This window comes from Paroedura picta, chromosome 8, assembly GCF_049243985.1.
Source record: "Paroedura picta isolate Pp20150507F chromosome 8, Ppicta_v3.0, whole genome shotgun sequence".
In the NCBI taxonomy this organism is placed as follows: Eukaryota; Metazoa; Chordata; class Lepidosauria; order Squamata; family Gekkonidae; genus Paroedura; species Paroedura picta.
The window spans coordinates 70,626,024-70,698,112 of record NC_135376.1 but is presented as its reverse complement, the minus strand read 5'-3'; the positions used below and the strand labels follow the sequence as shown (position 1 = coordinate 70,698,112).

Sequence of the window (72,089 nt, the reverse complement as noted above, 5' to 3'; positions counted from 1 at the left end):
TGAGTCCAGGGAGAGGCCTGGGTACAAGGCATATGCCATTGTCAGGGGAGCGGGCCAGCCCCCTCAAATTTCACGCTAAATGGAATGTTTATTCATTTGATTGGTTGGGGGCGGGCTTTATTGTTTATTTGTCCATTTCCTTGATGCAGAGGAAGCAGGCATGTCAGAGAAACAGGACTCCACAGAGTGTTCCCAGATGGAAATCTCTGCCAGCGGAAGCTGTGACAAATCAGTGCGGCTGGCACCCACAAGACACCCGGGTATGTGCCAGTACTCATGCTAATTGCTGCCAGTCCCTCTGGAATTCCTGGATCAGCATGAGAGGTACCATCTTGATCCTTCCTGAAGGAAATTAAAAGTTCTGTTTTAATAAGCTTTTTAATGTGTTGATGTACGCGCTCCTGCCTAAAGCTCCACCACTGTTTACTTAATGAACATACTGTTACAGGGCTGCTTAGCTGGCTGTGTGCTAACAGTTAGGAATGAGCAATTGATGTTTCAGTGGGAGCTAAAGATTGCAGATGTTTTCCTGGATGGACAATTTTGCCTGCAGGGGAGGGAGGGTGACCAAAATTTGCAATCTGGATTTGGATTCAGAAAGGTTGCTCAAAGGAATGGGCTCATTTTGAAGTATTGCTGAGATGTAGGGACTTTCTTTGGAAACCAGATGCATTTTTTAAAAAATCCTTTCATTTAATATCCTTTCTACCTTCCCGTTCCATATGTTCAGTCCCTGAAGGCATGGCTGCAGCCAAACTGCAGACGAAATTAACCAGCACTAGGGTCAGCCACAGAAATTCACAAAGATTCGAGACCAATACTCTCTGTTCGCTCTTCGTTCATATATCAGTAAATAAACCAATATTACTACTTCAGTCTCCAGTTCATTCCCTCATCCAACAGAAACTAAACCCTGCAGCATTGCTTCTGGACTTCTCGCTCCTTGGGAAAGTAAGGAGCAATTTATCAGTATTTTTCTTACAGACTGAAGCTCTTTATGTTATAAATAGCCTATTGGTTAAAGGGAAATTTGCTTCCTAAGCCCTGCTGATGAAGAAAATAAATGATCCTTTCATTTGCTAACATGTTATAGGTGCATTTTTGCTGATACACCAGAGTCCCTGGATTCTTTGTCTGTTCACAGGCTTGGCCCAAAGCCAAGTTTATGCAGCGGTCGTAGCAGTGGCTTTAATCTGCAGCTGAACAGCTGAGCGGGGCCGTCTTATTTTTGTCTCTTCCAACCAATCTCTCTTCCGATGAGCTCATTGCTGGGGCTCCTGACAGATCTGGAAGCACAACTTCGCTCGATGCGTCTCTTTGACGCCGCTTCCCGGACTGACCGAATGATGTTTGGCCAGCTGGAAAGCAAAGCAAAGTTAATAATATCTTTTAAAGCCAGTAAGTTGCAAAAGACAAGCAATTGCAATGGCTCAGGCAGCTGCCGAAAAGTGGAATCAACAAAGAGCACGGCCCGGTACGAAGTTACAAAACAGAATGTCCATTTCCTCTCTTCATTTCGGCATCAGGAAAACTTTTAACCTGAGCCATGATGGACTTCTTCTACACCAGTGGTTCTCAACCTGGGGGTCAGGACTGCTTTGGGGGTCGAACGACCCTTTCACAGGGGTCACGGCAGGGCAAGCAGCTTGGCTGGGGGGGGCACCATCTACACGGTATTAAATGGTATTAAAGGGTCGTGGCAGTAGGAAGGTCGTCGTCGTCGCCCTGCCACTGCCCTTCTAAGGGTCGGGGGAAAGGGGGGACGGGGGAGGGAGGGCCCGCCTGCCACCGCTGCCCTGCAGGGCCAGATATCTGGTCACCTTACAATAAAGGTCTCCTTAATTTCCCACCTCAGTTTATGTTTTCTCTATAGCCTGCACTATATTCTTGTCTCATCAGCAGCCATCTTAGATTTGAGTATTAGGGCTAGTGTTCCAAGTGTTGCACTAGCTGGATCGACAGCTCTGAGTTGGGAAATTCCTGGTAATTTGGGGAGCAATGCCTGAGGATGGCGAGGTTTGGGTAAGGGAGAGCCCTAAATGGGGATTATGTCATAGAGTCTTCCTACCAGAGTGGCCCTCTTCTCCATGTGAACTGACCTCTGTCACCTGGAGATCAGTTGTAATCCCAGGAGATCTCCAATCACCACCTGGAGGTTGGCAGACCTATTCACTAGGCCTGGGAAGATCAGACCCCTGCTTAGTCTCCAACTGACCTGCCACACAAGACGGTTCAGAGGATGACACAGTAGAGAGAAGAACCATAGAAGGTAATATTTGTAAAAATGAACTTAATTCCAATTATTACAACAGAAAGAATGGCCAGTTCATGCAACCAAACATCTTCTCACATGACCATTTCAGCCTCCATTTCAGCTACACAATGGATGCATCTTCCTTCTCAACTCCATGTACTGAAGAGAAGGGGGGTAGTGACAAACACTATGCTCATAGTATTATTGTTTGTGTTTGCTCATGCTCTGTGAGAAATGGCTGAGCTACAGACTTTGGCATCCCTCTCCTTTCTTTTAATTTGCAGTGCCTTTAGAAACTTGGGAGTTCGATCCCAGCAGCCGGCTCAAGGTTGACTCAGCCTTCCATCCTTCCGAGGTCGGTAAAATGAGTACCCAGCTTGCTGCTGGGGGGTAAACGGTCATGACTGGGGAAGGCACTGGCAAACCACCCCGTATTGAGTCTGCCATGAAAACGCTGGAGGGCGTCACCCCAAGGGTCAGACATGACTCGGTGCTTGCACAGGGGATACCTTTACCTTTACCTTTACCTTAGAAACTATAGATAAGGTTGTTATGTTGATAAAGATGGCAGTTTTGCTGGCCACAGCATGCAGGGGCTAGACTGACTTGCTTTTCTTTTAGCAACTGCAAGACAGCCAAACCAGTTGCTAGGGGGAAAGTCTTTCTCTCCATCTTTGGAAATTTTTAAACAGAGGCTGGATGGCCATCTGATGGAGAGGCTGATTCTGTGAAGGCTCAAGGGGGTGGCAGGTTACAGTGGATGAGCGATAGGGTTGTGAGTGTCTTGCATGGTGCAGGGGGATGACCCATGAGGTACCTTCCAACTCTATGATTCTATCATTCTGTGTTTCTGCCTGAGGCCCTGTCAGGCTGCTGCCCTTCAGAGCAGATCACAGTCCAGAGCTAGGCAGCCCATTGCTATAAGGCAGTATCACACATTCTGTTTACTCAGGGGAAGTACGGTGCTGCTTGTACGTACAGCACCATCCATCCCATTAATTCAAGTTACAGAGAGATGATGCTGAAGTCTCCTGAATTCATATGCTCAGCACAGTAGATGTAGTAGGTCTTCCCTGCTTGAGACTCCATCTAGTGGTACAGCTAATAAATTCACATTAAAAATGAAGGGGAGAGAAGAAGCCTTGTGCCTACAGTCTAGTTTTCTATTGAGGCATGATTGCACTTTGTACCCACTGGCTCATGTTTCTTTATGATACGAAAGAGGAATTTCCCGCCCATCGTTTTCACATTGTTGCTAAATGTCTACTTGCATTGTAATAATAATAATAACAGAATTTTATTTGTAAGCCGCCCTTTCCCTGAGGGCCCAGGGCGATAGCAACAAGCATAACAAACAATAAAATAACACAATATATTCCTTTGGTAACCATAGCATTAAAAAGAAGAATTAATTTACATTACATTTTAAAACAAATCCATTCCAAACACCGCCTGCTTTCCTCTGACGACAGGGTGCTATACATTTAAATTTAAAAATTTGGTAATACTCTGGCTGATGTTTTGAGCAGGAAGACCAGCATTTCAGTATTATTTCCGGCCTCAACCATAGGCCTGGAGGAACAGTTCCATTTTGCTGGCCCTGTGGAACTGTCCTAGGTCCTGCAGCCTCTGAGCTCGCACAGGGGTATTCAAACTGCGGCCCTCCAGATGTCCATGGACTACAATTCCCATGGGCCCCTGCCAGCAAATGCTGGCAGGTTGGAACTTGAACAGTAGCTCAAATTAAAATGGAAATAGCTCATAATAAATCAAGGAGTCGCCAAAAGAGGAGGTCTATTTCGAAGGAAGCAGCACATCACCAGGCCAAGTTTAAGGATTTGTGGGGCTCATAGGACCAGAGCCAGAGTGGGGGCCCTGGTTATTTATTGGTGTTAGATCAGTGGTTCTCAACTTTCCAAATGCCACGACCCTTTATGTTGTGGTGACCCCCAACCATAAAATTATGCAAGTGTTCTTTCACAGTAATTTAACTGTGGTGTGAAGATCCATGGTTCATGATTGTATATGAATTGGGTTTTTTTCTGCCTCTTGTCCTACCATGCTGATCTTGCACCTTTCCACTGCTCTAGACAGATGAGCGCTCTATCTCGATCTACTCCGCAAGGCTGTTGTGTGGATGAAATGGAAGAGGAGTGATGTCATCCACTTTGGGACCTCCTTGGAGAGAAGGCTGCTCACCCTGCCATGACCCCTGTGAAAGGGTCGTTCGACCCCCAAAGGGATCCTGACCCCCCAGGTGGAGAACCACTGTGTTAGTCATGTCATTTCTGACTCATGGTGACTTTATGAACAAAGGTCCACCATCCAGCTTTGTCTGCAGTCATTTCTTTAGGTTTTTGTAAGGTCAATCCATGTATATCTTTAAGACCAGTAACCCAGCCCATGCTAACTTGGCAGTAGGCACCACTGAATATACAGGCAAACATGCTGAGGATCACATTGCATCCTTCAGCTCAGAGCCATGTGGCAGAACAAGGTAGGTCAAAGAAACACTGAGTCCACTAGTGCCTTTAAGACAAACACAGTTTCATTCAAGGTAGAAGCTTCTGTGTGCCTGCATGCTTTGTCAGATACAGGAGGAAAAGTTTCACTCTGAAATGTGTTGTTCCATTTGCCATGAATGAAGCTAAACCCTTCCATTCTTCTGCAGCTTTAGATAGAAGCAGTAGACACAAACTCCCTTTAAGGAAATCTTTAGTCACAAACAGTGATCCTATAAACAAATTTCTTTGTCCTGCCCCCCTCCTCAACCCTTGAACACTTTTGTTCAAGCCCTCCTCCCTAGATGCAACGCAGCTATTACTTACCCCTGGAATAGGGAGCAGAGCACTGAGGGGAACAAGAAACTTGCTCATGAGGAGACCTCAAGACTGCCTGCTTCCAAGCCAGAACAGAGGCTTCTAGTGGCAAGGAAGGCATCTGGCATGCAGGTAGCCATCTCAGGGCTCTTGTTATTGCTCCCCAGGACAGCACAAAGCATAAATGTGTGTGTGTGTGTGTGTGTGTGCGTGCGTGCGTGCGTGCATGCCAGTTTAGTGTAGTGGTTAGGAGTGCGGACTTCTAATCTGGCATGCCAGGTTTGATTCTGCGCTCCCCCACATGCAACCAGCTGGGTGACCTTGGGCTCACCACGGCACTGATAAAACTGTTCTGACCGGGCAGTGATATCAGGGCTCTCTCAGCCTCACCCACCCCACAGGGTGTCTGTTGTGGGGAGAGGAATGGGAAGGCGACTGTAAGCCGCTTTGAGCGTCCTTCGGGTAGGGGAAAGCGGCATATAAGAACCAACTCTTCTTCTTCTTCTTCTTCTACTCTGTCCCCAAGCAGGCAGAAGATGGGGAGGCAAAGGGTACATGTCAGAGGAACTGAAATCTCCTGCACACAGCAACAAGGAGGCTGAGAATCCCTGCCCCTCCCAGCTACCACATCCAAGCAGAACCTGAAAGCAGTAAGACCGGGCAGGCTCTCTTTTTGCATTGTCTTCTTTCGGACACCATAGAAATTACTTTGGAGAGGGCTGCAGTCCCACAGGCTTCTTTTATCTTCCTCCTTTTGGCACTGAGGAGTAAATGGCCCCAGATGGGAGGCACTGCATGGGGCCCCTGAAAGCACGGGGCCTGAAACACGTGATACATGTGCTACATGGTTAAACCAGCTATATTTGTCACGTTTAATGGATTTCATACTGTGTGGATTTCAAACTCTCCTGACCTTTAGAAACTATTGGCCTCCTCCTGCGCTTACCAAGTCATATCACCCAGGATGCCACAAGCAAAAAAGAGGCAGAGAATGAGTAAGGTACTTACAGAATGTATTGCTTTCGATGAGTCAGTTGAATGAGCTTAGCTAAAATATATGCTCCATGCCCCCCTAGTACAGTGCTCTATCAGATGCTGAACATGAAGCCTGAAACTCATCCAAAGAAATTTTGCTGGAGGACAGGCTAACTTCATAAAGAGTTACAAAAGGCTCAGATGCCTTGCAATAAAGGGGGGAGGGAAATGGGGAGGGAAATTCAACATTTTTGTTATAGAATATGAGTTCGGGAATCTTTACAGGAACCACTGAGACTCCACAATCATAAGGAGTGGATCTTTGTAGCCTCAGCAGTATTCCTTTGTTTTTTGTTCCAATCACAAAATTGCATTTCAGAGTCAATTATAAGAGGTAATTTACTGCAGTTATTTGAGATACCGAAGTTAATTTCCCCCCCTGTACTTTGCATCACCTGGTGTATATTTGCAGCAAAGTGGTGCCAAAGGTATTGATTTAATCAAAGTTAATTTTGTGCTGCTCAGAAAAGTTGGGACGGATCTCTCCCGGATGTGTCTTTTACAGAGATAACGTCAACTCGCAAAAGTATTGGCTAAAGCATGTCTCTGATCCTTCTTTGGTGTCAGAGTAACCTTGCACAGCTGTAATTATGGTTAAACAAATAGTCATGCAAATGTTAGCTTAACCTGAATTTTCAGCCATAAAGCATAGAACACAGACTCAAATTGTTGTCCCATTTTGTCATATTGTCTCCTAATGAGTGATAACTTATGCTATTCTCTGTATAATGTCCCATTTTCCATGGCCTTTCACAATTTAGACGTTACCATTGTAGGCGACTGTGCAATCCACCTCGAGTCCAGGTGTTAGTAGTCAGACCCCTCCTCACTTTGAGCAGTAGCCTCTGGTCAGTAACCCATATGCCCTCTTCAATTATATTGCATGAATATTGCAATTGCACTGACTGGCAGATATGGACTCAGGAATATAATATCAGTGACCTCTGAAACAGACCCAAATTGCAAAGGTCACTCCAAACCAGAATTAGCAGCACATGCAACAGACATATCTCATGCTCCTGGGAGCTTCCTAGACTTGTTAGATTAGATCATCATGGGACCATAGGGGCTGATTAACTTCTAGTTTCACTCCCCGTCTAAAAATAGGTATGCACATCTTTGGGGCAGCAGGCTGTTCAAGAGAAGTAATACTAATTTTGTCAACTCCTAAGCCCCCTTTTTTCCTTCCACGCCCAAAGAGATCTCTGTTAAAATTCCCATCAATAAAACAACTCACCAGTATTTCTAACTAAATCCTTAGAGTTTCTAAGGTATACCCTGGAGGAAATACTGTAGTTACCCCTATTGCTAGCTAAATTCCCCATTCCAATTGCTAATTTGGATAACAAGTAAGAAAGGTGAACAATGAATGAATGAATGAATGAATGAATGAATGAATGAATGAATGAATGAATGAATGAATGAATGAATGAATGAATGAATGAATGAATGAATGAATGAATGAATGAGCAAGCAGTGAGTATGATCCAGTCAGTATGGTGTAGATGCTGATAGTATCACACTAGAACCGGGGAGACATTGGTTCAAAATCATGAGTGATTTTGGGCCAATCACTCCTGTAGTTTACTTCACAGAGCTGTTGTGAGGATGAAAAGTAAGGAGGAGGGGAGATTTAGGCCTTTCCAACTGAAATACGGAAAAGTGTCTAGCTTTGGAGGGATCTTAGCTGCATCACACAATTGATAAACTAATGCTGAACAGTTTTCCTAATCCTTCTTTTGCCACTGCAAAAGTTTTGTTTTTGGGATCTGGAGATCACATGACGGCATCACAACATCATGTAGTCAGTCTGGTTTGGCTATATGGCAACCCCACTAAGGGCAAAGAGTGCTTGCCCATGACCTTAATTCTGAAGGGGAAGCAGAAACACATTCCAGATATCTAAGCAACCAGACCCATGTTCCCTTTCTGTACTACTGGCTTCATTATCTGCTGCTGAAAAATGGCTAAAATCCTTTATGACTGTTTATGCACTGGAGGTTTCATGCCAGGCTGCAGGCTGGAGTTTTCATTATGGCCAGTTACCCCACCTCTTCCTGCACCCACACGGGGGAGTATTTGGCCTGGTGTACCTCATCCACCCCCGATTTATCCTCCTGCACAGGAGCTGGGGCAGTGAAGTTCCCAGTGCATAAATGATCTATGAGAAGTTGTAAAAAATACATAATGAACTTGTAATAGGTCCACATATAAAAGGTGATGTTTAACATTTTTAAAATGTAGTTATGAGGTGAAATTATTTTAACTTTGTTAGGGAAATGTGGCCACTAACTAGGCAAGCCTATGAGCATCCTACCAACTTTGGAGATGATACCTAGAAATTATTACCAAGGGAGTCACTTTCACTCTGAGGTTTTCTGTGAATATTCTCATAATTAGATGGGATAGAAGAGTTTTTCAGACAGCCGTTCTCATTGGTCAGATTTATAATTGATAAGTTAGTGCAGAAGAAGGAGAAGGAGAAGGAGTTCATTTCTATAGTCGGGAGAACAATGTCAGGTCAGGGAGAACTCCAACTTCACCTGCGTTCGTGACCCTATTTCAAATGGGATTCTCACAGTGAAAGAAGAAGCTCTGCATTGATGGAATGAAAGCCAGCCAAGTGGTGATTGCTAGTAGGTCTTGCAGCACTTGTTATGGAACAAAAGTATTTGACATTCTTATCTTCTGTGCATGTGAAGTTGCCTTACGCTGAGATTGGTCTTGCCAAATTAGATCTTTTAAACTGGAGATGACTTCTGTTTGCAAAATATGCACTCTAGATTTATCTTAACAAAACTAGATTCATCAGAACCCTGGTTTCCATCATAGAACAGATGGGTTACTCACATGTTGGGTGAACCTGCTTTAAAGGTAAAGGTATCCCCTGTGCAAGCACCGGGTCATGTCTGACCCTTGGGGTGACGACCTCTAGCGTTTTCATGGCAGACTCAATACAGGGTGGTTTGCCAGTGCCTTCCCCAGTCATTACCGTTTACCCCCCAGCAAGCTCATTTTACCAACCTCGGAAGGATGGAAGGCTGAGTCAACCTTGAGCCGGCTGCTGGGATCGAACTCCCAACCTCATTGGCAGACAGCTTCAAACAGCATTTTGCTGCCTTACCACTCTGCGCCTCAAGAGAACCATGCTAATAATCATGAAGTTGCTGCCGTGTTGATTACGAAGAAGAAAATACACAAAATAGACATGGAATCAGCTTTTATAGGACCACCATCTGATGTTAGAAGAACAGATAACTTTTTATAGATAACTAATTCCCAGTTGATGCAGCAACAAAGTTGGCAATTCATGCTAATAGTCAATCATTGTAAATGTGCTTAAAACGTAGCAGTAAACAAGAGTTATAACATCAAAAATTCATAATACATGAACTACATGAAGGAATAACTCATAAAATAGTTGAAATATACATTGTGTTTCAATAACATCAGAACTTTCAATTATAATGTAACATAGCACCTGTGAATCATTTCTAACTATGGAGAGGTGTTTCATTGCAGGAAGGAAAGCAGATAATTTGAACAAAGTACTGGCATTTTTTGCTAGCTTAAAATTTTTTTAATCTAAACGTTCAGTACTCCCGCCTCTTCTGTGGCAATGGACAGAATGGACAATCTCTCCATACTGCATGCTGCTCAATTCTCTGCACCCAACATGGGATATTTTTAGTTAAAGCTCCTTCAACAGGAATCAAAACCAGATATCTTACTCTCAGGTATCATTCCTACTACTGCTATTCTGATGGCACTGAAGACATGTACCCTTCATTTTATTTGTCAAAATAGTTGACTAGGAGACTTTGCCCTTGAAGGGTAGCATAATATGTCATGTGTCAATTCCAAAGTTACAAGTTCAAAATGTCTTGCTTTCTTTAGCTCGGTCTCTTATTGGTTCCAGTAGGTAGATAAAATGAAACCATTTGTTGGACTGAGGGGGTCAGCAAAATTGAAAATTTTGAGTTATTATGCTAATTTGAGTTGGTCTTACACCAGATGACACCCTTCTTTTCTTTGTAAATGTCTTGCTGTGAGTAATAATGAAACAATCATTTTTATTTAATCACCCAATCTTCTTTTCCAAGACCTGCTTTTCAAAGTGATCATGTAGCAATGATCTTCATGGGCTCTGGATCATTCATTATCTCAAGGATTCAGGTGTTCTGAAAATCTCAGGTCCCCTCAGACTACATTCCAAAACACATTTTCTAAGCAAGTAAGCCCCAATGAATTCACTAAGACTTGTTTCAGAGTAACATAATCAGGACTGTTCTACACGTGGGTTACTCGTTTTGAAGGCATCTGAGCTATCTCATTTCCTTCAGAGCATCTAATTATAAACATCACATGTCAGGGTCATATCCTTGTGCCACAAACACACAAGAACTGATGGGCAAAAAAGGGGGGGGTCAAGAATGCCTGAGAGAGTGCACCCTATAACATCTGAGAAAACGACTAGGCAGGAAAGAGGCCCTAAGCTAGACCCCCACATACTTCCCCACTCTGAGCTAAATTTTTCCCTCCAAAATGTTGTTCCCTCACAGACTGAGCTGTCCTTGTAGCATGCTTTCTTTGTTATAAAGTGAAACTGACAGATCTTTTGGCTTTACTCAGCCCAGGAACTTTTTGGGAAGATGCAAGAGCCCTTTTCCTAAACCTTTGTCAAATAGGCACTTAGACATTGTTAAAAGCAAATAAATAGAAGATTTTATTTTACAAAGAGAAATAGGGTAGTTGGAATGAGAAAATTAAGCTTTTTCTTACAGATCAGATCTTTGTCTGGCTAGGCGAGTCTCTCTCCTACCTCCCTTCCCGTCCTGTGTGCATCCCTTCCGAAGCTGTGTGCTCGGTGGAAGAGAATGGCCATCTCAGATAGAAGGAGTGAATCATTTTTTGGTCCTGTTCTCTTTCAAGCACACATGAAAAAAGTAGATCCAAACAATGTCTCTTTTGCTTCTTTTGTCTACCATCCACTCTGCAATTTTTATAGATCCCTACTTAGACACTAAGTATAATTATATTCTGATGAAGTGTTATCTGGAATAGAGACATGGTCCTATACTTTTCACCACTATGATATCACTGTTGTTTTTTGCCATTATTCTTGATTGATTGATTGATTGATTGATTGAGGACAATACCTGCTAGGAAATGAAATAAGGTATTTTGATCTTAATTGGCAGTGCCTTTAGAAAACTGTGCACAGAAAAGACCTGCATAAACAAATCAGTGATACTGGAGAAAAAGACTATAACTTGCTCTATTTTTAGAACAAACCCAGTGTGACAGTTTAAACTGAACACTATGGCATTTGATGTATGCATTTTGCACTACTAGAAAACCATCCACCTTAGAGCAATGCGATAGTAAATTGCATACAAGATACACTCTGGCATTTTAGCTACACTATTTATGCAACACTCAAACCAATGTAAGAGAAAGAATAAAGCTCCATAACAAGTATAAAAATTCATCCTTCTGAAAGGTTTTTAAAAAACAAATATATCTTTTTTTCACTTTTTTGAATAGCAACAACATAATCTCTTGGCAGACTTGATGTCTGTGAAAGGAACTGAAAGAACTCTAATTGCCTAACTCTCACAGATGGAGTTCATATTAGAATTTAAAAATAAAACTTACTATCCAGTCCTATGTGTGTTTACTCAGAAGTAAACGCCATTGTGGTCCATGGGGCTTACTTAGTATTGCAGCCTTCTTGGAGCGCAAGATTATGTGTTTTCTGTCACCAAGTAGACGAACAATAGAACCTCAGCTTGTCTGTGACTGTCCCCTGATGGTAAGAGAAGGGAGAGGCACAGCATCAAACAACTTGAAGAGCTTTCTAACACACTTCATCTAGTTAACATCACTTTTGACAAAACACACACACTTATACACACGATTCTTGAAGGCTTTGGGGAAGTTCATTGGCTCATTGGATTCCCCTATTTTGTAGATAAGGAACATGTAGAGGATCCTCTCTCTGTGTTATAGGAACAACAACAACAACAACAACAAAATCCCAAACCATAATTCTTACTATGCGCATGATAAACATTCATTGATTTCAGTTACTGAATCCTAAATAGCAATTTTGATGAGGTACAGGGTTTCCCCCCCCCCCTGGATAGGCATTTACATTTTGCATTTGTCATGGAGTGGATGCATGTTTATTGCTGCTGTTACACTAGGCATGTTGCTCCTTTTATCTTGTCTGGGTTAGTCAAATGGTGAACCTAACCAGCCAGGGATCACATTGTGAATGTGATCATGCCCCAGTGCTACATAACCCATCAGATTTGCTTATGGGATCGCTTCACTGAGGACAACCATGAAGTATATACTTCCTGGAGTACTGCTGTACATCATATTCGAATAAAATGCCCCTTCTAGCATCATCACATGTCTAACAACCTCTCCCTTAATTAAAAGACTGTGAATGCAAGTCAAAAGGAACACACATTCAAATGGCATACTTTCTTACTTTTTCTTACTTACCCACCTCAAAGATCTTCTCCTAAGGACAGAGTGGCAACCTCTAATCTGGATTCCCCACTCCTCCTTCATATGCAGCCAGCTGGGAGACTTTGGGCCCGTCACAGTTCTCACAGAGCTCTCTCAGCCCCACCTACCTCATAGGGTACCTATTGTAAGGAGAGGAAAGATAGGTGATTGATTGTAAGCCTCTTTGATACTCCTATGGGTAGTAAAAGCCAAGGGGGGGGGGAGCTGTTCTTCCTATTCACTGTTAACATCTTGTCCCTAAAGGGCCAGACTGAAGTTGCACGGCCTGAAATCTCCTGAGAAACATGTAGTTGAAATAAGACATGTAGTTGAAACAATATGAATTTGTTAACATTACTACATGCCTTGCGCCGATTCATTGGTTGGAAAACTGTAATGCCACAATGTCATGTCACATCTTTTCTTCAGCTTTCATTCAGCTTTGAAAAAGAAACACCAAAGGGAAAATATTAGCTATTGAACTTCCCCCCCCCCCTCCCCAGCCCCTATTCTCCTATAGGCCTTGAGCTGGATAGGCCAGGCTAGTTTCATCTCATCAGAGCTCAGAAGCTAAACAGAGTCAAACCTAGCTAGTATCTGGATGGGAGACCTCCAAGGAATACTGGGGTCACGATGAAGAGGCAGGCAATGATAAACAACCTCTGAATGCCTTGAAAACACAATGGGATGTCAGCTTTGACTTGATAATAATAATGTTATGGAAGCTAACTTGAAGACCCTGAACCAGCCATTCTTATTCAAGATAACCCACCTCATAGGGTTGTTGTGGAGATAAAATAGAGAAGACAACACTGCAAGCCAGTTTGGATCCCTACTTGCTGTATTTCTATCCTAAGGTAACTTAGTTTTAATTATTTTTACAGGATTGCCTTTAACCTCTTCCGTGTATTTTAATATGCAGGAGGGGATAGCTGGAAAACAATTGCAGTCTTACATTGCCCTCTAATCACTCATGGTAACAGAGGCAAAACTATTGAAAACTTTGGCCGATTCCGCACCAGGATCAATGTGGCAAAATGGTTTCGGAAAGAGAAAGCGGAATTTTAAATAGTGGAATTCGGCGTAACGCATACCTGCATTTGTAGTGGAATCCAGTTGCGTTTCAATCGTTTCCCACAGGTTTCCGGTCTCAGCAAAAATCGCTAGAAAGGAAGTAATATTTGCCGTGCTTTGTCCCGTCCCTGGCCATCAATCAAACGAGCAGCCAATGGGTGGTTGTTACCATGCTCTGGAAAAGCCCCTTTCCCTTTAAGAACATGTTTTAAAAAAAAAAAAGAAAGAAAAACCCACATTGCAACGAATATGCCTTGATTCCTTGCTTCCTCCTAACATAGAGACCCATCTAGCTGGCAGCTGGCATGTGAGCTGCCGTTTCATCGTTGCTACACTCCCCCGAGTGAAACCCCCCCCCCCCCCCGGTGCACTGGCGCGATTTTTGGCCGAAAATAAAGGAAACTTGCAAACGGGGCTGTGTTGTGCTTGGTGACTTAAAGCAGCTCTGTGGAGGGACTGCAGCCGGAGAAGCCTCACTGGGTGAATGAAGGCTCGCTGGTTCGTTGCTCTCCGCTCGCTCCGAGAAAGAAAAATGTGATTGCTTTGCCGGAAGATCAGAGGAGAGAGCCAGGGGGAGGGACTTTGCTGAAACCGCAACAATGGTAACACAGAGAACTTTTTCGCTAGTGTTGCAGATCGGTTGCAAGAGTGTAGTGCTTTCCAGAGGGTGAATCCATTTTGGGGATTTCCCTGGAAGTGCTTCAACGAAGCGCTTCTAGCGGGACTGTTTCAGGAGTGCGGCAGATTGTGTGCGACGTCTTGCGGAACTGCAAATTAGTAGCATTTATAATTTGCCACACTCCTGCTACATTAAACCTGTGCGGAATGGGCCTTTCTATTGACAGACACACCTTTACAGAAAGGAGCTGAGAAGACTAATTAGAGTCTAGAGGAAAGGTAGCTTAAAGCTGAACAGCTGGGGGAGGGGGGAGGTTAGTAATAGAACATCTTTGGCTCTTATAAACTCATCAAGTTCTGAATGGGGGGACTCTCCTTATTTTATTTATTTATTGATTGTGGGATTTATATTCCACCCTGTCTTTGGAAATCCAGAATGGATTCGGAAATGCAAGGCAGAATAGTTTTAAATGCCACATTGCACTTGCATGACATCAAGGTACCGCCAAAGTACCACCTTGGTCATTAATCCATTCTCAAACTCAGTGTGTTCCTATGGCCATGTGGAAAGAATTAGCAGATTCTGACTGCCATTTGTTGTAATTCTTTCCCTCTATGCTCATGCACTGAGTCATGTGACTCAGTGGCAGAGGACGTCCTTTGGATTCATATGGTCCCAGGGTCAATCCTCAGCACCTCCAGTTAAAAGGCCTAGTAAGCCCAAAGTCCTGGAAATAATGGGTTTCTGTAGCTCTAATGTTCCTGATGCAAAATATTACTCATGGGCCAACTTTATGTCATGCATTCAATGAGCCATGATACCGGTTAGTTTTGATCAGGGGTAGTCAAACTGTGGCCGTCCAGATGTCCATGGACTACAATTCCCATGGGAATTGTAGTCCATGGACATCTGGAGGGCCGCAGTTTGACTACCCCTGGTTTAGCTTTTAGAAAGCAGAAAGCGGCAATGGAATTTGTGTGGAAAAACAGTGAAGTTCTTAACCCTTTCCTTGCCCTCAAATAGCTTTCAGCCTCTCCAGTATCCAAAACAGAGATGAACTTATAGGCAGCTTCTCACAGCAAGCTTTTTTTTTACTTCAAAAAGGGATGTCTTCATTTTCATTTGACAACTTTAATTTCTGCTCTCAAGGATGCTGTAACCCGCCACGAGCCATAAGGGAGTGGCGGGAAATAAATCTAATAATAATAATAGTCGTAGTAGTACTACTACTACTACTAGTAGTAGTAGTAGGTAAGATCAGAGGCAATTTTTCATCCAGCACAGGCAATAGATGGTTTACTATTACTACTTTAAAGACACTTTATAAAATGATATAATGGTTGCTTTATTGTCATTGCTTTTATTGATAGTTGATTGCTGAGTGGCCTCTGCAATTCTGATGAAGCAGCAGCATGAAGATGTCCTGGGCCTAATTATTTTATTTTTAAAGCCCTGTCCCAGTCCTGAGGAGTTCACAACATAAACTTGCACCAGTGGGGCTGCAATAAAGCAATGAACATTTGCTTTAATATTATTTAATTTATTTATTTAATTTGGATACCGCCCTCGAGGCAAGCAGCTTAGGGCGGTGAATAACAATAATAGTAGAAATTAAACATTCGTAAGATTGTAACATTAATAACCCTATAAAACTATTTAAAAACTAGCAGCAACAGCAACTTGATTATATTTCTTGCATGGTCTGTGTTCAGCGATGTTTCCATGGGGGGGGGGCGTTTCCCAGAGCAACAAGGGGAATTATCCAGCCGCTGCTGCGGACTGAGGCTGTTCCGCCGCGCCGCCGCTCTCCATCCATCCATCCTTTCTCCCTGCGGGGCGGGGGACCAGGCGGCATCTTCAGGATACCCGTTGCGTACATGACGTAGAAGGAGGACGGCTGCGCTGTCCAAACCGCTTTGCAGAGGACCTCTGTGAATGGCGGCGGCGGCGTAAAGACCGCGCGAGGAGGAGCTCTTCTTCCCCGCATCGCGGCTGGGCAAGGAGGCTTTCCGACGCTTTCTTCGCCCTTACGCAGTTTTCGTAGCCGCGTGGCCTCCCCCCCCCCCCCTTTTAAATCATGATCCTCCACTCCGCAACATGGCGGGGCGGCTTTCTAGCCCTGGGCTGTAGGTGGCGTCGTGGTGGCGCGGGGCGCGCAGAAGCCCGGCTCCTCTGAGCCTGCCGGCGGCGGCGGAGGCGGCGGGAGGAGGAGAAAAAGAAGGAGAAGGAGGCGGAGGAGGCGGAGGCGGCGGCGGCGAAGGGGGGACGAGGCTGTCAGCTTGACAGCCCAGCCTGCGCTTCCTTCCTTCCTTCCTTCCTTCCTCGCCAGCCGGTGGGGAACTCAGCGGGGGCGGCTTGAGGCTACCGCCACGACTCAGCGTCTCGTCTCTTCCGAGCGGGGGCGTCTGGGCGAGCGCTGACTGCCGGGCCGCCGCCGCCGCTGCCGCCTGTGCTGCTTGATGCCGGGGGCGGCCTAGAGAGGTTGCGGTGGCTGGCTGGCTGGGTGGGAGGGAGGGAGGCGGAGGGGCTGGGGCTTGGGAGGGGCAGAGGGGGCAGGTGCCGCGTCCTTCCCGCGGGGCTTGAGGGGTGGGCTAGAAGGCGGCTCGCGGGCGCGCGGGGCATGGGTGGCGCGCGCTCCTCGCGGTAGAGGGGTTGCCTGAGGTGACGCGGGGGAAGGGGGATTTGTGCGGCTTGTGGGGGCGCTTCTGGGGCGGAGGGCGGGCAGGGTTCGCCCCCCGATGCCCGGCTGACGAGGAGCAACCCTCCTCCCGGAGCCATGTCGCTGCAAAGCCCGCCGCCTGCCACGGCCGCCGCGGAGCTCCTGCTGCCCGCCGTCGGCGACAAGCGGTTCCTGCTGGCTTGCGGCATGAAGGAGGAGAGCGCGGGCGACCCCCCGTCGGCGGAGGCGCTGGGAGCAGAACACGAGCAGGGGGTGGCCGAGGCGGAAGAAGCGGGGAAGGAGAGCGAGAAATTGCCTCCCCGCCTGAACGACACCAGCACCGCTTCTGGGGTAGGTGGACCGCCGCTGCTGCCTCTTTCGCACAGGGAAATCCAGCTGCCAAAGCACGGCAAGGGTATTAGCCAAGGTGTCTGGAATGGTTTGCTGAGCCCGCAAGGAGATGCATTGGATCCCTGTCTTGCCTCTTTTTTCCCTTTTTCTTAAACCAGCTAAAATGAGACAGTTATCAATGAAAGCAAGTGTGTAAACCGGTATGAATTGGTCTGATGAACTATCTGGTGTTTTTGCACATGAGACATATGCTGGTTGATTTCATTGAAGGGCTTTATAGAAATATAAGTGTGCCAGTAGATTACTGATTTGAGATAATGTATGCATTTGTTGACCTGAGCTCCACAGAGGCACTATTTCAATAGGCTCATGCCATTTGTTCGACATGTTTTGTAAAAAGCTGGTGAATGGGACATATTGAAGGCACACATGGTTTCCAGAGCTGCTGCCTTTTGGAGCACTGAAAAAGAATGAGATCTTGACAAATACACATTTTCTTCCACGGTGCTGAATTACCACGGTGCCGAAGTATTTGCATTTTTGACAAGCACCCTCAGTCTTCTTTCAGTCACTTTATTTATTGACAAAGCAAACAGGTGAAGCGGATTGTGTGTAAGCTAACAGACCATGTGAAGGTATATATCAACTGGTATATATCATACTTATATGTATATATCATACAGATATAAAAATACTTGCTTGTTTTAAAAATGCATTAATGCATACTGGGTGACATACATTTAACATTTTTCAACTCGTGTTTGCTCCATCATTTAATAGCGATGTTTTTAAGTCAACAGGTGAGCTAGGGATGAGTAATAAGAACTATCTGCTTGCAAAGTAATTGATCAGCTGTTGAGTGACCCACAAAATGAAATTTGCTACATGAAATGAGTCTGGAATGACTTTCTAAGTCAGATTCTTCTCTTAATTGCCACATATTAAGACAAATTTTCCTGACTATAAACAGAAAACAGAGATGCCCTATATTTGAAGACTGAAAGGAACAATCTATTGAATCCTTAGTTCACAGCCTTCAAAATAGAATTAAGAAAAAGGCGGTAAACAGCAGGCACATGGTGGTTGTTTTGATGTTATATACCATGTTTTTGTGTTTATATCAGTGGCCATGCTTTGGAATACTATAGTGAAGAAAGGCTCAGTCTCTTCAAAACAATAAAATTAATTTGTTCAAAAGCATAAAATGGTAAGCATGGGTTTGAGGCTACTTTTTGCCGATATTGAGACAACCATATCCCGTTCAACACTTATAGGCATAGTTGATCTACAGGGTAATAGAACAAAACATCATATCAGTGATGATATGATGTACTGGCAGCATCAACATTTCCTACAACAGATGCACTAGAAGGTGAAAAGACATTTGGATCTCTGCAACAAAGTACATTTGCCAGACCTAAAAGAGTACAGTGGGTGGTATTCAAAGGAAAGCATCTATCAAAGGTTTTACTGGGTCACTAAATAATTTTTTAAAGTTGTAATGCACACATGGATGTTTATGTGATGACCCTTATGTTCGATCACTGTAGGTAGTGCTATTATGCTGTCTTTTAGCTTCTCTCCTACCACCAGGAAAATGCCATCTGGAGGAAAAAACAGCAGGAGATTAGCTCCATTAATCAGTCCAACTAATACTGAGTATAGGTTATTTTCCTGGCAAATAATTCTACATCTTTTTAACATTAGCAAACCGACAAGGGTGAGAAATTATAACCACTCATTTTTGTGCTAATGAGTCAGGTTTATACATCATGTTCACATTTTTGTAAACTCGGATGGAAGTTATTAGTATGATACATACACCGTGTCTGCTACTGCATTCAAGGTGGTTTACGATTCAACGTCCCAATACAGTATAACACCTTCAGAAGGGAAGGGGAAAAGGAAAATAAGCAAATTCAGACATCAAATCTTGGATAACTTGCAATGCTGTTTCACGATAATGAGATGGAATAACCACTTCAGGAGACAGTTCAGGGAGGGTGCACAGCTAAATGGCAGCTAAAAGACAGTTAGTTCCAGACAGGTGAATGGACTTAGCGTCAGTGTCTGAACTCTCCTGAACATGTAGACACATGGAATGGCAGCTAATGGAAGCAGTTTGGGGAAGACAATGCAAAGGGCAGGCTGATGGCCTCTTTCCCAGTGCAGTCAAGTGGAATGGCTACTGATAGAGAGGCAAAGTCAAATGGCAGTTAGTCCTGGGAAGGCAGCTGTTGGCTCTTTCACCTCCCCTTCTGATGTAGTCCAGTGCTTGTCTTCTAATTATTAAGCTATGCCATCCCAAAGGGTTAGACTCCTAGATGCATTTGTGGGGTTTCCATGTTTATACAATCATTGTAACATGTTAAAGGGAGAGAGGGAGGTGTAAATATGGTTGCTATAAAGATGAGTTATGTTGTAGTTCTTCAAGGAAGAAGCTAGTCTTATATTATTATTATTATTAGATTTATTTCCTACCACTCTACAGGCTTGTGGCGGGTAACAATAGTCATAAAATTCCCCATTAAAACCCCCGTTAAAAGACTATAAAAATACCCAACACGGTGGGAAATACTACTCTCCCCTACCCGAACAAGGGCATTGGGGGATGGAGGGTGATGATGACTACTTCAAACCCTCAGGGGGGGGGCAATGTTCTTCCTCGCCAATCCCAGCCTCAACCATAGACCTGGCGGAAGAGTTCCGTTTTACAGGCCCTGCGGAATGCTGGCAGCTCCCGCAGGGCCCGCAGCTCACTTGGGAGCTCATTCCACCAGGTGGGGGCCAGGACAGAGAAAGCCCTGGCCCTGGTTGAGGCTATATAAGTGTGTAGGGCAGGGTGGAAGGATTGAAAAGCTACACTGCACATTTAAAACTAAAGTCATTATTGGTTATCTTGTCTAGATGGTCAGAAAATGTCTATGGACTGAAGGAGGCCCCTAAACCTATTTTCGTAGATGCTTAATATATATAATTGGATTGTCTGAATGGCTTCAGTGGAGCTAGCCAAGAGGAAGTCAGGAAAATGTGTTTAAAAATCCCTTAAAATTATCACTATGAATGCTTCAGTATATCAATGGAAGAGGAACAGATGGAAGCCCTGGAACACAGTGATATTTTTGTAACAAAACAAACATCAAGCCCTTTAAAATATTTTAAGGAGGAAAGAGAAAAATCCTTACTGAACTGAATCTCATTTACCTCCACTGTGGCCTGCTTTTCCCCCCACGTGGCTGCTGTGGTGGTTTTACTTGCTTCTCTGTCAGGTTCCTTCCTTCCGGACAGCTGATTGGGTGCTAGAAGGGCAGTGGGGGGGAGGGGAGTGTTGGAGAGGATAGGCCCTTGATTTCCATCCCTAGCACAAGGCTTCTTAATCTGGGGGCGATTAAGTTATGGGGAAGTTAGAATAGTATGAGTCTCATACATTTATTTGTTATGCATTGTTTGTCTACTCCTACCAATAATAATATCAGTGGGATTTTGTTTCCCACTGTGAATATTGGGCAATCATTAAGGTTGGCCAACCTCCAGGTGTTTGCTGGAGATCACCCACTATTACAATCTCTAAATGACAGAGATTAGTTCATGGCGGAAGATGGATTCTATGGAATTATTGGACATTTTCCCACCAGGCCGCTTTGTGGTAATGGTGTTAGGCCTGTGCTGCTCTCTCTTATAGAGCTATTCACAGTTAGAACTCAGTGGGATGCATTTAGCATAGGGCACACTCCTTTAATAGAGGCTCAGCATGTAGAAATGGGCAGCTGAAACTTTCCATGGCATGCAGGTAAATAACATCACCTGATAAATGAAATCCCTTAAGTGTCTATTTAATGAAGGGGACATTTTCTGAGATGAATGTGAGGACTATGAGACATGGATAGAATGAAGTCATCAATGCTGTGAATATCAGAACAAAAGTTGAGGTCATTGATTGTGGGAAGAAACCATTTATTTGTTTGTTTATTATATTTATATACCGCCCTCCCCGGAGGCTCAGGGCAGTTGAAGGCAAGTTCATGAAGGACTCATATTGAAGGCAATTTCAGGACTCCGATCTGATAACCATTTAATTAAAAGCTATGGTGAATACCTAATTCTCTCTCGTAGAACTTTCCTCATATCATTGTGAAGTTGGTGTTTCTACTGCTAGAACCAAGGGAAATAATAGTTTGGATCTTATTCATGACTAGGAGCCAAGCCTGTTGATCTGCAGCCTCTGAGCCTTGGAGGAGGAGGTGGTGGTCAGGGTGGGGGACAGAAGGTGATTGGCTATCTGCTGAACATACTGGCAAGCCAGTTGGAGGATGAGGTACTCAGGTACGGGACAGCTTCCCTGAGTGGGTATTAAGAGCTGAGTGGCACTTAAGCCATGAGACACGCTCCTCCCCCAATCCCTTACCAGAAATATATAGAGGTACAGATGTCCTGCAGTGTGCTCTAGCTGTAGCAAAACCTCATTGGTTCATCAAAATGAAGCTGTTTGAGAAATGATATTAATAATACCTGGGGGGGGTTGGTTGATAATAAGTACATAATTTCATTAAGCAAAATGAATGATGTATTTTACTAGCTTGGGGATTTTCCATTTCAAATTTGTCATCTATTAAAGGAAGGAATTAATTTTGATGACTAGCTCAAAGGGTTAAAGTGCCAACTAATGTTCTAACAGAATAGACGCCCATATTTAGCGTGTATTATTTATACAAGAGGTCTTTTTGTTGCTAGATTATGATCATTCAGCCTAAAATTGCCTAAGAGTCTCCTTTGTGGTAAAATTTAAATAACAGATTTTGTACTTTAATTGAAAGCATATCAGTTTTGTTTCCATTTTTTCTTGGTAAATTACATTTTTTTTGCACTTTGTACCATTTTTTCCCCAAGGGGTAGGTTGTTTTGGGGTTTTTTTTTGCCACCTAGAGTGGAGTTCATCCCAGTTTCATCATATTTGATCACAGTACTAATCATTTGCAGTAATTCTTTTGTGTGGCATGTGTGCATGTGTTGTATTCAGAACCCTGACGTAAGTGGAAAGGAGTTCAAGAGTATTCTTAGAGCACCGTAGGAGAAATTATAGGTTTTAACCTCTTATTTATAAGCTGACTGTTAGCAGTGGGGGGGAATTAGTCATTTAATTGTTTCATTAAACAGTGGCTTAATATTATCATGATAAAGCCCATAAAAATTCTGGTCTTAATGCAAATGGTCCTTGAAAGATATGGCTCTAACACAAGACACAGTGATGGTAGGAGCACATTGTTTCAATGGCAGAAATATGTACATCCTTTCAGAAAATAAAATGGGAAGGGATGGAAAGTTTCTCAGCAAAGTACCTAAGTTTAGAGAACAGTGTCTGTTCCTTATCAGTATCTGGCAAGTAGAATTAGTCAAGGCCAGTGTGATTCTGATGATCTTAGCCTCCAGTCTATGAATCCTTGACACCTTCTTGTTGGGGTTCTTCTGTGGGTGGTCACATTGGCATTCTCTGATGTACGCAGTCTTTGGATAGTCCTCAACAAGTCTGTTTACTCAGCTTTCTCAAGATCTTCCCCCTCTGCCTATCAGTTTCAATGGCCCATTCCACACACATTGGATAATGTGCTTTCAGTGTGCTTTTGCAGCTGGATTTTCCTGTGCAGAGCAGGAAAATCTACTTCAAAAGTGCATTGAAAGCACATTATCTAGCGTGTGAGAATTGGCCAGCATCTACTTGCAAACTACTGTGGCTTCCTAAGTCTTGTACAAGATATGTGTGTATATCAGAGAAAGTCTTATGCCTCCCAGGGCTCTACATATTGCGTAGAGAAATAATGTCTGATAGATCAAACATACTTTGAAAGATAAAGCTATGGTTCGTTGGCCTGGAGAAGTCTTTAAAATGTATTGCTTATCTCCCAGCTAGAAGGTACAAGACAGGCAGCTTTTGTCACCACTGCTCCAAAATGGTGATTCAAGTCTAAGCTTGTCCTACACTACGTGTAAATTATGTTCCTACCAAACAGAAGTGTATGTGTGCTTACGTCTCATGGGACTTGTGGGTGGGTTTGTGGTGACTTTGTATTCATTCTGAGCTGTTTCCAGCTCTTTATAAATCATTGCTCCTGTGTTCCTCTTTAACAAAAGACATGTTCCATGTACTAAAAGCTTTGTAAACCACAATATCTCATTGCTTTTTCTAACCACAGGGGTTGGAAATGGGACCCAAAAGTGATATTTCCCCTTTCAACAGTTTCATTTCCACTATCAGCCAGAAAAAAGAAGATGCTGGAAGTTCACCTACGCAGTTTGTTATTGCAGATTTAAAAAATGGTAAGAGAATAAAAAGCTTCATTATTTAGTCACTGGTGGCTCCAGGAGGTACTCAGTACATTATTGTTAGTAGCTGTCATTGTTTTTATTTGTGTTGTGACAGAGCCTTGGGTGCTTGCTAGCAAAACTGTCTTTGTGCTGAGCATTGTATAGTCATGGTAAATGACGTTCCACAGTGAGAACTTGCATTTTCAAAAATGCAAGACATAACAGATGACTGAGATAAATAAATCAGCAGTGGATTGTAGGGTAAAGCAACTAATGAGCTTTAGTGTGTGCAATTTGTACATGTAGTAGGCTAATCAGTGGCGGTAATCATAGCTTGCCACCTGCTTAGCTATTCTCAAATGTCAGGTTTCTTTCCATAAGTACTATAGAAAAAACAGGATTGCAAAAAAGGCTTTAAATAACATAGTTTGCATGTTTAAGAAAGTGTTTGGGAACAGTTGGGGCTAACATTACAGGCAAGAAAGTTGTTTTAAAGCTCAACAACAGCACATACAGGAATAAGCAGAACTTTGGAACTATCTGGTAAAAATTATGTATACTTTATAGTAGGGATTGTATTGTATATTCAGTGTAAAAGTACATGGCTCATTTATCCTCAAAGGGTATATGAGGTCCATCTCCTGTTTTAAATGACAAGCTGTTCTCAGGGCCACTCAGGTAATTGTCTTCAGTCTACCTTACGTTTGTTTTCTGGGGTATCTGCCCCACCTTCCTCCATGCACATATAAAAGCCTGCCCTTCAGGTAGATCTTTATATTTAGATAACAGAAGAGTCTTTTAAAAGACGGAGATAGACGGAGATAGTTATCTTTTTGGAGATAACTTAGGTAAGCACAACAGAATTATTACTAAAAGCTAGTGTGTACACTAGAATAAGAGCAGGCGGGGGAAAAAGCAAAATTCAGCAATAAAGAAAACAAAATTTATTGTGTTGGTGAAGGAACACCAGCCGGCCAGTCAGCATCCTGATTCTATAAGTAGAGTGCAATCCTAAACAAAATTACTCCAGCCTAAGCGCGTTCATTTCAGTGGGCTTAGACTAGAGTAACTTTGTTTAGGATTGTACAGCTAGTAGATTATACCAATGGTTTGAGGTTTTGTACTGTTTCTGTGCTTCTGGGTTCTTTGTGCTTTTAATTTTATTGGTTATGTTTGTAATGATTATAAATTTTAAATGATTAAATGTATTAGTGATCAACAGGTGAGACCAAGGATGCCAGTAATGGGCTGGTTGAAGATAATCAGTCGATATTGTAGGAATAAAATTCATGGTCTTGTTTTCACAGTGAAACAAATTCCCTTCAAATAGTTTTTTAAAGTATTTTATTTAAGAAAAACAATATGGTTAGCACTACTAGATTGTAACAAGCTGCAAGCTTGTACAGAACAACTTCAACATTGCCTTAACTCTGAGTGGCACAGTGCAAGAGGTGGGTGTAATTCTTATCTATCCCTCCTTGTGTTGTGAACAAAAAAAGGCCACGCTTTGCTTTATTTTCTTTACTTGATAGTCAGCCTACTCAAAAGTAATTATTTACTGTTTTAGTTTAGAAGGATCAGATTAACGTGGGGAGAAAACTGTTTGGACTTGAAATTCATTTTTTTTAATTTACTTTTTATTCAGTGAAAGAGCTTCCTCCCCTTGGCCATGATGTTAGGCAAAAACAACGCAACTGCATTGATACGCTTCCAGTAGAAATGAAAGTTTCTATTCCTCCAGAAGCTCCTCTTCCCATCCAAACCAAAACTGTGAAAGACTTTCAGTAAGTTGTGTTATTGATTTTTTAATGTGTTCTTTTTATTGTAATACCATCATTACTATAAATATGGATTGGCTAGAATGTTGAAATTAGTATCCTGGTTATTTAGTGAAGTTGCCTTAGGATCCTCTTAACTACCAAAGCAAAATAATACCTGAAGCAGGGCAGGGGGATCTGCAAATAAAGAAATTAATAAATCTATGCATGTAAATTTGCATGGACAGAAAGTGTAGGGATAAAATTACATTGACAAAGTAGACTATAGTATCTGGGCCACTTAATTTTGCTTATTTCTCTTGCTCTGTTTATGACACAAACACCAGCAATAATGTTGGGATTTACTATAGGTATAACATCTTGCCCGACTGACTATTAAAATTATGGCTAGTTGTATTACTTAGCACATTACTTGTCTCTAGCTAAGAACTAGTGATTAGACAATAATGGTTCCATTATACCACGCTGAGATCCTCTTTTCCATAGATTTGTGTGTGAAAAAGAAGAGATGGATGATGGAGCTATTTCATATTCTTTAGGGTTACCAACTTTCAGATGTGGCCTAGGGTTCTCCCGGAATTACAACTGATACCCAGCCTACAAAGATCAGTTCCCTGAGAGGAAATGGCAGTTTTGGAGGGTGAAGTCCATAGTCTGCCATAGACTCTCAATGGTCTTAGAGTGACATCACACCCCCACTTAGCTTCCTCCACAAACTCTGCCCTCCCGAGTTACTGTTCTTAAATCTCCAGGAATTTGTCCTGCTGGCTCTGGCAACCTTACCCTTAGCTCACAGATCTGTATAGCTGTCTATTTGGAGAATTCAAGAGCTTAGGCCTGCCAGCACAATGTTTTGGGGTTTTTTAATAGTAGACATCATGCCAAATCACGAATTTAGAAATGTTTCCTCTGCAAAAAGAGTTAATTATGTGGAGTCATGTGGAGCTTCTGATCAAGAAATGCATTGCTTCTTTGAGCACATCGTTTTGCTGTTGTTTGGATCCTGGCATCAGAGTGTTCTCTAACATCGTGCAAAAGGATATAAAGATGTTTAAGTCGGCATAGTTATAAATGCTATTTATAAATGTAAATCTGCATCTTATGCTAAATTTAGAATTTAAAACTGATTGGAAAAATTCATAACCCAATAGAAGTGCATTCAGATTAATATTTACTGTACTTGGCTCTCTAAAATGTATTGAAGGTTGTTTCTATAAAATGTTCTGAAAGCTACATTTAATATGAATTACATTTTTGTGCTTTCTGTTTAGAGAGGACGTAGAGAAAGCCAAGTTATCAGGAGAATGGAAAACAGTGTATGAGTTTTATTCAACAACATTTGATTCTTTTTCAGAAGTCAATACTACATTTAAGGTAAAAAAGCAGCCTAATTTATTTGAATGTTGACTAGCAGTGTACATTATTTGTAAAAACCAAGGGATGAAAACACAGGAGCTAGATGAATAAGAATATTCTGTTTGGTAGGTAAAGAATTAAATCTAACACCTACTTTTATAGTGATCAGTGTTATGAGTAGTTTTAATCAAACAGCAGAGACAATTCACTGATAGCTGTCATCACCTAGGCATTACCACCGGTCTCCCACTTTTATAGGTGTGATACAGCCCTGTCTTGTACCAGATTGAGTTCTTGCTTTATCTGGCTTACTTAGGCAAAACTCTTCCATGAAATATGAGAGTGAGCAAATGTAATTTAGTAAAATGTTTTTAATAATAAGGGACAGAATAAAGATCATACATAAAGAAAAATTACTGGAGGGTAGTTAAATTCCGTAATTAGATTCCCAGCCCTTGTTCAAAAGACATCATGCCAAAAGGGCATTTGCCCTATAGTTGGTAAGTATCTGGCACAACTCCAGGAAGTTGATTTAACTATCAACAGCGATATTTATAGATATAGTAGAATGTTAGATTGTTAGATCTGTGGTATATTGGAATGTAAGAATTAATATAGTTAATGAATAAAACAATTTTGTAATTTACATTTGTAGTACAAGCTTGGAAATCTGTTAAATGAGTAACTAGTTCTGTGTATTATCTCAATTTACAGAAATACAGTGATGCTCCTTGTAACTCCATTGAAGACTGCAGAGTTGATATTAAATTTGTGAATGCTGTTTATGATGCCTTGATAATTACAGTAAGTAAAGACTTGTTTTTCTGTCTAGCATTTTGAATATTGAAATATCATGTTGTATAAGTCACAGTTGTTACATAATTAGGACAGTCTTATGTATTGTCATATTTAATTCAGATATCTCCCACATTGTGAATACCATACATATTGCTATTAAGTGAGCCTTTTAATTTTAAAACATTTGTAAAGCATTGCTACCAGAAACATCTGTATTGATTCACAGTAAATTAACAATAGAGCTAAAATTTGGAATGGAAATTCCAGATGTTGGAGGGAGAGAAGTCCCCCAGTTTGGAAACATCAAGCCCACTTGGTCATAATAGGCCTAGTGTCAGCCCTTGTCACACCCTGTATCCCCAAATGTACTTTTATTGGGTGTAGGTGGCTGTCTAGCAGTAGGAGGGGGCTGGCAATAATGGTACACATGTTATCTTTTAAGGTAGGAAGTGTAGGAAATGTAATTCACAGTGCTCTTCAATGTCAGTGGATACTTCATGTGATTAACGGAGCCTTCAGAATGCTGCTGCAACTTTCTCCCTGTCACTGCTGCTGGCCTTCCTAATTGTCAGTTATCGTAATTCCCACCCCCTTCAAAAAGGATTAGTCTGGTCCGCCATGTATTTTAATGTCTTACTATACTGGGGTCTCTGCCCAGCCATCAGCCTGCTCCTTTCCCTAGGGCCTGCAGCGGGAACTGTTTCTGCCTAAAGTATGTCTTTCTTAGGAACAACCCCAGACCTTTGGAATGGGCTACTAAAAGACATGCAAGCAGCACCATATTTGTTCAAGGCTGAACTCTTTGAGAAGTTTGTTGTTTGTTTGTTAGTCCTGGCCTACTTCCATATCTGAGTCATTTTCTCTTCAATTTTAGTGGTGGTTTCCCTTTTATACCTGATGTGCATTGAAGCCCCTCCCCCCCCCCCCCCCGCTGTAGGATCACATAACTGTCAGAATTATCCCATTTAGTTTTTTTTTTAAATATATTTTGACCAGGCTGGATTCTGGAGATTTTTGGTGGAGGCATCACTTGGGCATTCATTCATTCATTCATTCATTCATTCATTCATTCATTCATTCATTCATTCATTCATTCATTCCCTGAAGGCTCAGGGCAGTTTACATAGAACTGAAAACTATACATAGAATTAGGGTCACCATGGGTGGGCAGGTAGCTATGAATTCCTGCATTGGGGAAAGGGGTTGGACTAGATTGTCCTGGGGATACCTTCCAATTCTATGATCCTATGGTTAGCAGTGCTGCATAGAAACAATACAATACTGTTATTTTTTTGGGACCTTTAAAAAAAAACAGTTGCAGACACCTCAAACAATCCTCTTCCTCCTCTCAAAAGTGTTGTGGGTAATTCTCTTCTGTTCTTTAAAAAAATGAGTGTGTACAATGCTAGATTGGGATAATGTGATGCCATGAACAAACTTTAAAAAGGAAGGGCTCTGCTCTCAGTCCTGCCTTTACTGAAAGAAACCAAGGCTTGAAGGTTTGCAATATGGTTGTGGTTGCCTAGCAAGGCCACTGACAGGGCACTCAGGCAGCTTAATCCTCCAGGGTATTTTTAAAGGTTTGTTTGTTTGTTTTGAACCTGAGGCTTGTTCGTTCATGGCCCCAGTCTCCAGATTTCAGTGTCCACAGATGGAGCCATGTTGAGCATTAGGTATATTGGTATTTAACATCTATATTGATTTAATAAGCCTCATTGTAGAAATCCTTGGGCCCAAATGCAGATTGTGAGCATAATCAGCCCCAACTTTCTGTGCTGCTCTCCACACGGTGTGCATCCTACTACTTTGAATGGCAGGCCAGTTATTTTTTTTAGTAGGCTTGTCAATAAGGTACAGTGGTATATTCATTAGCCCCAAAATATATTTATGCTGAATTAAAACAATTTTTGTTCAGTACAAATTTCAGATAGCATTAAGGCTAGAGAACAATTTTATTTGGTTGCATTTTTACCACCACTTAAAACATCGGGGGGGGGGGGCAGTGGATGGGAATAAATTGTTATTGGCAATTGTTGGTCCCAGGCCAAATTTTATTGGACTGCTAAAAACTATTTTGTTCCCAGCTACCATAACAGATTCAGTAATGTGAGTACAATTACATTTGCTAGATAACTAATTTTGAAGAAATTTGAATCCAGTAATGCCTTAGAAACCAACTAGAATTTCAAGGCTTAAACTTTTGAGAGTGAACGCTCTGACACTTATACCCTGACACTTTTGCTGGTCTCTAAGATGCTACTGGACTCTAATGTAGCTGTTCTGCAGCAGACCAACATAGGTACCCTCTAAAACTAATGTTAAACAGAATGTATAAATATTTATTGGAAGCATCCTTTAGCTAGTTAAAACCTTGAAACACCCTTCAGATCATTATCCATTGTTGAAAACTGCAGTGTTCACACCATATAACGTTTATTATGTTCTTGTCCCATAAAAATCAGACCAGTTTCTATCAAATTGAAGAATAACTTGTTTATGGTCTGTAATGTGTACATGTATAATAGAGAAATGGACAAATGACAAGGACACAAAGGCTACATTTGCCAGTTTCACTCTGTGCAGTGTTAAAGGTAAAGGTATTCCCTGTGCAAGCACCAAGTCATGTCTGACCCTTGGGGTGACGCCCTCCAGCGTTTTCATGGCAGACTCAATACGGGGTGGTTGGCCAGTGCCTTCCCCAGTCATTACCGTTTTACCCCCCAGCAGGAAGCTGGGTACTCATTTTACCAACCTCGGAAGGATGGAAGGCTGAGTCAACCTTGAGCCGGCTGCTAGGATTGAACTCCCAACCTCATGGGTAGAGCTTTCAGACAACATTTCTGCTGCCTTACCACTCTGTGCCACAAGAGGCTCATCCTATGCAGTGTCATATATAGTTTATTTATACATCTATCCTTTCACAAATAACCAACTTAGCTTGGTTGCACAGCTTTTCTCTTTCATCTGCCTTTGGAAAATCTGAAACTGAACTTCAGTCCAGGGTTATTTCCTTGCTAATGCTTCTCTAACGTACATTGACAATAGAGTTTCTCTGTCTAATTTAGCTAACCTCCCTATTATAAAGAACGTCTATTCTGTTTAGCCTTATCCCATCTGGCATCTTTTGGAATGGTTCCTAGCAGCTATCAGTCTTTTCTTGCCAGAGCAATTTGACTCATTTCCCTACAAGCTGTCAAGGTGAAAATAGGATACAGATAACTCTAATAAGAATTTGCAAATATATTCATTTAATATTGAGAAATAGTTCCAAAACATCCAGTTAATAAGTGAATAGCGCTTTCCCCCTAATGTTTAGGACCAAACTATTATTTCAGTAACCTTGTGTTCTACATGAAGAATTGCTTAGGACAGCTGTGGAAGGAGCACAGAAAGCTAAGGAGGTGTGATGCTTTACCCTTTTTCTACTATGGTCTATGTTACAGGGCTGTGAAATATTTTGAACTCTAAAAGCATTGTATAATAATATCTTTATATTATTGTAGCATTATACAGTTTGGATCTTAGCCTGACTGCCACTAATTGTCTTTAACTAGGGTTGCCAGGTCCCCACTGGCCACCAGTAGGGGATTGGGCTTGAGTTCCCTGATCCAGGTTGGGAAAATCTTGGAGATTTGAGGATGGAGCCTAGGGAGTACAGGAACCTCAGTGGGATACATTATTATAGAGTCTACCCTCCAAAATATCAACTTTCTCCTGGGGAATCGGTTTCTGGAAATGAGCTGTAATTCTGGTCTCACTTGGAGGATGGAATCTCTGTATGTAACTGATTGAGACATGTTTGCATGTCAATCAAATGCCATGCCATCTCTTGGTAAACTGCGACAACCATGTGTTTTTCTATTGCAAATATATGAGGGATTAGGAAGTATACAAGATGATGCACTTGCACTCCCTAATAAGGATAAGTCAATTGTTAGCATAGATCTGACATCTCTGTTATCTGGGGAGGGAAGAAGAAGAAGAAGAAGAAGAGTTGGTTTTTATATGCCGCTTTTCCCTACCCAAAGGAGGCTCAAAGCGGCTTACAGTCGCCTTCCCATTCCTCTCCCCGTGAAAGTGAAATGCAGAGCAGAAAAAGACACTTTGATGGCTTTCACATAGGAAAAATTAGGAATATAACATTTAGAATATTTGAATATTATCTTTGTTTTGTTGTTGTTTCCTGTCAGGAGGATAATAGTGTGAGTTATGCATTATTAGTCCTTTTGATAAGAGTATTCTCTGAGTCATGATCCAGCCACATGGTGGTAATGATAAGTGTAGAAATTACTCCTTTGATAAAATGCTAGTTACAGCATTTCTCTCTCTCTCTCTCTCTCTGTCTCTCTCTCTCTCTCTCTCTCTCCTTGTTTGTTTTAGCCTCAAGATATTCAGAAGTGTGTCTTAAAGGGAACAATTAATGGTTTACTACAGGAATGGAAAGGGTAAGTATAACATACCCATACGTTTTTCTAGCATGAAAGTCATTTATATTTCCTGATGATGAAATGGAAATTGGAAAGCCAAATACCTTCCGAACCAGAAACAGCAACATTCTATGGCACTATAAAGTCTAGCTGCTGTATTATGGCATAAGCTTTCATTGCCTAAAGTTGAAGCATTATCCTCAGGCCATTGTGTGTATGTATATATATATATATATGAGTACAGGAAAAAATGTAAGCTGTGAAGCCAAAAGGAACTGCAGTAAGTTTGTTCCATTTAAGTAAATGTGTACAAGATAAAACCAAAGTGACCCTTTCACAATAGCAGTCTATTATTATTTTCTTGCTGTTCCACATTAAAGGATGTCATGCTGCCTATCCCAAAGCTATCATTAAACTTCAACAAAAAGACTTTATTGGGAAAGTTCAGTCAGTGTCAGATTGGTAAACAACAGTTCATAAGCAAATTCTATTCACTTTAAACATAAGTGAGGTGGAGGGGTAACCTTTCCTGTACAAGAAATAAATAGCTTTCTTTAAGACATTTTTGCCTCTCCAAACTTGTTGCATGCCTAGGATCTTTTGGCATGTTTAGCTTGAATTTGATTATCATTAAATCTAAGCCAGTATCTCTTTAATTTGCATTCTGTTCCTGCGCTCTGCATATTTTTTCTTTCTTCAATTTTTCTCCTCCAAATTGTAAAGTATTACCCTGCATACCAATGAGAAAACCTGGATTGCCAATTTTTTTCTTTTTCTTTTTTGCGCTATTGGTTGGTCAGTTTCAAGCAGAGAGTGCCTTTTGAAATTGTAAGGAGGATTCTTAAAGCTGCTTTCACTGGGTTTCCATCTTTGTAGGTTTTCCCACTGTCATCTTCTCTAAGCTTCAGTACCCCTTAACCATTTAATTTTTTTTGTAAGCTACCCTTAAGTATAGTGATAATTTGGGTTCATTGTTAGTGTCAGAATTATAAGCAAGCCTTTACTATGGATCCCCTCTAGCCACTTCCTTCTTCTTCCTCCCAACATGTGCATCACACAGCTGGGAGGGGTGTTGAGAAACGCTTCCAAGGACTGCCATTTGCCCTTCCACCTCTTCCCATCTTGTCAATTTCTTTTATAAGAATTGGGGGAACTTGGTACAGTTGGGATTCATGTTGTTTTATAAAGGCGTTGCTGTTGTTTTTTTTCACCCATCAGGGAAACCTTTGTATGTTGCTTATCCACTCTAGATTCCAGCCTAGGCTGTGTAGCTCGGTTAGTAAGACATTAGCCTAAAGATCAAAAGCTCTCAACCTACCTGTGGGTGTTAATTTTTTTCTCTCACAGAATTGGCCATGCTGATTTAGTTTACATCTTTGGTTTTTGAAAAGCTCAAATTTTAAAAATGGCTGCACTGTGTTCTAAAAACAAAGCAAAAAATGTAAACTGAATCAGTATGGGTGGGGAGAAAATCCAATGCAATCATTTTGCTTGTGAATTTCCTTCACTTTGGGAGCCAAGAAAGGGGAGAAACAAGGAAATTGGGCTTTTATTTTATTTTTTTAAAAAGGGCATACAACAAACGGAAAATGAACTTAGCCCTGAAGAGAGCTAAATCCATGCAGAAGCTAAACAAAAGCCCAACTCAAAGTGGAAGTGAATGCAAAGTAAAAGTGACGTAGCATACAGAATAGAAAAATACACCTGAAGTGAATGCATGATAAAAGCAAAAGGAAACACCAGTGCATAAAAGGTCCAGAAGACAGTGTTATGAGAGGTCATTTGCTCACATGAAGACCCAAGGTATATTGACCAAAAAGCACAGCAAGTCTCAGAGATAAATCCTCTTCCCCCCCCCCACCAAAAAAAGATGTAGAATTAAATTTGGGTTTTGCCATTTTTACCCCTGTGCTAAATTTGCCTCCAGCAATTTAGCAAGCAAAAATTACAATGGAAAGTTCATATGAATGGTCAGATTCCTCCCTTCCTTTATAGTCTAAAAACTTCAGGTTACTTGTATTTTGTGGTTAGGCGTTTAGTTTCTGGATAGCTTTCTTCAGGGATAGGCAATTTTCGAGAGAACCACACTACTTGCTCTGCATATCCACAAGAGCTTTGGTCTTTTGTTTCTCGAACAGCAGTCCTATTAATTTCCTCTCTCATTTCTTCTGTACTATATTTTTTTAAAATAATAAGCTTTTGTGCCTAGCTGAAAATTGTTGAATGTATAGCATAATTTTTGCACATGCACACTCGACAGTCCCTTGCTGTTAAAAAAATAAATTGGAACTGCAAATTAAAAGCATTTGTGATTGCACACATATACATCCAGATTGTACCTTTAATTTGTTGGTCTATTCATTTGCTTTCAGGTCACGAACAAAAGATGATCTTAGAGCGTATTTTATACTAATACAGGTAGGATGCATAGAAGTCTTTTCCTATGGGGGTATACATGCACCATCTAGTGCCCTTCTGTTACAGTATATTTTGTTTTGTTTCTTTTTATTGCCCTTGTTACAATGCTGCTCTTTGTAGTTTTGCAGTGCTTCAGCACAGATAGCAGCATGGCTACAAGTAGGTGTTAGAGGGATGGGCATGAACTGGAGCACCAACCAAAAAATGTCTTGAAATAATAATAACAGTCATAATATTTATTTTTATATCCGACCATTCCTGCGAGGCTCATGGTGAACATCAAACAATTAAATAAAATTGTAATAACATTAAAATACATATTAAATCAGTGAAGTTAAAAATATTTTATAGTAGTCCCCATACATCTGCCAGTTGATGTAGCCATTGGGGAAGGTTTCTTTCGTTGGGCAGATGGATCTGTTCTTCATGTTCGATCAGATGTTTCCTCAGAGAGGGAGGCCAACCAGTTGATATTGTTGGGTGCTTTATTCCTGGCCTCAACTATAGGCCTGGCAGAATAGCATTGCCTTAGAGCCTCTAAGAACTGGTTAAGGTCCCGCAGGGCTCTGATCTCAGCTAGCAGAGCATTCTACCAGGACAGGACCAGGGCTGAAAAAGCCCTGGTCCCGGATGAGGTCAGTCTCACCTATTTGGATCAAGGATCCTGAACAAGTTTAGCTCTGCCAATTGTAGTATTCTTAGCTGGACATAATGGGAGAGGCAATCCTGCAGATACACCAGTCCCAGACCATACTTCCAAAGCAAGAAACTAGCAGAGCTATACCAGTCTACCTTAAACCCCAAGAATGGAAGTGATACTTAGCAATGCATTCCATTCAAGAACAAAAACAAAAACAGAGATCATTTTGACGTCTCAACTCTGGTTCAGTACTGATGTCCATCGTGAAGAAAACTGTCCTGATACCACCAAGAACCTCTTTTTAAAAAGCATTAACTTTAGCACAACAAAACTCAGTCAGTAAAGGCCTGTTCTCAATATGAGGTCACCAGATTCTGCTCTGTACTCTATAATTTATTATGAAAATAATTTTTCATTGATTTTATTTAGATTTATATACCATCGCTCTCAATACTGTCTCGCAGCGGTTTACTTACATTATACCTTAAGCACTTATTTATCTTAATGTATGTATCAGTGCAATCGGTGGAACCAGCCTCCAGCAACAGAATGGTGGAGAGGAAAAATCTTTTATTACTTTCTATTCAAGCAAATAAACTTACTATGTAATTTTTGCAATAGTATTTTAAGTACGGCTCTGTTTTAGTCTAATGTTTATACTAACAGAATATTTTAATCTTTTTCAGAATCCTCTTTTTAGTAATGCATCAACGTATGTCATTTATGCTCACCTGCTAAGACAGATTGCTGCTTTAACAGAAGGCGATCATCATTTTCTTGTGCACTGGTTTAAAAAGTAAACGCTTTTTTGTTGCTTCTCTTTTGTAATCCAGCTAATGTTGATTGCATATCAGTTGCTTAGTTTTAAAAAATCATTGGGATACCAGCGGCTGTTAAAGAACGTGGCTCACTATTTACAGCAACTATAGAGCTGGATCCCAAGTTTCCTCTAAAATAGCAAATTTCCACTGGTGTAAGGAGCTAATGGAATAAGCATTTTTCACTGATTGAAGGGATTCACTATTAGCAAGGCAGAAACTCTGGATCCCTGCCCGTAAAATGCAGTATGTTCTACATAGTGGTTAAATCTTCTTCATTGTTGGAGTTACAATATGAAAACTAACAACCTGATTAGTGCAATTATGCTGAAGTATGCCAATTTTTATTTTCATCATATCTCAACTGTTTGATTTTAAAATTAATAATATCCTACTTTTACTTTGTTCATGTATTTTACCATACATAATATATGGTTAACTTATTTAGCAATATACATGTTGTACATAATGCTTTCAATATGTCTTCACTAAGTAGAGCAAAATGCAATATTTCAGAACTGTGAATAACTTTTTATAAAAAAAGAAAATCATTTCGGTCCTGAATTTAAAGGTTAAAAGCCATTGTGTTTTATTGCTGATAATCAGTGTATTTTTACAGTGCAGTTCTATGCGGAGTTGCTCCAGTTTAAACCATTGAAATTAATGGATCTAGATTGGAATAAATTGTAAAAGCATAACTCATACTCTAGATACTCAATTTTTGACTTTTAAAAAAGCAGAAACAATGTAGCCTGGACATACTTTAGGCTGCAAAATTACAATGGAAGAAAGCAGTGTTGACAGTTACCAGTCAAAATAAGTTTATGCTATATACATATGGAGAGCAAGTTTGGTGTAGTGGTTAGGAGTGCGGACTTCTAATCTGGCATGCCAGGTTCGATTCTGCACTCCTCCACATGCAACCAGCTGGGTGACCTTGGGCTATCCACGGCACTGATAAAACTGTTCTGACCAGGCAGTGATATCAGGGCTCTCTCAGCCTCACCTACCCCACAGGGTGTCTGTTGTGGGGAGAGGAATGGGAAGGCGACTGTAAGCCGCTTTGAGCCTCCTTCGGGTAGGGAAAAGCGGCATATAAGAACCAACTCTTCTTCTTCTTCTTCCTTGGGAGATCCTTAAATCTTTCCTTTCTTTGCACATGGAAAGGTAATCAATTCTTTGTTCACACCCAGCCATTGTCTGCATTTACATTTGAATCATCAAACTATGACTTATGCTTTTCCTGAAAATTCACTTATCCTGAAAGCACTAATTAGCTTGCTACATGTAAGGAAAGGAGAATGTATAAACCCAAGGATCTCTCAGACCCATTCAATAGCATAAAACCATGGTTTGGTGCTACATCAAAACAAGCATTTCTTATCCTTCCCAAAATATTTAAATATTCTCGTATGCATGCTGTAATACAGTCAACATGGAATGTTCTCCAAAGAACTGATATTTTCATGAAAAATGCAGAAGTCCAGCTGGTATTCTAGATTCAAAATAATTTCATCATATTTTTTCTAGGATGTCACAGAAGAGATTAAAGATGATAATAGAAAGACTACTTCAGTTTGTTTCTTTACGCCTGTTCCCTGCAAAGCCTGAAGAGCTTCCTCCTGGGGAGAAGTGTAACTGGTGGATTCCATCAGCGACCAAAGTCTTGTCTTTATTTAGTAGGTTTCCCAGCTGCAATGTTTTTTTGTTCATTCTTCTAAGACAATGCTTTTCTCATCATCTTTACTTTTTATCCTAGTGTGACTAAAAATTGCAGTCTAAAGTTGGGTGCTTTGGCGTCCAAAGCGGCTGTTCACACCTGAAGCAGCCAGTGCCGCACTACATGGGGGGAGGGGAGGGGAGGCGCGGGCATTGCCAGCGCCTCCCCTCCCCCTCCCCCCGTGTCATGGCACTGGCTGCTTTGGTCATGAACTACCGCTTTTGACGCCGAAGCGCCCAACCCTAGTCTGGATAGTAGGTCTGATCCTGGAGCCTAGATGTGTTTATGTTAATTAATATTCATTAATTCAATAAATATTGCATTATGTATCTGTATTAGATGACCAAATATGTGGGCTGAATAACTTTTCTAAATATGGAGCTAATTCCTTTAGACATGTCATGTAAACTTCTAGTCCAGTGATTTTCCACAATTAAGGTTTGTAATCGTTTTTCCTTCTGCAGTAAAAAGTGATTTATCTAGATCAGTAGTTCCCAAACTTTTTCAGACCACCTCCCACTTGGTTCCATAAATTCATCTCCAGTGCCCTGTATTTAGAATAGAGGTTTGCACAACCCATTAATTAAAAAATAACAATAAAATTCAAAACTGTAGCAAATTAAAAATTAATTTTGCATTTACTTGAATTCAATTAAAACTGGAAGTATGAAAGAAATTAAGATAGTGCTATATTTTCTTTTTTGAGCCTCTTGTGGCGCAGAGGCAGCAGACATGTAGTCTGAAAGCTCTGCCCATGAGGCTGGGAGTTCAATCCCAGCATCCTGCTCAAGGTTGACTCAGCCTTCCATCCTTCCGAGGTCGGTAAAATGAGTACCCAGCTTGCTGGGGGGATAAATGGTAATGACTGGGGAAGGCACTGGCAAACCACCCCGTATTGAGTCTGCCATGAAAATGCTAGAGGGCGTCACCCCAAAAGTCAGATATGACTCGGTGCTTGCACAGGGGATACCTTTACCTTTATATTTTCTTTATAAATGTTTGTCTAAAATTAGTTTTTTTTTGCTAAAAACATACACACACACACCATATTTATTTACCAAGTGTTCAGGCAAGGAATATATCCAGTTCTAAAGGCCTTCTGTCCACTAGAATAGAAATAGAGAGGTGCTGGCTTTTTAAAATCAAAGATGAGCATCAAGAAGCAATAGATATGCAGGAATCTGTCAGCAATGGGCTATAGTAAATGTCTGTCCAGCCTGAAGTGAGTCCACTGAATTGGTCTCAGAATAATTGGTCTTATATAAAGTGATCTTTGACACCCATATAAGTCTAACTTCTTTAGTCTTATTAATATGTACCATATAAAGTAACATTATTACTATTTTGCTAGTGTCTCAATTTAAGTTGCCTTTAAACTAAGCTTATTCCAAGATCCACTGCCAAAACTTTACTATTTAAATGTGTTTTTGCAGATGCTGCGAATAATCTAGCAAATCCTCCTATTATTCCATATACAGATTTCTATAATTCTACATTGGATCATATTGATCTCATGGAAGAATATCACAATTGGCAATGTTATGGAAACTCACCAAGGTAAGGAAGAAAAGTGGTGGTTAGAAAAACGTATGGTACTGGCGCTGTATTGTTGTTTTGTATTGTTTCCAGCGCTATACATTTTTGCTTTTTATTAAATGAAATCTTTCCACATTTAATTATGGCTGCAGCATGCTCTTGAACATCAGGCATGGGGCTCAGCACCAGTATTCACTGGTGTAATGTATATAGGCTAATGACTACAAGGAATTATATATTTTTTAAAAAATTGGCAAGCCTCATTCTTGACAGCTGGTTTTAGGTATTTCACAGCTAATCCAATGTGAAGAATTCTAATTGATTACGTTGGAAATGGTTACATTTTTATTTGTTCTGTCATTTAGGTTTTCCTTCTGTCAATATCCATTCATTATTTCTATAGCAGCAAAAAAAGTTATTATTCAAAGGGACTCAGAACAGCAAATGATAAATATTGCACGGGTATGTATTCTTATTTGTGAAGGTATGAAGATTACTAAAATCAGCAAAATGAATATTTTGTGTGGTGGTGTACATTTGGTTGAGCGCTTTATCTGAGCATCATAAAGCTGACCCTAAGAAGAAAAGTAGATGTTCAAGGATTGCCTCATCTGCAAATGTCAGTGACACATAACTTGTCTTAGACCTTTCAAATAGTTTGAGCTCCAGTCAAGGTTTGTTTGTTTGGCCTTCCCTTGTAGCCTGTAACTTGCCGATGTTTTTTAAATTGGATACTCTGTAAGAATCAGATGTGTATAGATTGCTTTCAGGATATGGAGACGGACTAATGAAGATGGAAAGCATTTATCTGAAACATCTAATCAGTTGCTTTCTTGTTTATGCCAGGGGGGGACTGGCTCAATGGCAAGTCATGATTGCCAGGATTGCAATTTTACCTGTACAGGCAGGTGTGCCTCTTTTTTCACCCACCCTCTTTCCTTTCTGACATGTATTGTGATGCCAGTATTGAGGGAATTATAGTCATAAGGGGGTTCAGATATTTATAATGTGCTGACAGATAACAAGTACTGGGTATTAATTTTCTTCCAGTGTAAATCTAGCTGTATTATACTAGTTGCATCATTCCTGTTGTCACCGCAAAAACAAACCTATAGCTTACAAGGGAAAGATACCTGTCTCTTTAGCTGACACTTATTTATGTTCTTGTGATATCACTTTGGCCCATTATGCAAGGAGTGGAAGGTCCGTATTCGGGGTGGAATGGCAGCAGCTAAAATAACTAATTATGCACACTACAGGCGGCAGCCAGGCGCAGAGTCAACGTATGCTGCCAAAAAAGCCGTGTTAGCGAGATACAGAAGGAAGTGGAGCTTCCTGGGACCAGGGCGCAACCAGATGGTCCATTATGCACGGGGGGAATAGTGCACATTCGGGGTGGAATGGCGGCAACTAAAATCACTGATAATGCACGGTGCCAACTGCAGCCGGCTGCAGATTCGGTGCATGCTGCCGAAAAAGCCGCGTTAACGAAACGCGGAAGAAAGCGCAGCTTCCAGGTGATCGGGGCGCAACCAGAAGCAGCGCCAGGGTCACCGCGTGCATAAGTGGTTACTCTGGGTTTTGCCGCTGTTGTGTTGCATCCCGTCCTGTGCATAAGCAGTTCGCTTCGCTTCTTCCCCCTCCGTGTTTTCCATGTGACCCAAAATCACGGTTTTGGTAGCCGTGCATAATGGTCCGATGCAGCTCCAGAGTAGCCACGTGCATAATCGGATACTCTGGGTTTTGCTGCCGTTGCGTTCCGTCCCATGCATAAGCGGTTTGTTTCACTTCTTCCTCCTCCGCATTCTCCATGCTGCCGTTTCAGCGGCCATGCATAATAGGCCTTTAAGCTGCCATTCTTATGAATTCTGCCTGATGGGAGCCCAAAGTCAATTAGATAATGATATACTGCTGTTTCTGACTAAGGTTTTATATATTAACTTTTATTTCTCCTGAATTCTAAACAGCAAAGCCTCGTGGATAAAGTCTCTCGGAGGCAGAGGCCTGATATGAACATGTTGTTCCTAAATGTGAAAGTGAGAAGAATGCATCTAGTTAGCGATTCTTTGGACGAGGTATGTAAAATATTTTATGATGACTTTTAGAAAATGTTTGTAACACCTTGAATTCCTAAAAGATTCAGTTTGGTACTCTGAAAATACTTTGTCCATAAAATTACTTATTCAGAATGTGCCTGTTTCTATGGATAACAGTAATTTTGTGTAGCATTCCAGCAGATATACATGTCTATAACTGAGTGAACACACCATCTGCTTACTGATATAAAACTTGTCATTACACATGTAACATTCCATAGACAAACTGTACATCGGTGTGGTGCAGTGGTTAGATCAGATTAAGATCTGGGAGATCTGCATCCCCACTGTGCCATGGAAGCTTGCTACGTGACCTCAGTGTAAGGGTAAAATGAAGGGGGGGGGAGAATGGTGTAAGATGCTTTGGGGGTGACCCAAATAAGTCAGGGTATAAATGAAGTTAATAAATCTGTTTTTCCACTGAAAAGAAAGGGCAATCACACCCAGTTTCTCTCCATAGTACATCCCTGCCCTATAGACATTTTTGTTTATTTAGGTCCCACAATTACAGGCATAGCCATTTGAGAGGTCAAAGGGGGTTCCTCCTGGCCTTGGACCAACAGAAAAGCTGGTAGGCTTAACCAAGTTAAGTTTATAGTATAGCACACATTGCAGACTGTCATGACCTTTGTATCATTATATTTAGGGGATTTAAGTGCAGTATCCATACCTGGCTTCAGGGGTTTCATGTTTCTTTTTGCCCTTTCTGTCCACTGTGTGCATTAGCAAAAGATGCATGCAAAGACAGGATCTTTAACATATGAGTTTCAGCTGCACAGAACATTTTCCTACCTGCTCAATTACTGTATTAACAATTTTTCCCAACTATTAACTGCATTAAATTGCGTTTTAGTTCTGAAATCACCTAATATGTGCCTCTTTATTTATTTCATTTTTATACCCCTCTTTGGCTATGAGTTTGAAGTACAGCTCTTTATGTTATTATAAAACTATTACATTAATTTGCTTCATAAAACTGTTGAAAGATGGATTCATTATAATTAATTTTTCAATGCTGGATAGGAAACTTAACAGAAAATATCATGCATGAAGCACTGAACATTTTCTTTCAAATCCAGACAGTGATAAGATAATATTAAATACAATTAACCAGTGAAAGAATTCAGAGTAAAATGCTGGTTATTATTTTAATTAAGTCTCCACTGTTATTTTTGTTGTTGTTGTTGTTATGTGCGAAGTCGTGTCCGACCCATCGCGACCCCATGGACAATGATCCTCCAGGCCTTCCTGTCCTCTACCATTCCCTGGAGTCCTTTTAAGTTTGCACCTACTGCTTCAGTGACTCCATCCATCCACCTCATTCTCTGTCGTCCCCTTCTTCTTTTGCCCTCGATCACTCCCAGCATTAGGCTCTTCTCCAGGGAGTCCTTCCTTCTCATGAGGTGGCCAAAGTATTTGAGTTTCATCTTCAGGATCTGGCCTTCTAAAGAGCAGTCAGGGCTGATCTCCTCTAGGACTGACCGGTTTGTTCGCCTTGCAGTCCAAGGGACTCGCAAGAGTCTTCTCCAGCACCAGAGTTCAAAAGCCTCAATTCTTTGACGCTCGGCCTTCCTTATGGTCCAACTTTCGCAGCCATACATTGCAACTGGGAATACCATAGCCTTGACTAAACGCACTTTTGTTGGCAGGGTGATGTCTCTGCTTTTTAGGATGCTGTCTAGATTTGCCATAGCTTTCCTCCCTAGGAGCAAGCGTCTTTTAATTTCTTTGCTGCAGTCCCCATCTGCAGTGATCTTGGAGCCGAGGAAAATAAAATCTGTCACTATCTCCATTTCTTCCCCATCTATTTGCCAGGAATTGAGAGGGCCGGATGCCATGATCTTTGTTTTCTTGATGTTGAGTTTCAAGCCAACTTTTGCACTCTCCTCCTTCACCCGCATCAACAGGCTCTTTAGTTCCTCTTCACTTTCTGCCATTAGAGTGGTATCATCTGCATATCTGAGGTTGTTGATATTTCTCCCTGCAATCTTGATCCCAATTTGTGACTCCTCTAATCCCGCCTTTCTCATGATATGCTCCGCATACAAGTTAAATAGGCAAGGCGACAGTATACAGCCTTGCCGAACTCCTTTCTCAATTTTGAACCAATCCGTGATTCCATGTTCAGTTCTCACTGTTGCTTCTTGACCTGCATATAAATTTCTCAAGAGACAAATAAGATGCTCTGGTATTCCCATCTCTTTAAGAACTTGCCACAATTTGTTGTGCTCCACACAATCAAAGGCTTTAGCATAGTCAATGAAGCAGAAGTAGATGTTCTTCTGGAACTCCCTAGCTTTTTCCATGATCCAGCGTATGTTGGCAATTTGATCTCTAGTTCCTCTACCTCTTCGAAATCCTGCCTGTACTTCTGGAAGTTCTCGGTCCACATATTGCTGGAGCCTAGCTTGTAGGATTTTGAGCATAACTTTGCTAGCATGAGAAATTAGTGCGATGGTGCGGTAGTTTGAACATTCTTTGGCATTGCCCTTCTTTGGGATTGGAATGTAAACTGACCTTTTCCAATCCTGTGGCCATTGCTGAGTTTTCCAAATTTGCTGGCATATTGAGTGTAGCACTTTTACTGCATCGTCCTTTAAGATTTTGAATAGTTCAACTGGAATGCTGTCACCACCACTAGCTTTATTGTTGCTCAGACTTCCTAAGGCCCATTTGACTTCACATTCCAGGATGTCTGGCTCCAGGTCAGTAACTACCCCACTGTGGTCATCAGGGATGTTAAGCTCGCTCTTGTATAGTTCTTCTGTATAATTTTGCCACCTTTGCTTAATCTCTTCTGCTTCTGTGAGGTCCCTACCATTTTGGTCCCTTATCATACCCATCTTTGCATGAAACGTTCTCTTCATATCTCCAATTTTCTTGAAAAGATCTCTGGTCCTCCCCATTCTATTGTTTTCTTCTATTTGTTTGCACTGTTCATTTAAGAAGGCATTCTTATCTCTTCTAGCTTTTCTCTGGAATTCTGCATTCAATTGGGTGTATCTTTCTCTTTCTCCCTTGCCTTTCACTTCCCTTCTCTCCTTAGCTATTTGTAAAGCTTCCTCAGACAGCCATTTTGATTTCTTGCATTTCTTTTTCTTTGGGATGGTTTTAGTTGCTACCTCTTGTACAATGTCGCGAACCTCCGTCCATAGTTCTTCAGGCACTCTGTCTATCAGATCTAATTCCTTAAATCTATTTGTCACCTCTACTGTATATTCGTCGGGGATATGATTTAGTTCGTACCTGAGTGGCCTAGTGCTTTTCCCTACTTTCTTCAATTTAAGCCTAAATTTTGCAACAAGAAGCTCATGATCTGAACCACAATCAGCTCCTGGTCTTGTTTTTATTGCCTGTATAGAACTTTTCCATCTTTGGCTGCAGAGTACATAGCCAATCTGATTTCTGTGTTGACCGTCTGGTGATGTCCATGTGTAGAGTCGTCTCTTGGGTTGTTGGAAAAGAGTGTTTGCTATGACCATTGTATTCTCTTGACAAAATTCTACCAGCCTGTGCCCTGCTTCATTTTGTACTCCAAGGCCAAACTTGCCTGTTATCCCAGTTATCTTTTGGCTTCCTACTTTAGCATTCCAATCCCCCATGATGATAAGCACATCATTTTTTGGCGTTGCTTCTATAAGGTGTTGTAGGGCTTCATAGAACTGATCAACTTCATCCTCTTCAGCAGCAGTGGTTGGGGCATAGACCTGGATTACTGTGATGTTGAATGGTTTGCCTTGGATTCGAACTGAGATCATTCTGTCATTTTGGGGATTGTATCCCAAGACTGCTTTTCCTACTCTCTTATTGATTATGAAGGCTACTCCATTTCTTCTGCGAGATTCTTGTCCACAGTAGTATACCTGATGGTCATCTGAATTAAATTCACCCATTCCTGTCCATTTTAGTTCACCGATTCCTAAAATGTCGATGTTCAGTCTTCTCATTTCTTGTTTAACCACGTCCATCTTGCCTTGATTCATGGATCTGACGTTCCAGGTTCCTATGGAATAAAAATCTTTACAGCATCGGACTGTCTTTTCGCCACCAGTTACTTCCACAACTGAGCGTCCTTTCGGCTTTGGCCCAGCCGCTTCATTCATTCTGGCGCTACTCGTACTAGCCGTCTGCTCATCCCCAGTAGCATATTGGACACCTTCCGACCTGAGGGGCTCATCTTCCAGCGTCATATCGTTATGCCTATTGGAACTGTCCATAGAGTTTTCATGGCAAAGATACTGGAGTGGTTTGCCATTTCCTTCTCCAGTGGATCACCTTTTGTCAGAGCTCTCAGCTATGACCTGTCCGTCTTGGGTGGCCCTGCACGGCATAGCTCATAGCTTCACTGAGCTACGCAAGCCCCCTTGCCACAACAAGGCAGCGATCCTTGAAGGGGGTCCACTGTTATTATATAACTCATATATTAATGTTCTAAAACATTTTTAGTCCTTATCTAGATCAATTGCTTTTGATTTTAAAAGATGGTTCTTTTTTAATTTTTGGGTTTTAGTATTTTATCCTTCGACTTAATCCGATATGGAAGATCAGAATTCTTCACTATTTGAATGCAAAATGCATTTTCTTCCTGGTTGGTACAGTGTGAAATGTAAAGACAGAACTGTTAATAAATTGAACAATAGACAATATTAAGAGACCTTCTTAGATTAAAATAAAGTGAAAAGTAGCTTTTTAAAAATTTGCCACGAGTTTCTGGATCATATCGTTATTGGTAGACTTTGATAGAAAATCTTAAAAGGGTGTAAGAAGGTAATTGAAGAAATAGCACACACATTACAGTTTTAGAAAACTAGGCATCATTTGTCCAGTACTTCATAATATATCTCAGCTGAAGTATTGCATATCTCAGTTGAAGACAATGGATATGACAAGTGTACCACATATCTGTAAATTAATTTAATGCAGCCACAGCCGTGGATAATACCAAAAGAACTGTGTAAATGCTACACATAATGAGATAATAAAGGATACTTTCCCTTTAACTTTAGTAATTAATTTGAAATGTTTAGACATCTAATATTCCTCGTCACACATTTTTCTGTATTAATGATACAAGGGAATCCTGTAAGAATTTGCAGAGTGTAGATAGCCAGTTTTCTTTTGCTGCTGGCTGTCTTGCCTTGCTACCATCTACTGCGCTTCTATAGGGCTGCCAACTCTGAGTTGGGGAATACCTTGAGACTTTAGAGCTGGTGACAGGGAGGGCAGAATGTGGGGGCAGGGAGGTACCTCAATGGAGTTAATACTATGGAGTCCACCCTTCAAAGCAGCCATTTTCTCCACGTGAACAGATCTCTGTCACCTGGAGGTGAGCTGTAAAACTAGGGAATCCCCAAGTCCCATCTAGGGACTGACATCCTTACCAGTCCTTCTCCTATTCTGGACCTGGCCACCACCAGTTTCCCACACTATTTTGAGGTCCCCTGCATTTGTACAATTTTAAATGCAAGCCACAACTGGCCCTGCTGCAAAGGTTTTGCTATCCACCCATAGGCCAGTCTTTGCCAATTAGATACAGAAATTAGGGTTGGGTGCTTCGACGCCCGAAGCAGCTGGTCACTCCCGACCCAGCCAGCACTGCGGGGTCTCATTCTAATTCTATGTAGTAGGGACTACAGAAATGATATTTTGCTAAGAAGAAAGCTAAAGAAGGAAGCTATTTATTTTTATATAGTATCATGGTCTTATTTATGTATTTTTCTTTTATACAGCTGACAAGGAAGAGGGAAGATTTGAAAAAAAAATTAAAAGTTACTTTTGTAGGAGAGGCTGGTCTTGACATGGGTGGCCTAACAAAAGAATGGTTTCTGCTTCTCATTCGCCAGATTTTTCATCCAGACTATGGCAAGTATCTAAATTTAAACGCTTCTAATATTGCCCCAAAGAGATAAGAATTAATAAATATAAAGGTAGGCGGTATTTAAAAACAAAACAAAGTGAATACATGTTGCATCAGCTCCCTGTGCCAAATCATTCATTATTAATTTGCTGATATCACTGTTGGGTTTATAACACTGTGTTTTCCACTCAGTTTCCAGTTTGATCTCTTTTAGGAGCTATGTATTTATGTATTTTACTTAAAATTTATAGGACTGAAAGATTCCGAAAATGAAATGAAAAGGGAGGAAACAATCTGAAATAAAAGCAACTGCTAAAACAGTCTGTGAGCCAGGTGAATAATTTAGTGGGATTTATTTCTAATGATGATTAGATGACAAGAATTTAGTCAATGAAGGCTCTTCTCTGAAAAAAAAACCCACTAGAAGTCCTTTCACTCATTTGTGCCTGTTTAAGTCTGTTTGAAATCAGCATGCTTAAATGCTCATGATTTTTGGCACCCTGAATTTGTGGCAGTGGTTAATATAAGATGTTTGCTCTCTTCTCTAGGCATGTTTACGTATCACAAGGATTCCCACTGTCATTGGTTTAGTAGCTTAAACTGTGACAATTATTCTGAATTCCGATTGGTTGGAGCTGTATCCTTTACTGCCCACTAGAAGGTGCTGTATGCACAGCAGACACATCTTTTCAAGAATATTTTATACTTTATGTATACTTTTTTTAGTGGGAAGGAGGGTTCTTTCATATAATCATTGCACCCTGGTAACTCCTGCAGCTGATACTCAGTATCAATGACAGTCTAGAGCAAGGGTAGTCAAACTGCGGCCCTCCAGATGTCCATGGACTACAAGTCCCATGAGCCCCTACCAGCGAATGCTGGCTGGGGCTCATGGGAATTATAATCCATGGGCATCTGGAGGGCTGCAGTTTGACTACCCCTGCTCTAGAGGAGGGCAATGAAAATGGTGAGGGGTTTGGAGACCAAGACGTATGAGGAAAGCTTGAGGGAACTTGGTCTGTTTAGCCTGGAGAGAAGACGACTAAGAGGTGATGATACCCAGCTTCAAGTACTTGAAGGGCTTCATATAGCAGATGGAGGAGAATTAAGTTCTGTTGCCACAGAGGGTCGGAGCTGAACCAGAGGGATGAAACTAATTCAAAAGAATTTTTGGGTAAACAGCTGGAAGAAATTCCTGACAAAACAGTTCCTCAGTGGAACAGGCTTCCTTGGGAGGTAGTGGGTTCTCCTTCTTTGGAAATGCTGATTCTGTGAACTTAGGCAGATTGTAAGTGGATGGCCAGAAGGGATTGTGTCTGAGCTTGGCTCTTGTGGCCCTTTCTTCCATGTGTAAGGAAAAGCTGATCACCACTTTGGGGTCAGAAGGCAAATTTCCTCCAGACAAGACTGACCATGGACTTAGAGGCTTTTAGGGGGGGCATCATCTGGACATGGAATTGGGGTCACTGTGGGCAGGGGATTTGACTAGGGGCTTCTCCAGGGGATTGGACTAGGTGACCCTGGAAGTCCCTTCCAACTCTATGATTCTGTGAATCTATGATTCTACAGATACATATAAAACACTTTTGAGCATGCATGTATGTTCTGAATTTATGTTTTTGCAGCAAGAAACACTGGTCTAACATTAGGATATCCACTGAAACATAATTGCTGTGTGAAACTGCTCTCAGAGTGGGGATACACATGCTAGTGCAATTTGTCTACAGTGGCAAATTGCAAGGATGAAATTGTTGTAATTTAGATTTCAAATTTCGTATTTTCATTCAAATATGTTGAGTTATCGGTTCTTCCTTCCTTGTATTTTCCCCCTAAAATGTAATGGAATTTAATGACGTCAAAATCATTTTCTTTAAATCTGTTGATTGGCTATTACACAACATTTTATTAGAGTGCAGAGTCCTGCAAATGCTTGCAATTTAAACATAAATGAATAAAATTTCTTATATTATTTACAAGCCATTATTAGATTATTTTTTCAACTACTACTAAATCCATGTTAGGATGTCCCGATAGATGCTTGTGCTATTTTAAACTTAACATGGGACATTTAGCTAATGGGACTAGCAGTCTACAACAGCATCACACTGGATATTCGATTTCCACCATGTTGCTACAAAAAATTGCTCAGTCCTCCCATTGTACCTTGTGACCAGAATACACCTGTAGGGATTGGTAGTGTTACAATAGATGACCTGTGCCAGGTTATGCCGGTAAGTACAGATATTTTTAAAGTAATGAACCTTGTCATGTAATTTTGCAGTGGGAATTTTCAGATTCATACAAAATATGTGGCTGGAATTCTAGAGGTATAGGTAAAGTTCTGATATTCACATTATGAGGCCTGCAAGTAGTAAATGTTTGATATCAGTGCAAAGGTTGGTCATAGTTTTTTTTACACTCGTTTGATAGCCAGTTTTGGAATGCTACAGTGGTCCAGATTAGGCTACAGTTGTTCATAGGGACCATTTCTGCATGAGAAATTTGCCCCTGCACAGCCTCTCATGGCTCATGGGTATTAGTGCTGCTTCCACATGATGTTGGCAGCAACCCGTGACTGTGCAGGAGTTGGCACACATCTGGTTTGCTCCACGATGAGGGAAATCACAAAAAAAGACTCCCCTTTCTTGTCATGCTCCGCCTCCCGCAACTGCCTTTGAACCATGCTTGGCCAGCTGCGTGGCCCAGGTGGGTGCTGGCCTGCTGGGCAAAGACTGGCCAGCTGCAGGGTGGCAGCTGGGGGGGGCAAGCCCCAGTCTTGGCATTGCTCAGTGGCCCAGATGCATGGGGAAGCGTGGAGAGGGTCCTAGGGCAGCTGCGAAACCAGCCGTCCCCACCACGTGCCCACCCGCCAGGCTCCGAACCATGTGCTTGGCCAGCTATGCAGCCCAGGCAAGTGTTATGTATTGTGTGGCTTCATCAAATTGATGCCCTCCACCTGGCCTTGTGAAGAGTCAGAAAGAATACCTGAAAGGGTCAAAATACCTTTTCACTGTACCACCAGGAAAACATTGGTCCTTACTTGTAGAAATGTACTGTAAAAATGTACTGACCCTTTCAGGTATTTTCTCTGACTCTTCACAAGGCCAGGTGGAGGGTATCAGTTTGATGAAACCACACATTTTGAACTCTGTATAGAAATATGAATGCCATATCAGCTGGGGAGGGGGAAGGATCTCAGTAGGGTACAAGGCCACCTTCCAAAGTAGCCATTTTCTCCAGGGGAACTGATCCCTACAATCTGGAGTTTAATTTCAACAGCAGGAAAAGGGTGTGCATATATATACATTTCCACTTAAAAAAAATATTTTGAAAGCAACAACCAGGAAAAATTTGGTCCCTACTTGTAGATATTTTAGTGGAGAAAGCAGCATTGTATGTACATGTGTTTGGGTGTCTGCCTTCCCCGTTCATCTCCTGTACCTTATGGTTTGAGAATTGTGTCATATATTGTTTAAGCCTGTCTAATTATAGGAGCTGGCTCATGGACTAAAGGAGCTTCTGGCATATGAAGGGAATGTTGAAGAAGATTTTTATTCAACCTTCCAGGTATGAAGGAAATATGTTTATGTTTTAACCCAATTAGGTATATTTTTATATATTCTATATATTTTAGGTGAAACTAAGATTTTAAAATGTGTTAAACTAAGGCAGAATGCAAGGAATTTTATTTGAAAGCATTTTAGCCATTGCCAAATTAGCCAGAGCTTCAAGGGCAGTTCAGACTGTGGAAATCTGCAGAAGTCCTGTTCTGCACAACTCCCAAATGTACCATTATACCCAATCCTGGGACCAGCACCACAGATACCTATATATAAATAATGTGGGGGTTAGATCTTCTGCTTCTTGCAGAAGCATATCTTTCCCTCCATTTTTTCTTCTCCCTGCAGCAGAAAAATTTCCACATAGTCAGAATTCCAGTGTTATGTAAAGGTAAAGGTAAAGGTATCCCCTGTGCAAGCACCGAGTCATGTCTGACCCTTGGGGTGACGCCCTCTAGCGTTTTCATGGCAGACTCAATACGGGGTGGTTTGCCAGTGCCTTCCCCAGTCATGACCATTTACCCCCCAGCAGCAAGCTGGGTACTCATTTTACCGACCTCGGAAGGATGGAAGGCTGAGTCAACCTTGAGCCGGCTGCTGGGATCGAACTCCCAACCTCATGAGCAAAGCTTTCAGGCGGCTGCCTTACCACTCTGCGCCACAAGAGGCTCTTCCAGTGTTATGTACGGATGGCCATATTATATTCTAGTAGCGGCCAGCTTTGAGGGAGAGAGGACAGGGTGTTTTCCATAGCTGTTTTGGACTTTGAGGAAGATTCATCAGGGCCAAGCTTGGGTGGATTTCCCAGTTCCAGGGTGAGAAATTCCCGGAGATTTAGGGGTGGAGTCTAAGGAGAAGTAGAGTCAGAACCTGTGGAAGCTCACTGGGTTGTTTTGAGTTAGTCACATACTTGAGTTAGTCACATACTTCACAGGGTTGTCATGAGGATTAACAAGGAAGAGAAGAGAATAATGTAAGATACTTTGGTCCCTACTGTGGAGAATGATGGGGAATAAATAAATAAATAAATAATAAACATAGCTGAAGATGGGAGGCAGTTAAAAGGCAGGTTGGTGAATGGTTAAGAAGATGAGAATAAGGGGAGGAGTTGCCAGGAGGAAAGAAAGGAAATTACGTGGGAAGGGGAATACAGTGGAAAGTAAGGTGCCTCCCCACAAGTCCTTGAGGTTCCCTACCATGAAAGTGGTCAGCACCATACTACTGGGCCATAATTTTCCAGGCACAAGCTGCTGGTGGGGAGAGGGAATCTTGAAGACAAAGAGGCAGATAATCATAGGTTGGTTGTGTAGGAGAGAAAGAAGCAGAAAAAGAAGTTTTCAGGAAAAGGAAATAGTGGGGAAAGTCAAAATGAAAGTCCTCGTGGTCCCCCTTGTTTCCTCTTATGTGTTTAAATGGCTTGGTCAAATCTGACCAATTTCAAAAGTTTATGATAAGTCCAGAGATTCTCAAAAAGTCCATTAAGGAAGTCAGCCAAATATGAACTCTGTAAGTGCATAGAGAATTAATTACCGGGAATTAACATGGTTTGTCCTCCCCCAAGTTTAATTTATTCCCCCCCCCTTTCTTTATGAAAAATATAGGCATTGTGCCACCAATTCAATTGTGGTGTCAGGTAGGGTGTTCTCTCCCACTCCAGATTTGACCTTTGTATCACTGCACATACATTTATCCATTGGATATTTGTGCCTTCCCTTCTTTAAAACAGGAAAAGACTTCATTTAAAAAATGTTGGAGTACTGATCGAGGAGGGAAGGGTTAGGTAGGTTAACAACATCACCAATACTACTAATTGTTCATAACTGATTACTGCTTCATCGAACCAGGACCAGATTCTCCTGTGCCTGGTCTTGAAAGGAAGGTGGCATGTCTGGACAAAACAGAAATGTGTTTTTATGAGTTAACTTTAAAATTATGTATGTCTCTGTACATTGCATGAAAGTAAGGGGACAGTCCTGTAGTGAGTCCTGCTTCATTCAGTGGACTTGCTCTCAGGAAATTTTTTGTAGGATTGCAGCCTAAATTTCAGATAATTGGACATTAAAGTTTTCCATCTTCAGATGAAGACATTTATGTCCAGTGGGCAATGGAGTGGTCCATCTGGAATTCTATGATGAAAGTAAAGATTGAAACAAAAGACTGAGATAGCAGCAAACTGTAACAATCTTAGATGGTCAGGATTAGAACCTGGAAGTTCTGTTATGAATGTTAGGGTCAAAATTAGAAGCAGAAAAGCTGAGATCAGTAGATGTAGTCTGTACTGAGCACAATGTCAAAACTCTTAGAGATCAGTAATGTCCATCAGTTCTGAATGCTGTTTTCTTTTCTCAGGTTTTTCAAGAAGAATTTGGAGTCATCAAGTGTTACAACCTAAAACCTGGTGGTGATAAAATCCCAGTTACTAATCAAAATAGAAAAGGTAAACTGATTGCATAATTAGAACTGGAGATTTTCAGAGTTGTTTTTTTTTAATGAAATGTTAGTCTTATTTAGCTGGCTTTTAAAAGTACTGCTGGTAACTCTAGCCCAGTTTAATCTACAATGCAATGAGCAGCAAAATGGAAAGAAAATTATTTTCTTTTTTAGAGTATGTGCAGCTTTATGTCGACTTCCTTCTCAACAAATCAATCTACAAACAGTTTGCTGCATTTTATTATGGATTTCACAGTGTCTGTGCTTCATATGCATTAATGGTAAGAATAAAAATTGCATAATCATTCTTGATGTTTGTTTAGCAATAACCCGTGAAGTAAATGGAACATTTGTTGGGGATTGTGCCAGACTAGCAAGGGAATCTCCTTAGAGCATTTAGAGGTCTATTGGGCAAGATCCTAATAAAACTATGCAGTATATGTTTCTCTTTAACAATAAGCTCTGCAGAAACTACTGTGATATAGCTGCTAGAGTATTTGGCTTGAGCATATGAAACATAAGCTACATGTGAGCTGGAACAGAAGCCTGGATAAGTGGGAGAATAGTTGTGCAAAGTAGTGGGGTTTAAATGTGGATTATTTCGGAACACATCTTTATTTTTTGTTTTGTACAGGACAGTAATGAATGAATTTGGGGATCACCCTCCCCTTTATAGATCTCATGTACTACGTATTTTGCAGCTTGACCCACAGTACAGCCAATCTGGATATGTATTCAAGTCTGTACAAATCAGAAATAAACATGCTTAAAGGCAGTACTTCTTGCTTAGCTGGTTTGTGTGATCTAATTCTCAAATTCAATTATTTGGCAGCTGCTCCGCCCTGAAGAGGTTGAAATTCTAGTTTGTGGGAGTCCTGAATTAGATATGAATGCCCTCCAGAAACACACTCAGTATGACGGCTACCAAAAGACTGACGTTACTATCCGGTAGACATATTTTTGCTTTGACTCTTAATGGTAATAAGTATCAAACTGCTGTTGGAACTGATTGAAACTGTGCTCCCCAAGAGCGCTTCAGTAGGTAGACCAAAATTTGCTCAGGGTCCCTGGCCTCAAAGAGGTGAGCCCTGCCTCAATCAATGCCAGGCCCTTTTCAGCCTTGCCCCAGCCTGGTAGAATGTTCTACTAAGATCAGGGCCCTTCAGGACCTCAATCAGTTCCACAGGGCCTGCAAAACCGAGCTATTCTGTCAGGCCTACGGTTGAGCTAGGGAACCTTGCCACCTGATAATTTCACATTACCTGGCCTCTTCCCACCCCACATCCCAGGAAACATCCATTGGAACATCAAGGGTGATTCATCAACTTGAAAAACAAAAGCCTCCTTAATGCTCAACCAACTAGTGTATATCTTGGAGAAGTTCTAAAATGTTTTAAGATAACAGAGTTTTTAATGCTACTTATATTTTATTGACTAATGTTACCAACCCTGAGCCTCACAGGAAGGGCGGGTTATAAGAATAAAGATTTATTTTATTTAAGAACTAAAATGTATTTTATGCATAATTATAGACACTTCTGGGAGGTGGTACTTGAATTTCCTCTTGAGCTTCAGAAAAAGCTGCTGCATTTTACTACAGGAAGTGATAGAGTACCTGTGGGAGGAATGGCTGACTTGAATTTCAAGATTTCAAAGAGTGAAGCATCCACAGACTGGTAACTAATTTGGTTTCTCGTCCTCTTTTCATTTGACTTCTCAAAAACTGCAGAAACATTTCACTTCAATTTTTATCGTCTTGAAAAACTGTAGAGATTTAACAGTTGCATAACTGATGAAAAACTGCTGCTAAAAATCTTAACTGCTGATTGAAAGGTGTTACTTGTTATTGATTTAATACTGGGAAATGAGGCAGAAGCCATCCAAACAAAAATCATTCAGGACAGGCCATCCTGAACTGAGGTATTTCAAACTTTCTGCAAGCAATGAAGTGAAACATTTCATTGTGAATAACTGTGGGGGCTCTATGCAGAGAGTATATAATGGTCAGAGTGTTGTATGAAAAGAACAGACTCCCATTCAGTTCTCCACACTGCCATGACACTCACAGGATGACCTTGAGCCAGTCATTCTCTCTTATTCTAGCATACCTTACAGGGATGTTGTGATGACAAAAGGAGAGACCCATGTTCATCATTGTGGATTCTGTGCAAGCACACATGGGACTGCATGATTGCCAGCCAACCACGAAAGGAAGCTTCCAAGCTCTTCAGAGATGTCTCTAGGCTCTGGAGTACTCTCCTTCCCACGCAAAGGGTCACATGACAAAGACAGTGTTAGTCCCCTCCCTCAGTTCTCTTCTTGGTGCCGTGAGGAGAGAACAGATTTCCAACAGCTGCTTTGTGGAGCCTCAAAGGACAGTCAACTGAGGTTTTTCCACAAAGATAGCCAGAGACTTCGACCTATAATTCAGCATGATGGTTATTTTTAAGAAATGTGGAGAGCAAAAATGACCCAAAATGATGACCATACTTCCTGCCTCCTGCGCTTGGGAGGAGACCACAATACGGCCACATGCCCAGTCTGCTGACAGCTTACCCATTAAAGCCCATGAGGGCAGAGCCACAAAGGCGGTGTTTTGGAAGAAAGGTCCCCCCATGGAAAAACAGGCCCAAACAGAGAAGCCACCCTCTGTCCTGCGATTGGCATCAAAACCAGTGCTGGAAAAAGCCAAGAAAAAGGTGTCTTAAGGCAGTGGTCCCCAACCTGCGGGCCGCGGCCCGGTGCCGGGCCGCAAAGGCCATGGCACCGGGCCGCGGCTCCCTCTCCCCGCCCCGCCCCCGCAGTAAAAAACTTCCCAGGCCGCAAGCTTGCGGCCCGGGAAGCTTCTTACTGCCGGAGGTGGGGAGAGGGAATCAGGGCCGGGCCGCGCCTGTGCGGGCCACGCCCGCTCGGCCCGATCCGCGGGCGCGGCCCGTGGGCGCGGCCCGATCCGTGGGCGCGGCCCGGGCGCGGCCCGGGTGCGGCCCGATCCGCGGGCGCGGCATGGGCGCGGCCCGCGGGCGCGGCATGGGCGCGGCCCGATCCGCGGGCGTGGCCCGCACGGGCGCGGTCCGCGGGGGCGCGGCCCGATGCCCTGCCGGTCCCCAGCCTCGGAAAGGTTGGGGACCACTGTCTTAAGGCACACGTGCATATACATTTGCGTTACAGACGCATAAAACTTGTGCTGGTCTATGACCGTAATAAAACTAAACTATGAATCAGAACGGAAGTTTAATTTAGTAATAATTATTTGTGAATTATTTATAATTAGTACACCGAATTATTTCTTATTAACAATGTATATATCATCTCTTTCAATGTTTTTAGGTTACCTATTGCTCACACTTGTTTTAATCAGCTCTGCCTGCCTCCTTACAAGACCAAAAAGGAACTGAAGGAAAAATTAACCATTGGAATTTCAAATGCAGAGGGCTTTGGTTTGGAATAAGAAGACTTGAAAAGTGCAGCAGATGTAGCACTCCCTCTCCTCCCATTGTGCCTTTAAAGTTTCAAACTCCTGTCTCTTGATAGCATAGTAGTCTGTGGCAAAACTGTGTAGTAACTCCATTTTGGTGTTTTGTTTTGTTTTTTAAAGAAATTACATTCTTTTTTTCTGTATTGAAACATTCTTACTACTTTCTTACAGTTCAAAACAACTTTGTATAATATTCAAGGTAATAACTTTGTATAATATTCAAGGTAATACACAATATATGTGTATGTGTGACAAGAAAAGCTACTATTTTCAGAGAAAAGGCTGGCTAACTAATCCAGCCTATCACCTTGGTTGCCCAAACTGTATAGGCCAGAGGTTCAGAGTACTATTGATCATTATTGGTGTAAATCATGCTCCATCTGGGAATTGTGACATATAAAGAATATATTTCTTGATTAGTTAAGCCCAGTGGTGAATTATTCTACAGCTCACGCTACAGCAAAGCTTGCATCTGTCGTTAGACCCAAGATGTCTTGTTGAGACAAAAAAAATGGTTAAGGTATAGATGAAAAATACAGTGTAAATACTCTGGTTTCATTTTCAGAAATTAATTTAGTTGTTCTAAAAGCATGTAAATAACTGCCTGTGGAACAATATGATTTTGATAGTGCCATTTACAGCTAAAGATTTATTTTTACAGGTTTTAGAGTTTCAGATGTTATATATTCAGCTTTTGAAAAGATGAACAGAGTATAATTGTACAGGGATATAAAAGCTGCTATTTTGAATTGAGACAGACTTTAAGTATAAAAGAGTGTGCATGTTTATGATACTATAGTGTCTTGGATGTTGTACTTTTGTAACTGTAGTTTAAAAGAAAAAAATTAATGTGTATTGGTAGACCTGAATTTGTATAATCGATGAAGAATAAGTCACCTCTCAGCTCAACGAGAAGTGTAATTTTTGATATTTTTAAATTATGCATCTTTTAATTAGAAACTTGATACGATAAGTCTTTTACACAGAGTTTAAAATAAATTAAGTTTTTATATAAAACTGAATGTAATTAAATCATGTGTGTTCTAGCTTTCATTTAACTTGTTGCTATAACATAACCTCTACACTAGCACAGATGGGTTTTTAAAAGAATTAAACAAATTCTTATAGGGCTGGTTTGTCTATATCCAACAGCCATTACAGATAAGTGGGACTCCCATTTTCAGAAGGAGTATGTCTCTGATTAGCGGATATTGGGGACAACTCATAGGAGGAAGGTATTGCTTTTACATTGCATTTTTCCTGGAGGACCTAACTGAAGGAAAGGTGGGATAAAAATGCAGTGTTTTTTTTTAAATCCTCTTTCCCTCTTGACTAGAGCTGTAACATTTCTGAAAATTTTGAAACCACATGGGGAAAAAACATAAATTGGGGGGGGGGATTGAAATGTATGCACCCAGTGGGAAGATCCCTTCCCCACTTTTCTTCCTTCCCTTTCCTGCCTTCTCTGACCATCGTCTCCCTTTCTCCCCCCACTCCCCCACTTCTTTGTTAACCTGCCTTTTTGTCTCTATCTTAATTATGTCTTTCTCCATTATGCCGAATGTCATTCCTCTTTTTTGTCTTTTTTTCCCCCCACAACATTTGGATCCTACTTGCTGACAAGCCAGCTGTTGGTCAACCTTCCTTCCAGATGACCCCCCCCCCCCGCACACAAGCATCTTAGACTGTCTTTTATTGGGGGAATTAAACCTCTGAGTGCCTTTATTTTTAGGTGGGATGTAAATTCCCTGGGTAATTTTTTTCCCAATTTCAGATTTTTCTGCAAACCTGGGGGGCTTTTCGCACGCCTTCAAAATCGCACAATGGTTGCCAATTGAAAACGCTACTGATTTGCCATTATGCACAATGTCGTTGACAATCTGCCACACACCTGAAACCAATCCGCAAAAAGCGCTTCCTTGTAGCGCTTTCAGGGAAATCCCCAAAAGTGGATTCACCCTCCGGAAAGCGCTACACTCCTGCAACCAATCTGCAACACTAGCGGGAAAGTTCTGTGCGTTACCATTGTTGTGGTTTCTACAAAGTCCCTCCCCCTGGCTCTCTCCTCTGATCTTCCGGTGAAGCGATCGCCATTTTTTTTTCTCCGAGCGAGCGAAGTTCAACCCACCAGCAAGCCTGTTTAGAGGCTTCCCCGGCTTCAGTCCCTCCCCAGAGCTGTTTAGTCACTAAGCACAAACAACAGAGAAGCCCGTTTGCTGATGTATTTTCCCTTTATTTTTTACACTGTTTTCGGCCGAAAATCGGGCCCGTGAGGGGGGGGGATTTTTTTTTTCACTTGGGGGGAGCGTGGCAACGATGAAACGACAGCTCAAACACACCTGCCAGCTGATGGGTGTTGCAACGAATCAACACATATTCGTTGCAATGGGTGTGTGTTTTTTTTTTAAACCTTTCTTAAAGGGAAAGGGGCTGTTTGGGAGCATGCTAACGGCTGCCCATTGGCTGCTTGACGGCCAGGGGCGGGACGAGCTCGGCAATAGCGCTTCCTTTCTAGCAATTTTTGCTGAGACTGGAAGCTTGTGGGAAACGATAGAAACGCAACTGGATTCCACTACAAAGTCAGGTATGCATAATGACGAATTGCACTATTTTAAATGGCGATTTTTCGTTCAGCAAACAATTTGCTACAAGGATCCCGGTGCGGAAAGCCCCTGGGTGTCCCCCAAAGTTTGGAGAAAAACCTTTCATTGTGGGCCTGATCCGTGGATTTAGCTATCCACAGATCTACCCACACTTGAGGTTTTGATATATAGTCCTATCAAACCTAAACCATTTTTACTGCTTTAACAACATAAAATTATCATCATAATTTACTTAGCATATACAACTGCAATACAACATAATTAAAGAATTTAAAAGTTATGAATGCCTCCATTTTGTACAAGCAAAATGGTAAATATGCCCAGTATTTCAGAGAGAACAGCAAGCAAATGCACCATATGCTATTTTAATACATGGAACTTAATTTTTGCTATCTGGTTAGAGAAACCTTAGTTAAACTTTTTGTCATTTTCCTCTGAGGCTTTGTTCTGCCCGATTTCCTGATCTTTTTTCTTCTAGCAAGGTAAAGGAATATGCTACTTTTTACCCAGTCACAGTAGTTTGAGAGAAAGGTGAAAAGGTCCACCACAAGTAGGGATAATAAATAGGTCAGACCTGGGGATCCCCTAGTTTTACAGTTGGAACAGAATAATTTATGTACATAATTTTTTTTCTCTTCTGAATAACAAAACCTATTTTATTCTTGAAGCAGCCTGGTGTTCCACTTTCTCTGCATATTCAAACTCTGCTAACACTCTATGTACTGACAGCAGCAGATGAGCCCCACATTGGGGCAATCAGAGACCCCCCCTCCATGGTCATAGCTTCACCCAGCTATGCACATTGAGTATTTTAAACTCTGCTGTAATGCCTTCCTAATCAGCAGCTACAACTTCAGCAGTATCCAGAGCCTAAACTAATGCTAAAGGCATCCTGAGAATTCCTCCAAACGTAGGACAAGGTTATCTTTCTGTGCCCTTAAGTCATGCCTCATTGTGCTTACACTAGAAAGGAACTGAATACTTAGATGAACTTTTGGAACAACCCCCACACACATACACACCCCCCATTAAACATGTAATATCTTTGGCTGACAAATCATAAAAGCAACATGAAAAGTCCATTGCACTGTAATAAACACATCCTTACAGAGTACCTTTATAAATCAGTAAGATGATGTTGAACTATGTAGGCTGCAATTGTCATGTTACATTTTGTATTGCCAGAGCCTAATATTCAGATTAAGTTTCATATAAACTGGAGGCATCTTAGGAGTTTATATGAAGTATTAACATATTTATATGTCTTTCAGGAGACATATGATTGTGGCAAGATATAATGTAACAAGTAGGAAGACATATGCATGTGCGTGTCCAGAGCCATGCTCCTTTTTAAGAAGACTGCTGTCTTCCCTTTGAAATAAGGAATGCTAAATATTAAATGAATGATACAGCTGGAGAACATCCTTCAATTTCAAGTGGCCGCCCTGTCATGGTGAAAACCAGCTTTCCTTGCACTGATATATAAAACATATACAAACACTTCTCCTTAATCCTGCAGGAAAAGATTTCAGTACTGTAGAGCAGGTTTAGCATTAACAGCTGGCAATTTATAAGTCCCCTGTCCTGGTGCATCAGTTTGCAATCACAGTCTACCCCCCTCTGTCACATCAGTGCAGAATAGCATACATTTGAAGAGTATTGCTGGGCTCCAGCCCCTTTCACAGCCAAGCTGGGCTGAATGAGGAGGAGAAAAATAGGCCCACAACCATTCTTCCATTTCCCCATTATAGAAGCAAATGTGTTCCCCCTTTATTTGATTTAAATGGGAACAACCTATGAGTCCCACAAATTATGCTCAGAAATAGCCCAACATTGTGTGGAAGTTCCCCCTAAAGAGTTGGAGCTCTTCTCCATGTGGAAATACCCTCCCGCCCTCTTGCTTGAAGTGCCTCCTCAAAAGTCCTCACTGCATTTCCAAAATAAGGTCCAAAGTAGATAGAAGAGAAGGGAAAATGTGACTGGATTGCCTGCCTTTAAAAAGAGAAGTTAGCAGGGGGAGGGGAACAGAGTATTTATAGGTTTTCCCCATGGGTACCTTTTGTTTTCCTCCACAGAGCAAATAGCAGGTGAGGGACAGAGGTTAGCATTGTGAAAATAGTGTTGTTGGGGGGGGGGGGCTCATAATCTCAACAAAGGAGCATTGCAACTGCTATTAATATTTCTTAAACAGAGAGTGAGTTTGTAGATCTCTCTTGAAGGGAATTTAGAAGCCACCTCTCCAAAGACCTGCTTAATGCAGTTCACAAATTAGTTTATTTGTTACAGTCTTTGATCAGCATAAACAATATAGTAAGCAGCTCACAAGTAATAGCAATGCTATAAAATGCACTACAAACTAAAGGTATCAGGAATTATCTTACAAGAACTGGCCTCTGGAATCCTACAGAGAATACTGAACCAACTGGTGTGTGAGATGCTCAATTTGTAAATTTACAGAGGACATTAGAACATATGAGGTACCAGATGATGGATTCAAGTTAGATATTGATTTATTTAGTAGTTGTATCCCTAAAATAATCATTTATATAATTTTCTGTGTATGTAACAGAGAGAGGGCAGTAAGAACTAGGATTTGTGAGAACATCGTTCATGAATCTGAAACTAACAGGTTGAAGCCCCACTGGTGAGGCATTTTATAGAAGCTGGGCAAATGGAAGATGATTTAAAGTTTTTTTTGTGTTTTCTGTTTTTAAACCATGCAAATTTGACAAATTGGTGTGAAAAAATATTTGCTACAATGGAAAGCTTATTTCATTTACGTCTCCCAAAAGTTTAAATTCAGAGTATGATCTGTTGTGTTATTTGGAATAAACTTGTGTCCACCCATAAATCAGCATATCTCTTTAAAATGTTTAGGCAACTGTGCATTCAGCCCATTAGAGGGAGATATAAACTAAAACATATCATTAGTTGAACCTTCTGAGCTGGAGCCATGAGAAGTTGGATGGAGACTGGGTACTCTTTAAAAAAAAAATGTTTCTGACTCCTGTTATGGCTATGGGTAAGTTAGCATTCCTTTGTTAGTTCTTGTTACGAATGTATCTCAATTTGGATTTCTATTTGCAACAGTATTTTAAAATATTGTGTTAGGCTTTATGCATTTTCTTATGGGCATATTTATTTGCATTATAGACATTTACACTTGTTTATACTGCTGTGAAACATACAGAAAAATGCTGTAAGCCATTTGTATGCTGATGCTGCTCTGAAATACACAGAAGATTTTAAAAATATCTATGTAAAAGGCCACTACTTTGAAGGCACCCCTATTGAACTCAACAAGAGTGAAATTTTAGGTACCTTATTGTTTAGCCTACACCAGCAGGAGGAGTTCTGTGATATTGTAATTACTGTGTATCCCATTTGTATCTGCTCACTACAGAAATGCCAAAAAATACAGCAGTGCTACTTAACACTCATAAAATCATGGCCTACTATGGCTTCCAGGTTTTATCCGAAGTTCAGGCCAGGGTTGCCAATTCTGGGTTGGGAAATTCCTGAATATTTGGGGGTGAACCTGTGGAGGGAGCAGATTTTTGGAAGGGGATGGACTTCAGTGGAGTGCAATGCTTTAGTGTTCACACTCCAAGGCAGCCATGTTCTCCAGAGGAACTGATCCTTGTAGTCTGGGAATCCGTTGGAATTCTGGGAGATCTCCAGGTCAACACATGGAGGTTGGCAACCTTCATTCAAGCCATGTGTTCCTTTAGTCTTTTTATATCTGCATTGTAAAACTGCTGCAGAAAGTTTTAAACGCTGACTATAACTTAAGGTCTAATTCTCACTGAGGCAGGACATTTGTGTTCAGAGTATATCACTGCAGGTGGCAAATGCTGACTCACAGGAGGACTGAAGCCCCCATGCCCCCCCAAATTCCCTCCACATAATGAACAGTGGAACATTCAAGAACGGTTTTGTATGCAGAACCCTCAGGGACAAGGGTTTCAGTCAGCCTCTTCGGTGCTGCTTTCCTTGATGTGTCTTGATGGATCAACTTCATTACAGCTGTGCTTGATTTCTTTTTAATAGAAATACTTCACAAGCGAAGTTTTTAAAAAATGGACCATTATTAATTCAAAAAACTAGTGTTCCAAAAACATTACCTGTGGGCTTTTTTAAAGACTCTTTCAGAACAGTGGGGTCCTCACATCCACTGATAAAACCACAAACTCCTGCAGCACAAATTGCTTCACTTTGGTGCAATTTCATTGTCTCTGCTTGGCAATTGTGATCTTTAAATGGATGAAGCACCCGCCTCTCTGGCATCTACTGTGTGTGTCTACAACTTGGGTCAGCATGGCCCAGCCCCAAACCATCTAGTTATCTGTGAAAGCACTTGAAGGACAACAGCCGTGATTCTTGGAATGCCTGGAAGGTGCTTGACATCTTAAGACCACCCCTCCTTTCCCCCTACGACCCATTTTTTCCACGATGATTTAATAACATCTGACACATTGTACTTTAAAATTCCAATGATGACAGAATCCTGAAGGGTAAGATTTCTCCCAAGAGACCTTTTGATCTGTGCTGTATTATTACAGCCCATTAATGAACTGGGACAGAGTTTAGAAGTAGCTGTCTGGCTGACTTCAGACTAAATAACTGTATTAATTTTTGCTTTTCCAAAGGCTGAATAATTAGAAGAAAAAAAATATGAACAGTTTAAAACAGATTTCTGCTGTTGTTCAGCACAAAGAATACAATGTTAACCTTTCCCCCCCACAGTTCAGCAGTGCTGTCATGGCTTTGATTTAATTTGCAGCCATTATCCTCTCCAAAACATAGTACTAACCCTGAAACTTAAAGACCCTATACAGCAGGGGTAGTCAAACTGCGACCCTCCAGATGTCCATAGACTACAATTGTAGTCCATGGACATCTGGAGGGCCGCAGTTTGACTACCCCTGCTATACAGTTTCAAAAATTATAACAGAGATGTGCTGTAGGTTTTTAATAGAATAGAATAAAAATTCTATTCACCCCCACACCCAAGTCCTTTTTTTTAGATGTATGCTGTAGGTGAACAGACGGGGTGTTTTGCTCTAGATTTAACCACAAGAAATTGTTGTGCTTTGCCTTTGAACCAGGCATCAAGTTGGTACTACCTCGTGAGCTTCAAGGCTCTGCATTTGGCCCCTACTAAGCAGCAAACATTTGTTTTAATTTCAAAAGTCATCAACCTGGCTTGGGGGGGGATCTTCCCTTTGGTAAACTGTTTAAAGGTGCAGGGACTCTCTCAATGTCTGGCCTTGGGAATGCTCCGTCTTAAGGATTTCTAGACTAACTTGTGCAAAGGGCTTAAGAAACTACTGCCAAAAATATCCCAACAGCTAGCTGTCAAGGAGACCCCTTATAAAAACTGACTGATCCATTTCCATGAAAATAAATGGGAAGACTTTCCACCACAAATTAGGTTTCATAGTTTGGAGTTGGGGGGAGGGATAGAGGAGAGGTGGTTGCTTGAAGCCATTTGTGGTTCTCTGATCTCGCTACCTGGCTCTGGCCTTGGCATCAATTAAAACTGGTATAATCACATAAAATCCCCAACATAAATTACGTTTTGCAATGTAGGGTCTGGCATACAAGAAATCTCATTTACTGTCCCATTATCCCAAACTCCTGTTCGTGGTTGTGGCAGGTTGGAGACGGTGGCAAGCTCAAACTTGTGGATTAATGTAGAAGCAGGACAGGCAAAATCTTGGTGGCTTCTTATTCCCGTAACTTTATCACTTTTAATGAGAGCAGAGCTCTGGGGTTCAGTTTGGCAATGCTAGCAGCAGCTGGGAGGCCCAGCAACATGGCAGGGCACAATGCTCATGTCAAGCTGGTGTAAAGAAATGACACCTTGTATGGAACAGGGACTGATGCACTGAGGCCATTTTAAGCAGGGGGGGTGGAAATTTGGGGAACCACAGCTTTATCAGCGTCAATTGATTTTGTCTTGACATCCAATTATGAAACATAATCAGAGTAATGGAGAAGTTTTCGAATCATTACTTGGAGCTCTCAGGGGAAATGTGTGCATGTCTCTGTAATCAGCTTCCTGACTCCATTAATGTGTCAGAATTGCAAATTGTTCTAAAGCGGTTCTTTTTTTTTTTTTGGTTATCGCTGTGCGTGCACTTAAGTACACTGCAAACCTCCCACATGTATTTTGGAACTCCTCTACTCAGTTCTCACAACACTCTAGTTCTTCCTGCATTTAGGAGCCACTTATGAGCCTCTTGTGGTGCAGAGTGGTAAAGCAGCAGGCACGCAGTCTGAAAGCTCTGCCCATGAGGCTGGGAGTTTGATCCCAGCAGTCGGCTCAAGATTGACTCAGCCTTCCATCCTTCCGAGGTCGGTAAAATGAGTACCCAGCTTGCTGGGGGGTAAATGGTATTGACTGGGGAAGGCACTGGCAAACCACCCCGTATTGAGTCTGCCATGAAAACGCTAGAGGGCGTCACCCCAGGGGTCAGACATGACTCGGTGCTTGCACAGGGGATACCTTTACCTTTACCTTTACCTCTCGCTCTGCTGGGGGGAGGGTGAGAAACAGAATGTCTCCTCTGTGCTTCCTCTCAAATCTGCAGGAACCTCATGGGATTCTGAGATCAAGTGTGGTATAGTGGTTAATAGTAGCAGCCTCTAATCTGCGAAAAGGCCCCTGGGATTGATTCCTGGGATTGATTCCCTCCTCTTCCACATGCAGCCAACTGGGTGACCTTGGACCAGTTACAGTTCTCTCACAGCACTCTCAGTCTCAGCCTCATATAGTGTCTGTTGTGAGGAGAGGAATTGCAAGACACTTTGAAATGCCTTTGGGCAGTAAAAAAACAGTACAAAAAATAGTTCTTCATCTATCTGATTATTGGGATCACCCTCTACTAATGTTGTGGCAAACAAGGCTTTACAGAGCAAAATGGTTTAATGGCTGGACTGCAAGCCTGTGCAATGCCCAGGAAAAGGAATTCCTAGGAGACTGGAGTGCTGGGGGGTGCTGAGGAGCACACAGTATCATGGGGTAATTTTTAAAAATTATTTAAGAAAAAACAGCCTTGCGTACTTGATAGAAGTGACAAAGTTTGCTCTAGGAATCACTGAAAACTCTATGGTTTTACTAAGCTACTTCATAGCATTCATAGGAGGCCTCCAAAAATTACCACAGCGGTTGGGTAAATTCAAAAGGGAGTAGGCAGGCCTTCAAGAATTTTGGTCCCAAAAAGCTTTGAAGGTCAGCACCAGCTAGGGTTGCCAGCCCCCAGCTGACTTAGGCACATCACATTTATTTCTTGCGTCTTCACTTTCTGCTCCTGATAAGTTCACCCCCTACCTTGTCAGCTGGCCCAATAGACATGTCAACCCTAACCCTAGTTCCTTAAATTGTGCTTGGAAGCAAACTGGGAGCCAGGGTAGTTGAGCCCAGGCTGGAATTATATGGTTCTCACAACCTACTCCAGTCAGCTTCCTGACTTCTCAGGGTCAGTACCGTGTGGACTGCACTGCAGTAATCGAATCTAGGTCTAACTAGGGCATGCACTGCAATGGCTAGGCCTTTTCTGCTCAGGAAGGCCACAACTGGCTAACTGGCCTGCTTATCCATCAGCAGGTCTGGGTCCAAGAGCACTACCAGACTATGGACCTGTTCCTTTGACCCCCACCCAGTCTCAAACATGGCAACAGCCCTAGGAACACCAGACTCACCTTGCTGGGAACCACCTCAGTAAAAATGATGATGAAAAAGAGCTGGGGTTTAATATCCCACTTTTTCCTACCCTAAGGAGTCCCAAAGCAGCTTACAAAAACTTTTCCTTTCCCACAACAGACACCCTGTGAGGTAGGTGAAGCAGAGAGAGCTCTGAGAGAACTGGGACCATCCCAAGATAATCCTTTTATAAGCCACCCTGGGCTCCAGGGAAGGGTGGGGTATAAATGTACAAATTAGTAAACATTTCTGACTTTTTCCATACAAGCAATTTGACCAAATCGCTGCCCAGTAACTTGTATGGAGAAAATTAGGGACTGCATTCAGAAGGACAAACTGTGATCTGTCCATAACTTCAGTTGCACTAGTTTTTCGGTGGCTCAGTCGCCATATAGGTTTGGGATTGAGAGTCACTGTTTAAACTGTTTCTGGAAAAGAGCCAGTTTGGTGTAGTGGTTAGGAGTGCGGACTTCTAATCTGGCATGCCGGGTTCTATTCTTCACTCCTCCACATGCAGCCAGCTGGGTGACCTTGGGCTCGCGGCACTGATAAAACTGTTCTGACCAGGCAGTGATATCAGGGCTCTCTCAGCCTCACTGGGTGTCTGTTGTGGGGAGAGGAATGGGAAGGCGACTGTAAGCCGCTTTGAGCCTCCTTCGGGTAGGGAAAAGCGGCATATAAGAACCAAAAAGAAAAAGAAAAAGAAAAAGAAGAAAGCAACATTATCCTGTGCTAGAAAGTTCAGGTGGTTTCAAGAGCACTGCGCCAGTACAAGAAAATAGTGATGGAAGGCTGATAAGCAATGGTTAATTACTGCAATTCTGGGTCTGTGGTCTGGGGTTTAAACAATTACAGATTAGGCTGCAGTAAATGTTGCTTGAAGCTAAAATAAATCCCTGCTTTTCTGCTTCCTTCCTTGAACAGAACGGGGGCACAGAGACAGCTGCCAAGGATTGTTGGCTCGCTTTTTAGATTTCTGTCTCTCCCATTCTCTATTTTCCCCTTCAAACTCAGTTTCATTTGTAACTTTAAAATACCAGGGTATTTGTGTTAGTATTTTGTGGTGGTTCTGTTTTATGAGAAGGAGCTAGAAGAAGAAGAAGAAGAGTTGGTTCTTATATGCCGCTTTTCCCTACCCGAAGGAGGCTCAAAGCGGCTTACAGTCGCCTTTCCCTTTCCTCTCCTCACAACAGACACCCTGTGGGGTGGGTGAGGCTGAGAGAGCCCTGATATCACTGCTCGGTCAGAGCAGTTTTATCAGTGCCGTGGCGAGCCCAAGGTCACCCAGCTGGATGCATGTGGGGGAGCTAATAATCGAACCTGGCATGCCAGATTAGAAGTCCGCACTCCTAACCACTACACCAAACTGGCTACAACCAGTGCTAATGCTGACAGGCATGGAGGCCATGTTGCCTTGAGAACCGTTTCTTCCCTGTGGGTAAAGCCATGATTATTAACACGTAGCTTAACCTGAAGACCCTCCATCCATGTGTGAAGCATTCTATTCTTAACAAGGAAAGAATGCTCCACACTAGTGGAATATCTCTTTTAGAAAAGCACCATAGTCTCATCAGACACTGGGGAAATCACTGCTGAGTAAACCCGGGGTCCCCAACTTATCAGAGCCTGTGAGCGCCAGTGAAAACTTGAGAGGGAGTGGAGGCTGTCATCCTAAAATGGCAGCCACAAGAGTCAAAGCCAAACACTAAAATGGCTGCCACAAAGCCAATTTCAGTAACTTCCTCCCTATTTTGTAACCATGGGAAACACATTCATTTGAATCAGAAGAGCTAATAACAAGCTCTGCCTTACAATGACTATACCCACTTTCTGAAAATCTTGGTGGGCACCAAAAGAAGCGTTGTAGGGTGACATGCATGGCCGGTTCATCCATGTAGCATGTGCTATGGGCACTGTGCTACAGGGGCCCTGCATGGTGCCTTCCTCCCCCCTCCCCATGGATCAGGACTGTAGCCTTTCTGTTCCCTCCCCCTTTCCCTCCTTAAGGACACTTGAAGTGACACCCTTTTCCACTGGGGAGCCCCTCCACCCCAAGTATGGCTGCTTTCACCACAAATGGTACTCCGCTAGGGCCCTGCAAGGTTACCTACTGCCATCACGTTGGGGGTCCCTGGAATAAACAAACAGAGTATAGGGTTGCAAATGAATCATAGAATCATATAGTTGGAAGGGGCCATACAGGCCATCTAGTCCAACCCCCTGCTCTACGCAGGATCTCTGTGATGTGTGAATTGTCTCCCTGTCTCATGGGAATGCTGATTTCCCATGAGCCGTTTGATGGACATCTGTAGGTGCTTGGTGAGAAACTATTTCCAGGTGGGACCGGAATGTCCACTAGCCCTGAAAGCATGAGGGACAGGAGGCCTTGTAACATGCAAATCAACTCATTCAGGGAGAGCGCAGGTGTGAGATTCAAAGATGACTCCTGGATCAGTATAACAAGCAGGTGTTAATGTCTTTACTTCACTATGCCATTAAGGGTGCTCCTGGGGAATAACTGCTATTGCTAGTTTAGAGGGAGGGGAAAGGGCTCCCCCAAACAGTGCCCCTTAAGCAGGCTTTCCAAAGTCAATAATTAATCTCTAACTAAGCTTTTAAGATAAGTATAGTCATTGAAAGAAAGTTCTGTTTCTGGAAAAAAGTTTCAGTGCCCCTTGTCTGAAAAGGAAGTATGGCCATTGCTTTCATAAAACATTTCACCTTTGTTAGCATAAGCGGTCTGTAAACCAAGTGGAATCGGTGTTTAAAAGGGTTCTTTTTTTCATCGGTAGATACTGCTGGCGTCAAGGCCCTTGACATAAATATGCATCTTGGACTCTGAGGACTCCCAAGAAGACAGAAGCAAACATTGGGGTTATGTTTCTTCTGGCATTTCAGTTGCAGGCCTCTGTGGCCGATTACGCACGGCTGTTTTGTCTTGCTTTCACCATGCATGTCTGCAGGTTGCAGCCAATTCACCAGTGGCTGATGTTTCAAAAGGCAGCTTGGCAATCACCTTCCTGTACCTGGTTGCTCCATCAGGCTGAAAGCTTCCATGTTCCTGCCCCCACGGTGCATGACCACCTGGGGCCAGCTGAAGCACGTGGTGACTTCCATCCTCCACCTCCCAGCCCCAAGCCTCCTCCTGCTCCCCAAGTGAACTTGCCAGCCAGCAGCATTTCTGGAAAACTCCCCCTGCTGGCCCCCAGCACCAAGTGGGAGCCCTGACCAAGGGCAGGCAGCTGCCAAATCACCAGAGTCCTGCTGGGGGGCTGATGAGAGGGACAAGGTGAGGTGGTTGTTCACATACTAGGAGGGGGGCACTCTGCTCATGCGCTTGCTTCCTTCCTTTCTGGTCTGCCAGCTAACTGTCTCTCTGACCACCTGTTCACCTTCTCCTCCTGAGGGCACACATCTTTTAACAGCATGCACACCTAATACTGTCACTAATTTTTCCCCCATGAGCCTCTTGTGGCGCAGAGTGGTAAGGCACCCGCCTGAAAGCTTTGCCCATGAGGTTGGGAGTTCGATCCCAGCAGCCGGCTCAAGGTTGACTCAGCCTTCCATCCTTCCGAGGTCGGTAAAATGAGTACCCAGCTTGCTGGGGGGTAAACGGTCATGACTGGGGAAGGCACTGGCAAACCACCCCGTATTGAGTCTGCCATGAAAACGCTAGAGGGCGTCACCCCAAGGGTCAGACATGACTCGGTGCTTGCACAGGGGATACCTTTACCTTTACCTTTAATTTTCCCCCAATGATTCAAGACTACAGGTGACCTCACAGGATTTTCAAGGCAAAAGACGAACATAGGTAGCTTTCCATTGCCTGCCTCTGCATCAAAACCCTGGACTTCCTTGGTAATATCCTATCACAATACTAACCACGAATAGCCCTGCTTAGCTTCTGAGATCTGACAAAATTGGGGCATCTTGGTCGTCCATGTCAGGGCTCCTTACTAGATTCATAGAGTTGGAAGGGACCTCCTGGATCATCTAGTCCAACCCCCTGCACTGTGCAGGACACTCACAACCCTTTCACTCATCCACTGTACCTGCCACCCCCTTAAGCCTTCACAGAATCAGCCTCTCCGTCAGGTGGCTATCCTCTGTTAAAACATTTCCAAAGATGGAGAACCCACCTCCTCCCAAGGAAGTCTGTTCCACTGAGAAACCGCTCTGTCAGGAACTTCTTCCGGATATTTAGACGGAATTTCTTTTGAATTAATTTCATCTCATTGGTTCTGGTCTGTCCCTCAGGGGCAAGAGAGAACAACTCTGCTCCATCTTCTATTTGGCAGCCTTTTAAATACTTGAAGATGGTTATTAAATCCCCTCTCAGTCGTCTTCTCTCCAGGCTAAACAGACCAAGCTCCCCCAACCTTTCCTCATACGTCTTGGTCTCCAAACCCCTCCTCATCTTTGTTGCCCTCCTCTGGACACGCTCCAGTTTGTCTACATCCCTCTTCAACTGGGGTGCCCAAAACTGAACACAGTACTCCAAGTGAGGCCGAACCATAGCAGTGTAAAGTGGTAACATCACCTCCCATGATCTGGACACGATACTCCATTTGATACAGCCCAAAATCCCATTTGCCTTCTTAGCCGCCGAGTCACACTGGTGACTCATGTCCTCTTTGGATATAGGAAATCTTACTCCCAACATTTCATAGAATCAGCGTCATAGCCTGTGGCGTTGTTTGTCTCATTGGGCCAGTTCAGATATGGGGCTGCTTCTTCCAACCAGACTAAGCTGTATACCTGTAATACATAGGAATAATATCTAAGTTTCTGACATGTGCCCATTTCCACAGTCTTATGAGGCTGGACTGCTATAGCCACAATATGAAACAATATTTTACTCTCCCTGACTTCAAGTTTTGGTTGAATTAGACCATAAAAAGCACCTTACACTGCCTATTTCCCCTGTTTGCACTTATGTCACCCACATTTTCTATATTATGGTTAAATGTGACACCAGCTGCAGACAACAAAGGGGCAACTGGCTCCAGTAAATGTTATGGAGTATTCTATATTGTAAGTGAGCATGCTCAGTGTCTTCCAAGAAGAAATTTGATTATCTAGTTTTTATTGTCTAGTTAATTATTAACTATTATATGTACCACCACAGAGATGGGCTACTAGATTTTCTAACTGTGGCACCAAAACCTCTACGGCCTCTGCTCCAAGATGTTCTTTTCCTCATTTAAGTGAGCTCACAGTTACATGTGGGATGATT

At 42.0% G+C, this 72,089-nt stretch overlaps 1 protein-coding gene across 1 annotated transcript; it reads left to right on the top strand.

Moving 5' to 3' along the window:
- The first annotated feature begins 16,956 nt into the window (after nt 1–16,956).
- Nucleotides 16,957–56,655, top strand: HECTD2 (HECT domain E3 ubiquitin protein ligase 2). Its single transcript, XM_077350316.1, has 21 exons — nt 16,957–17,333; nt 23,522–23,645; nt 25,279–25,417; nt 26,683–26,785; nt 27,482–27,571; nt 31,946–32,010; nt 34,365–34,410; nt 35,737–35,846; nt 37,399–37,547; nt 39,022–39,145; nt 39,490–39,586; nt 41,092–41,199; nt 46,950–47,082; nt 47,626–47,714; nt 49,150–49,308; nt 50,570–50,644; nt 52,987–53,074; nt 53,242–53,348; nt 53,900–54,015; nt 54,600–54,743; nt 56,395–56,655. The coding sequence occupies exons 1-21, from the start codon at nt 17,100–17,102 to the stop codon at nt 56,513–56,515; spliced, it is 2,421 nt and encodes an 806-aa protein (XP_077206431.1). The 5' UTR covers nt 16,957–17,099; the 3' UTR covers nt 56,516–56,655.
- Nucleotides 56,656–72,089: the final 15,434 nt, after the last annotated feature.

Bases quoted from the DNA above. Each gene is read 5' to 3' on its own strand.
- HECTD2 (XM_077350316.1), top strand. From the start codon at position 17,100: ATGTCGCTGCAAAGCCCGCCGCCTGCCACGGCCGCCGCGGAGCTCCTG. The intron at 50,645-52,986 runs GTATGAAGGAAA...TTCTTTTCTCAG, and splicing joins ATTTTTATTCAACCTTCCAG to GTTTTTCAAGAAGAATTTGG. The intron at 54,744-56,394 runs GTAACTAATTTG...CAATGTTTTTAG, and splicing joins AGTGAAGCATCCACAGACTG to GTTACCTATTGCTCACACTT.